This window comes from Mytilus edulis, chromosome 5 (genome assembly GCF_963676685.1).
Source record: "Mytilus edulis chromosome 5, xbMytEdul2.2, whole genome shotgun sequence".
NCBI classification, from domain to species: Eukaryota; Metazoa; Mollusca; class Bivalvia; order Mytilida; family Mytilidae; genus Mytilus; species Mytilus edulis.
Window position 1 is genome coordinate 27,394,563 of NC_092348.1, and position 52,718 is coordinate 27,447,280.

At 32.3% G+C, this 52,718-nt stretch overlaps 1 protein-coding gene across 3 annotated transcripts; it reads left to right on the forward strand.

Moving 5' to 3' along the window:
• Nucleotides 1–1,137: 1,137 nt before the first annotated feature.
• On the forward strand, nucleotides 1,138–50,770 carry LOC139523354 (hemicentin-1-like). 3 transcript variants are annotated; one of them, XM_071317250.1, is made up of 39 exons: nucleotides 1,138–1,291; nucleotides 10,506–10,632; nucleotides 11,577–11,861; nucleotides 12,520–12,837; nucleotides 13,739–14,020; nucleotides 14,689–14,979; nucleotides 18,871–19,176; nucleotides 20,121–20,423; nucleotides 24,314–24,619; nucleotides 24,984–25,286; nucleotides 25,811–26,113; nucleotides 27,611–27,913; nucleotides 28,471–28,770; nucleotides 29,748–30,053; nucleotides 31,044–31,349; nucleotides 31,844–32,143; nucleotides 32,930–33,229; nucleotides 34,597–34,899; nucleotides 35,620–35,922; nucleotides 36,305–36,604; nucleotides 37,067–37,369; nucleotides 37,763–38,068; nucleotides 38,368–38,670; nucleotides 40,022–40,318; nucleotides 40,746–41,045; nucleotides 41,250–41,555; nucleotides 42,194–42,499; nucleotides 42,764–43,069; nucleotides 43,674–43,985; nucleotides 44,424–44,723; nucleotides 45,380–45,634; nucleotides 45,928–46,254; nucleotides 46,526–46,777; nucleotides 47,080–47,349; nucleotides 47,976–48,101; nucleotides 48,431–48,530; nucleotides 48,923–48,973; nucleotides 49,383–49,418; nucleotides 49,951–50,770. In XM_071317250.1, exons 2-39 carry the CDS (start codon nucleotides 10,575–10,577, stop codon nucleotides 50,201–50,203), a joined length of 10,185 nt encoding a protein of 3,394 aa, XP_071173351.1. In that variant the 5' UTR covers nucleotides 1,138–1,291; nucleotides 10,506–10,574; the 3' UTR covers nucleotides 50,204–50,770. The 3 variants fall into 3 exon arrangements, with proteins under 3 accessions (XP_071173351.1, XP_071173353.1, XP_071173352.1); XM_071317251.1 differs by lacking the exon at nucleotides 1,138–1,291 and adding an exon at nucleotides 6,859–6,881; XM_071317252.1 differs by lacking the exons at nucleotides 24,314–24,619; nucleotides 24,984–25,286; nucleotides 25,811–26,113.
• The last annotated feature ends 1,948 nt before the right edge of the window (nucleotides 50,771–52,718 follow it).

Sequence of the window (52,718 nt, forward strand, 5' to 3'; positions counted from 1 at the left end):
TTAGCCGTTTGCATCGTTTGTGTTAGAAAGAAATACACTCTTTAGAACTGTTTTGAAAATGTTATAACTCACTCTTCAATGTTTATAAGTGTAATATAATCGTTGATTATTTCGTTTTAAAGGTTATTTTTTTTAATTATTAGTATTGAATGTTGAAAATTTAATTTTTAGTGTTGTTTCACGATAGTTTCCCTGTCTGAAATATCGGCTCGTTATGATTGTGGATCAGGAACATTGCTTTTTGGTGGTGTTTGTTTGCGTTTTAAGTCATTATTACCTAAGCTGTATTTGACAAAACCTTTCGGAATTTTGGGTCCTCAACGCTCTTCAACATCGTACTCTATTTTACAGTTCTTACTCTTTTATTCGAGCGTCAGTGGTGAGAATTTAAAGAAGACGGTTGTCTAGCGTGCATAATTTTAATTCTCGTATATATATAAGAGGTTTAATTCTTGGATGAAGTCGGAAACCTACGACAAGAAAAAAGTAAAAAAATATCAATTAAGATTGAAGTTGAACTCAACTAGCCTGAAAAGCAGGGTTATATAGTTGACAAGCTATATAGTGCTCACTGTATATATGAAGATCTATGAACTTCTTAGGCCACTCTACTAATAATGCCTTCCCTTGTGCTTTTCATGACACACTGACTGTAAATCATCAGGTAGCCGTTTTCTGTTAAAGTCTAAGTCATAAGATTTTTTTTTATTTCTACTATTACCTGAAGTACAAAAATACCCGATGCATGTATTTAGTACACAATGTGCACATTTTCTAGGTCCGACATTTTTCTTTTTTTTTTCCACTCCCCACTTTTTTCCTTCTATTTCCCAGATCGTATTTCCCCCTGTATATCCTACATGCCAAAAGCGTGGCTTTCCACTTATAGTAGTCAAGAACAAGCTGTAAAATTTATCTGTTCATTAATTTTTTTTATTGAAAAACGTGTCTATCTTTACCAATTCACTAGAAGAACTGTATGATCTTTTTGGTCAAGTATACCAGTCAGTCAGTGACATATTTATGGGTTTTTTTTGGGACAAAATTCACTGTCTAGTACAAATTTGTTGACAGGGTAAATGTAATTTTCAGTCACGTAAACATTTAAAATTTTCCATAAAAATGAAGTGTTCTCAGATCTAAACTTCTGCTTTCAAAATTGAAATCTGTTCATAACCGGTTTTCATTGGTCGTTTGACGAATTTGATTGGTTGACACGTGTTAAATAAATTTCAAACTGGCTAAAGAGACATAAGTTGCTGGACATCGGACGGGGTAACATCTTGAACAGGTAAGACTTGAGTTTCTGACAAATTCATATAAATAAAATTAAGTATATTTTTTCATTTTTTAAGCAATGTGTTCTTAAAGAGTTTTGTTTAGTTGTGTTTCACCAATTCGTGCTAATCAAGTTCACCCAAACGCGTGAGCACGTGTTTTGTGTCTTGCCTATGTTAGACATATCTTTGATTGACATTTAGTAATACATATTTGTTTGTGCATATACGATACAACATTTTAAACTTGGTAATGATATCTAAAATTACTGCACAGAAATTATACGTCTGTCGCTATGACTACGTAATTAAATTAAATGCGACATTTTATTAGTTCTGTTTGGAAAGGACATTTGAAGGTCATACATGAAGTACCTTCTTTATAAATAATATTTTGTATCAAACGGTTCTAGTCAGAACATATATAGGTAAAGACTTGTTTGATTTAAATGGTGACGAAAAAACCCACAAGGCCTCGATTTGGCAAGGAATCGTCTTGAACATGCAGGACATATTTGTCACTTGGGGTTAATCAACGAATAGGTTGGGAAGCCGAACAACCCCCGAAATGAGGAATATCTTTTAAATGAAGTGTTTCAAACCTGACTAAAAAATAAGTAATCGAGTTGAGATGCATGCCCAAAATCATAACGAATTTATTAGCTCAAAGTTAGTCCCAAGGTTTCGTTTAGAAGTGCATCATATATATAAAATATGTGGTTGCATCAAAATTATAAATTCTACCAATTTTTCTATCTATAAACTGTAAAATTACACTTCTAATTAGTTGTTTTTCCTTTTACAAAGTTCCTTGAAAGGTGCACTCGATTAGCCTTATCTGACATTGGTTAAACATAAATCCATGAACATGGCTGCTTTTGAAAACGAAATTTACTGTGAATACAGACAAACCTGTGCAACTGAAACATATATGCAAATATACTGTTTTTATTTTCGGTATTTAATTATCTAGATAATTTCAGAAGAAGCTTGTGAAACTGAAATATATTTTGCAGTATATCTTCTTAGTTTTCCAGTACACCGGTCTGCTCTTGTCACATGAACGTTCAAAATATATTTAGTGTCTTTTCGTGAATATGACAATTTAAATTTCTGTTTTCTACGATTTTTGTACATGTATTTGCGGTCTTCTCGATCTATTTTCATCCACAGTTTACATCGGGATAAGGTACATTTGAATTTGCTTATTTAATTCTTTTCGATCTTTGCTCCCCGTCTATCAATTCCTGATCTAGCTGCATATACCCCGGTATATACATACGGATACTTTGAATGTTTCAGAGAGATATACAGCCAGTAGAAACATAAATGAAAGTTGGAACTGCAGGAATATTATAATAGTTTATTCGCAACACTTAAAACCAATTTTACATCAAGCTTGTATAGCCTGCTTTACTCATCTTTTGCTGTTGAAAATGATTATATTAAATAAGAGTTATTTCAACTTATTTCTTCTTCCTTGCTAAAACGGGACAAACATCGAGAAGATCTAGTTTTCAGTGATTACAAGGCATTCAAATTTTCATTTGTATCTAGATTTCCTACTTTATGCCTAAATAAAAGCGAATCGTTTTTGCTAAATCGGGCGAAAGATGCAAATCGGATCAGAATTCGGTTGGAAACGGCTAGATCAACCCTCTTATTGAACAATGTCCGATTGTTGTGATTAAATATGTTTTACAATTTGTATGCCCCACCTAAGATAGTAGAGGGACTTTATGTTTTCTGGTCTGTGCGTCCGTCCGTTCGTCCCACTTGAGGTTAAAGTTTTTGGTCAAGTTAGTTTTTGATGAAGTTGAAGTCCAATCAACTTGAAACTTGGTACACATGTTCCCTATGATATGATCTTTCTAAATTTTAATGCCAAATTAGAGTTTTGACCCTAATTCATGGTCCACTGAACATAGAAAAGGATAGTGCAAGTTTCAGGTTAAAGTTTTTGGTCAATGTAGTTTTGGATGAAGTTAAGTCCAATAAACTTGAAACTTGGTATACATGTTCCCTATGATATGATCTTTCTAATTTTAATGCCAAACTAGAGTTTTAACCCCAATTTCACGGTCCACTGAACATAGAAAATGATAGTGAAAGTGGGGCATCCGTGTACTGTGGACACATTCTTGTTAAAATATCATTTCATTTCAACAATTTAAATTTCAAGTCACAAATCACAGGATCTGGATAGACTACTTCTTGAAGTCGGGAATAGTCATATCACAAATGGTAGTAAAACTCCTTAATGAGACTCGCATGTATTAATTTTCTTTTCTTTTCTCGCCTACTAAAAGTGTAACTTAAATAAATAAATATATCGATTCATAATTGAAAAAGAACAGTTATATGAATTGCAGTAAAAAGCAAATAAATTCCACCATATGTGCGATTTGTCTCTTTTGCAAGTACGAACAGAGTAATCATACACTGAATAGTGTGGCACTCCAGGGGCGGGTCCACACTTTTTTTTAAAGGGGGCTCCCAACATAGGATAAAAGGGTGTGTGTTCCAACTATGTCCCCATTTAAATGCATTGATCGTCCAAAGAAAGGGGTGTTCCAACCCCGGACCCCTTCTAGAGCTGTCCCTGCACTCGCCGCAGAGGGGTTTATACATAGATAATCCGTATTTCCTCGTCATCGTTAGATCGTATTTTCACTGGCATTGCCTTGTGGTAACGACGTTTGAGTGAATGTCATGAAAATTGAAATGTTTGAGATACCTCCTTATAAACATTGTCTATTGTAACTGTAAAATGTAAAACTCCTGAGAGAAAAACAATTCACCTGCCCAAGGACGAATGTCATGGTTAGCTTAATAATTATACAACATTCATTATCAAGTTGAATAAATAATTTTAAGCCCGATTAAAACGTTTTAAATTGTGACTAGGATTTAAATTCATTGGATCATTTAAGGTTTATTGAAGAGGGTGTTGTCCATTTCTCAGAGTGCAAAAAAGTCCAATGATAAATCCACATTTAAACCGGTTATCAACTGTATTTGGCTTGGTGAGGTCAGGTTGTTCTTTTATAGTATATAATTTTCAAATTGGCCACTACCTAATAATTTATAGTTTTATCCAACTAATTCTGTGTCATTTTGGTCTCTTGTGGAGAGATATCTCATTAGCGATAATACCGCATTTTGTTTTTATAATCAATACTTAATGAGATTTTGTGCGCCTGTCCTAAGTCCGGAGCCTCTGGTCTTTGATAGTCTTGTATGTTTTTTTAAATTTCATTTCATTTATGTGTTTTGGAGTTTATTATGAAGTCCATTTTAAATAAACTTGTACACATTTTTGTCTCACCTTAGCGGAGTAAAAAAGCGAAACATAGGTTTGCTGTTTCCGGCGTCGGCGGCGTGAACAATGTATTAGTTTGTGATCAGGGCAGTTTTTATAGGGAACCACTAGTGTTGGTAGTCCGATGATATTTGGCGTTATCTGCTCTTTTGTCGGGTTGTCTCTTTGACGTATTCCCTATTTCCATTCTCAATGTTGTCTAATAATAAATATATAAATATGGTTTCAAACGTAACAAATCCTCGGCCTTTTATAACAAAAAGGAGTAATGTATTTATTGTTGTTATTTTTGATATTTTCATCACTTGAAACCGTGGTTGTCGACAGTTTGGATGTAAATTCACAACTTCAGGTGGCTATTTTGAAAATCCATTCTGATTAAGATACAGATCCTGTCCGTACAATTTTTGCGTACACTGTAGACAAACCTTGTTTTACACCATTATGTTTTGGGAACTTACCACAGTTGTCCTACGGCGATGGTTAGATATGAAAATGAATTTAGATGTGGGGTATACGTCAAGGAGACGGGTACCAAACTACACAAATGAACTTGACATCATTAGTCTTGCAGATTTAGTGTTTAATTGGTTTTTCATTGACGTTTCATTACTACGAGTCCCCTTTTTAAAATTCGATTACGTATGAATTACAACTATTAACAATGCATGGACTCTATAATGTATGATCATTTCGTAGGTAATTTAATAGACCAGTGGCCATCTAACTATCCATCGAGATTATCTGTGAATGCTGTCGACGATAAAATAACCAGACAGGAAAATAAATAGATATCGAGCACGTGCAATCGGATTTCTCTAGATCAGTTCAAATTCATGCTTAGGTTAATCATATAAAACATAAATCATCGTATAACTGATTTTTGTTCCCCGGACCTGTCAATAAAAGGTTATTCCTTGTGTCTCCATTAACAATGTTTCACTTTTCCACGCTGTCTACATGCACAAAAAGGTTAAACCAAAGATCAACTTCATGAATACGTATTTAAATGAGTTCAATTTTTGACGTGCAAATCAATCGTGCATCAGAGATGTATTTGTAGATTATTTTTGAGAAATTTACTTCGGATATCAATATCATTTTATTAATGTGTGTTTGTGAATGTTTAGAACAAACCATTTATATCTTAATTTCTTGTCGATTCGAAGCTGTTGCTCCTTTGAGAAGGTCGTGAAAATTTATCGAAGAGGCAATCAACATTACTATTTTACTCTTCAACATTTGTATCAATGGCAAGCAGTTTTCTTAAGTAGACGAGAAGTAAATAAAATTTCTAAGATTGGTATAACGTCCATTATCACTGATTCCGGGTGTGGGATATTCTCGCTGTACAATATTTAAGACCCATTCAATGGGCCATTGGTTGTCCATGGCTGTTTTCTGTTCTTTGGTCGGTTGTCTCTTTTGACAAATTCCTCATTTCCATTCTCAATTTCATAGTGGAACAAATTAATCGTTTCCTTCAATTTAGTCTCAACCAACATCTTTTTACATATTCTCACTATTCTATCAAACTGTAAAATATAGCGCTGAAATTCTTTAACTGTTTTCGTTGATAAAACGTAAATTGGTCATAAACATTGAAAAATTAAAGGGACACTTTTTGTAGAACTGAACAGAAAACTCTAGAAGTATGTTAATTGAGTATTTCCGAAATGATTAGAACTCTATTCTATCTTTTTTCCCCACATAAAACCAGAGCGCTGAATTATTTGATTTACTCCCAAGTGATGAAATTTGAATCTATCTAACAAAAATGTTCTGAAAAAGATATGATTTGGTAACAGTACCTACCCTACTGCCCAAGACTTTCGCAATTAATGATTAATGTCTAATTCGCCTTTGTATTTATACACATCTAAAAAAAGGTAACAAATCAAAAGTGAATATTTATTTTAAACAGTATTTCAAAAGATTTGTCATCGTGTTCTAGAAAATCTTTGTAAAAGTAATATTTTCTTTGAGTAATTCAACAATTCACGTGACGGTTTACACCTACATTAAAAATAGCTGTTTACAATCAAAATAAGTTTTCAAAACCATAATGGTCAGTTAAGTCGGATCAATTTTTGGCCAATAACAAAGCGTCCAGATCAATACACGCCCATTTAAATATGAAAAATGTTGTTCTACAACTTACTGAAGGGAATCCAAATTTAACTGACCAGTTGCGTAACTGAAAAGTGTTTAAAATATAACAATATCCTTAGGTGTGTCAGTAGTGTTTGATCAGAGGAAGGGATAACATCTCGTGTTGGTCGGTGAGTTCATAAGTTTATATAATTTACCAAGCATATACTTAAAGCTGTACCATTCCACTGTAAATGGTTTATTGAGAAATAAAGGAATATATGTGACTGATTAAAAGGTATGCAAAAAGTAAAAAAATTATCAATCTTGAAAATTCGGCATTTCGCGGAATAGAACCCGTTCCTTTATAATTTAAGTTCCTAAAGGAAAAAATATTTTGGAGTATTATTTCCACTGGAATAAATATTATATTATATGTTCCTTTAATACGGAAAAGATGATATAGAATATTTGTCCCAATAGGGACAGATATTAAGACATTGTTTATAACAAAGTCATGGTGGAACATCTGTTAGGCGGAACAAATATACGATGATAGGCGCAACCCTTAAAATGAGAGGGAAGCTCAAATTAATGGATATACCTTGTTAGTAAGGTGTATTTTGAGAGTAAAATCATCGACAGTATTTTGGTTGAGAAACATTTTTTTATGTCAAATACGTTTTATATCTTTAATTTATAGTATGATACTAAATTGCCTTTAACAGTACAACACTTCAATTCTTTTGAGTTGTAACGCGTATGGGTTTTTTTTTCGGGAGAAAAAATGCTTCATTGATCATGAACATCCATCCAAATTGAAGCAAAAAAAACCAAAAACGTATCAACATGAAATTTTCAATTTCAACTGAATGTCCTTACCTCAAGTGGTATAGTTTTACATTTAGAAAACTTTTCCACCATAAGACGGAATGAAAGCAACCGAATAAAATATGTTTTTACATGTACTCAATGTTATACACTTGTAAACAATCAAGATTCAACTCAATGTATGCAAGCATTATGAAAAATGTTACATTTTCCAATAAAACAGAGGACATTTGCCGTGTGTGGATGGAGGTTGGGAAAAATTACATGTCATTCTAAATACTCTGACGGTAAAAACGTCCATTAATTTTCTGAAGCGCGACTGTGGTCAGCATTTGCATATTTGATTCAACTGACTCTTTATAAATCATAACTAAAAGTGTTCAAATGTTGATCTAGTGATGGGATAAAACTAAAGACGATCAAGGGAATTACTTAGTTTAGTTTTAAGCTTCATTGTGAGTGTCCGTGTGTATTTGTTTATACAAGAATGTTCACGTTGCTCGGATTTCAATATTACTCGGTGTGTTAGCATTGGTGCCATTCAAAGTTTATTCAAAATTTTGAGTTAAAATGACATTGAGTAAGAGGAACGTGATCATGAAAAACAGTACGGACGTTAAAGTCAAATATTAGTTCCATAAGCAGAGTCACGGTTTTAACAAGTAGCAAAGTTGGCCTTGAAATCGATTGTTAAAGCTGTATGAGAAAAATGATTCATTCAATGACCATGCAATCTTCTTACAAACTAGATTTCTATAACTAATAATACATAAGATCAATATTTTAATAACCTGTTCAGACTTTTAACTTGTATGTGTTCAATGCCAGGTCAAGTGGTTTGCTCGGACACGTTTTGTTATGAAATGGAATCGAAGCCACCCCCGTAATTTAGCAGACGATGAATCGAATTAACCTGCTGATATTTTGATACTCAAAAAGAAAATTTATTAGAATGTACATATTCTAATTATATTGTGTTTCTTCTAATGATATTTATAAATTAATATCACAATTGTCTTGTCTTTTTCCGCGCCAATATTAAATTAGGATTGGTGACGGCGACAGTTTATAACCTCTTATAATTTGTATTATGTATTTTCGGAAAATACCATGATTTCAATATTAAGACACAGTATCACAATATCTACACTGCCGACCAGTCCGCTTTTAGGAACACCAAAATTAAGAGCACCTGTTGTGAACATCTTTAAAAAAAACAACTCTTTACACGATACTATACTTACGATATGTTACGCCGCGCACGTTTCGTCTACACTGTAGTTGGACAACGACATTGAGAAAAGGGGGAGGGTCCGGGTTGGATGTGTTTTTCCCTGAAAAAATATTCTGATCCCCAATTTGATAAAAAAAAAATTATTGTGGTCAAGCAGATGACATAACAAAATTATTCTGAATTCAGATTCCCCCCTTACTATAAAGTGTTAAATTTGAAAAATACATTTGAAAGCATAAAAAAAATCCAACTTGGTAAAAAAAGAGGCCCCTCATGAGGGTGTCCAAGTAAGTAATCGCATAATCACCATATTTTTGTCAATATAAGCACAATGATTATTTTTTAAACAATATAGATAAATAATCAAACAGTCCTATATAATCAAATAATTAAAAAAAAATCATGAAATTTATTTGGTATATAAAAGAGGCCACCCCATCACTTTCTCCTCTTGAAGTGTTGCTGCCTTATCAGGGATGATCAAATCAAACAGCTGCAGGATCAAATCAAATAAAAAGTTGAAGAGCATTCAAACCAATATATTTGCAAAAACCTGTACTTGCATTTTGACTGATCGAATTAAACTGTTGCAGTAGACATGACAACAGATTACCATATAAACAAATTGACATAGGCGCTTGTCTGAGTTCTGATTTTTTTGTTAACATTATATGACATTCAACTATTTATAACCTGGTAGGTAAACAAATTAAGAGTTAGTGCTTGTTCAGGTAGATGGAATATTTCTATTTTCAATATATCATTTTTGTGAATTTATGTGTGGGTATGGTCCTTCTTTTGTCAGGGGAATAATACTACAAAAAATATATATTGGATCAAGTTCAATTTCATGAAACCAAAGACATTTGGTTTAAAAAGTTTGTCTCTGATTAACTATTATATTCAGGAAAATTCAGGCTTTGTTGCAGAAACTTAAATTGATTTAAAAAATTACTAATGAATTTCAACCCTATCAATAAAAAAATCCTGACGTTTCAACCATTGAAATAAAAAAAAATCCCAGTACTTTTAAAAATTCTGTGATTATTCGGAAAACACCAAAAGTTTGATTTACAATTTTCATTATATGATTTGACATGTACATCCTACAAATAAGCCATTACCACTATACTTGAAAGACAATAGTACCGAAATTTTTCAGACTGACCATTAGTTTGATCATAGAGCTAGCTAAAGGTTTATATATCTATGGGATAACTGATAGGCAAGCTAAATGTGTCATTCACCTATTGGGAGTTAATCTTCGATAAAGCTGGAACAAAATAATTAAAAAACTAAAATCAGACGCAAGCAAAACTGTAAATAAAATGCCCCTTTTCCTCAACTTTCTAGCAAACTTCATCAGGTTTTGGTAATTCGTGCCTGAAAAATATAAAAGTATTATATCAAATAAATGTAACGAGGAAGATGTCTCTGGTTATATTTAGTTTTTGAATAGATCTAGATACATTAGTTAAAATGAAACTAACATGACAGTGATACATTATGAATTTTATGTACAGATAAGATTATAAGATATTTTATTGGTCTAAAATCCAAAATTACAGGATTGATACCAAGACAATACACATTGGTTATACATAAACATACAAACATATATATCGGACCACATTTAGTAGCAACATTGAATATATGTATAAAAACATAATTTTTATGAGTAAGTTCAGGAAAATACATTTGATTTATAGGAGTATTACTACATATTGTATAAATGCATATTTTTTTTCAGGAGTAACTTCCAGTAAATTCAATTACAGTGGTAAATTTCCATCAAGTGCCACCTAGTGCCACCTTCAGCATGGCGGGTTCAGGAGTAGTATTGTTTGTGGCATTATTAGTTCCAATTCTAAGTCAAAGTAAGTTTACTTAACATAAACGTTACTGTTTTCTTTTTTAAGTAGTAATGTATATAACAAATATGAAAGTAAGTTTTCATACATACAATACATTTTATTGATTGATTTTTTTTAATTCATTATTGGCCAATATTTTCAGGTTATCTACATTTTTTTTTGTATAATGTTGAAAGCTCAATATATACGATTTGCTGTTGTGCTAGAAGTCTATACTGCTGCTGTCTCGTTATTTTCAGTTGATAATGCTGCTACTGTCTCATTATTTTCAGTTTATAATGCTGCTGCTGTCATTATTTTCAGTTTATAATGCTGCTGCTGTCTCATTATTTTCAGTTTATAATGCTGCATGCCTTTTATGTTTTTGTTAAATAGTGCTTGTGTGTATATATGCAGATGCTATTGTTTTATGTAGTGGTTGTTCAAGCTCCTAAATAGAGCTCAATGGTTTCGGGTCAGTTTTCTGTAATTACATGTTTGCCCTACATTTCTTTTAAATAACTTCTCCATAGATTAATTTGTTTGACCTTTTTTTTTTTGGGTGTTTAGATTAAATGTACCTATGATATTCTATTCTTAAATTAATTAAATTTACTTTCTTACCTCCCTATAACATTAACATTTCCTTTTTGATTTTAATGTCTTAATGTTTCGTAAATTGTAAGTTTTCTAATATTTAAATTGTATATAAACAAGTACCACCATGGCATTATATATAGAAATAAGCTGTGATATGTCCAAGTGGCAATTAGACAACTCTTCATCCAAGTCACAATGTGTAAAAAGTTAAAACCATTATAGGTCAAATTACAGCCTTCAACATGGAGCCTTGGTGCAGCTGAACAGCAAGCTGTAAAAATCCAAATATGATGCGTAAAATAATTCAAACAGGAAAACCAACAGTCTAATATACTATATATGTTAATAACATGTATTTTTTATTCCAGGTATACCACCAGGCACTCCTTTCATTGAAGGTCCTACTTACATAGTAGTGGGCGAACAAATCACATTAACATGTACATCCACTGGTGGAAACCCATCACCTACTGTAAAATGGTTTGAAGGACCCACTATGATAGATGATTCTTATGAACAGAATGGAATCAGAGTTGTCAATGAATATACTTTTACTGCTGAAAAGAGGCACAATTTGATTGTCTTTGAATGTCAAGTCGACAACGAAGTTCTTCAAAATCCACTGACATCAACATGGTTTTTCCAAGTTTATAGTAAGTTTTTGGTCCAATCAAACAAAATTGATTGTGAAAATTTAGTCACAGGGTCTGAATTGAGGGTCATTCATTTCTTAATTTAATTTTTTCGACCATTTTTCTACAGTTTTCATTTATTTTTGGCCATTCTGTACGAGTATTCTTCATGTATCAGCACCAATTAATTTTAAACTTATTTTTCTCTATACTCTATTTGTTTTGACCATAATTCTGCACCATTTGTTGATTTCATATTTTGTAAACCCAGTCCAGGCATTCCAGTATGCATGCATGCATTCAATGAAAAACTATTAACTATGCAGTTGTTGTCTCTTTGGCACATTCCCCATTTCCATTCTCAATTTTAGTTACTGTCCAATGCCATAATAGTTATAAAAGTAGACCAACAGAAATGGATTGTTTTTAACTTTATCATGTATATGGAGGTTTAACAAAACCAGTCAAAAAATAATTCAAATAGACAATAAAAAAAATACTTTACATAAATAACTGCTGCAGACCTAACAGATAGTTGACCAAAGTTAGATTCAACAACAGAGCTAGTTGATCAAAGTTAGATTCAGCATCGAAGTATATTTAGAAGTTCCTGACTACATGCTTTAGTATTATTGACTTCTGGTATAATTTTTCCTAAACCATTTTATGTATATTGCAGCTCCACCAAACCAACCTACCATTACTGGACCAACAGATATAATTGATGGGACCTCTTCAACACATGTATGTGTTAGCACTGGTGGAAATCCAAGTCCAGTGATGACCATGCGTATAGGTCAAACTACTTTAACCGCAGCAGACGGCCTTATAGAAACAACAGAATTTTTGCAAGCAGACTTTTCTTACACAGTAACACAAACCGTTACTTGGAACCCAACATTAGCAAATAATGGTCAAACAATTTTTTGTCAAGTGGACCATGATGAGACCAGAGCAAATAATCCACAAATTGTTTCTCTTCAACTGACAGTCAGAGGTAATATTTTTTTTATTTTTTTTTTTTTTTTAAATCCCATTGTCTGTGACTTGAACTGAATACCAATAGTAATTTTCTAAAGATGAAGAGTACATGTACTGCTTTTTGCTGAGAAAATTACCGCTAAAATTTACCCACAAGGAGAAAAACATTTTATCTTCTGAAGGGGTCCACAAGGATTTTGAAAATGGATATTCTGGTTTGGTTAATAGAGCTGAATATAAATGATTTTGCCCAAGACGGGATTAAAATAGATAATCTACCACACAAAATATAAAAACTAAAATATATCACCTAATTGCGAACATAAGTGATTTTTTTTTGCATTGCTTAATGAAAAAAAGAAAAGAATGCAGTACAACAGATGAAACCCCAATTTTAGGTTCATCAGAAATGTTGAAGATAACAGTGGTGGATTTAGGGGATGGGCCCAGCCCCCCTTTTTTGGGGAAAAATTGGTTGCTTATATAGGGAATGACTGAAGCAGGCCCCCTCTTAGGCAGTCAGTGGGCCCCACTTATAAACATTTCCGGATCCGCCACTGGATAATTGATAGCTAACCATGAATAAGTTTCTTTAAACCTGAGGAGCTTTATGAACAAATCTTGCTCTTCTGAATTTACAAGTTTTGGTAGTTTTTTATATGGTATAAACAGTTGATGCCTTTTTATCTATTTGCTTCATTTGTTAATTCTACTGACTGATTGAGGGAAAATGATACAGTTGAGTGGCCACAGGCTTAAAATACTCATATATATTTATTGTTGATTAGATTTTCAAAACTCTAATGCATAAAAGGTAAACCAGGGATTTTTTGGTAACGTTGATTTTTGAAAAAGTATGCTTTTAACTGGTTAAACCACTAATGTACTATTCACAATTGGATACTTTTCTCTTTCAGTGGCTCTGTCTATTAATGCACCACAACTGCAATATAATCCAACCATCGGAAACAACCTTGTCCTTCAGTGTATTGTAACTGGTACTGCCACATCTGTCACATGGAGAAAAGATAACAGTCAATTGTTCATAAACAACAATGGCCGCTATTCCAATGGCAACACTGGTACCCCATCTTTAACAATTAGCAATGTCCAGTCGTCTGACTCTGGCCAGTATGTCTGTTCAGCTTCAGATGGATCAAAAACGGTCGATACTAATGTCATTACAGTGTCTGCTCAATGTAAGTTTGATGCCTGATTTTGTTTTTACTCTTTATATGCAATAGCATGGATTATCTGCAAAAGAGTTGGTTCACTAACTCATAATTTTGTACCCAAATAGCTGTAAAAGGTCTAAAATTTCTCATTATATGTTCAAAAATAAATCATTCAGTAAGGCATGCACATTATAAATCGATATTTGATGGAGAGTTGTCTCATTGGCACTCGCACCACATCTTCCTATATCTCCATATGATGTACTCGTACATCTGAATTAAGGAAAAAACACTCCTTTACAATTTTGTTTATTTGGGATACTGCACTCTTATCAGAAGGCTTCTTTGTAGATCATGCAGATCCAGCACTTTTAAAAAGGGGTGCATCAAGGAAAATGATAGGAGTGGGAATTTACAATTTATTGATACTTCATAAAACCATAAATCTAACAGGAGGCAAGCCAAAGATCCAAACCCCACCCCCAAAAAATTAAATTAAAAAATTGTTCTGATAATTTTGAATAGAATAGGAAATAAGATGTTAAAGTAGCGTGTATTTTATTCACCATGAAATTTTCAAATGGAGAATGTAATAGTGGGGAATGTGGCTCAAAATTCAAAATAGAAAATCTTGGAAAGAAAAAACTCCTATATCAATGCAAGCCTTCTTAATGTCTTAACTCTCATTTCAGCTTTACCAACTGTGACAATTCAGTCCTCAACTTACACAGGCCAGTATGGAAACTCTGTAACACTTGTATGTACAGTGTCCGCTGTTCCTTTCCAAACAAATGTTTATTGGGAGAAGGATGGCTTTGCTCAGATCAATTCTGGAGACAATGGGTATTCTGGTAGTACAACCAACAATCCTTCTTTAACCATTAACTCTGTGACCACAAGTGACCAGGGAACATATAGGTGTTTTGCTACAAATATTGTAGGAACCGGTCAAAGTTCAACCACACAACTTACAGTTTCAGGAGGTAATGTAGACTTATAGATCCTTCCAAACTTTTCATTATTGTATATTCATTGATTTAGTATTTTGTAGAGGTTTTTGTTACAAACTATAGGTACAGACTAATAATGACTTTTATTAATGAATACTAATTTATTCAATACCTATTCCAGATTGACCTGAAGTGAGGGTTATTCTTTAAGAAAAAAATAAAAAGGATTTCTCAAAAATGTCCACTTTTCGAATGCAAAAGGAATTATACCCTTTGACCAATGGATGCCCTGATGTATAAAAATTACATTTTGTTGTTTAAAAAGAATTGTAGCGCAACTATTAACCATTGAACCTTTTGTGCATTGAATTGTGTTAGATGGCATAAAAGATGATGGAACAATTTTTTTAAAACTATTTTAAATGACTTGACTAGCATGATCTCTATTTGGAACACCCAGATACGTTTTCATGGAAGTTTAGTCTACACCTACCCTTACCAATCAAACAAGTTAATTCCAGTGACACTGTTAGTTTTATATCTTCATCTCAACTTGCAACCATAATGTTGGAATTTCCAGTATATTATGATTATTATTTTGCATTGCCAAATATGTAAGTTTAAGGTGGTACCCAACACTTTCACTAAAATCAATTTAACTCGTTTAATTTCATAAAATTTGACAAAGTATTTACTTTGACCCTTTGGCAAAAATATAAAAATTTCAAAAAATTTGAACCAACCAATTCATCAGAAAAATTACACTGGACATATAGCAGTTTGACAAACACTAATTTTGATCATTTAGAAGCTTAATATTCCCTTAACAACACAACATAATTAAAACATTAAGTTGATTTTACAGAGTTATCTCCCTGTAGTGTTAGGTACCACCTTAATAGAGACATGAAACCGTACTAAAAAATCTCTGACAAACTAACATAGTGCCCCTCACGGTCACCATGTATTATTAAGAATAAATTCACGTGTTCAGAAATTTAGAGAATTCAATGGAACAGCTCACTTTCGCCGTTAAATTTGATATCGTCGTCAGTTTTATTACCATGAAGAGACCAGAGCATTCAGCCTGTGACCAGGAATTGGTTCAGTATGTAATCAGTATAATTTTTTGTAGAATTTTGCGACGCCTTGTACTGTAGTGTTAGTTACAGCTTGTGACTCCTTGTACTGTAGTGTTAGTTAGGCCAAAATTAAAAATATGTTTGTTTCCCCTCCCCCCACCTGGGTAAAAAAAAAGCCCCTGGGTCAAAAAATTATTTTCCACAAAAAAAATCTAAATTATTTTTTTCCTGAAAATAATTCGTTTCCATTTTTGGAAAGTGCTTGAAAGCAGAAGGATTGATAATCTAAATAAATACACTCAAATTGAGCACAAACAACTGATAAGTGACCTGGACAAGTCAAACCATTCATGTGACCATGCTATGACAATCACATCCTGTTAAAAAAAAAAAAAAAAAAAAAGAACCTGCCTTCCTGGTCTGTTTACAAAGGGTAGTCCGGGGGAGGCGAAACGGACATTCTTTTAAATGTGGCCTTACAGCCTGTGATGTCTTGTACTTAGTTAGTTTGAAACAAGTTTGACTGTATTGTTAATTCTCTGTAAAGCTTGCTTCCCCTACACTTATATGTAGTAAAAGTTTCATCTTTTATCATGTTTTAAGTACTGATATCTAAATTTTTTATCGGGTAGATATTGAGTTTTTCTTTATTAATGTTTACCTTGTAACCTTTTTAGCTCGGCCAAGTGAGCTTTTCCCATCATTTTGCATCCGTCGTCTGTCATCAGTCGTCGTTAACTTTTACAAAAATCTTCTCCTCTGAAATTACTGGGCCAAATTAACCCAAACTTGGCCACAATCATCAATGGGGTATCTAGTTTAAAAAAAAGTGTCTGGTGACCCGGCCAACCAACCAAGATGGCCGCCACAGCTTAAAATAGAACATATGGGTAAAATGCAGTTTTTGGTTTATAACTCAAAAACCAAAGCATTTAGAGCAAATATGAAATATAAGATTGTTTATTGGGTCAAGATCTATCTGCCCTGAAATTTTCAGATGATTCGGATAACCCGTTGTTGGGTTGCTGCCCCTGAATTGGTAATTTTAAGGGAATTTTGCTGTTTTTGGTTTTCTTGAATATCATTATAGATATTGTAAACAGCAATAATGTTCAGCAAAGTAAGATTTACAAATAAGTCAACATGACCGAAATGGTCAATTGACCCCCTAAGGAGTTATTGTCCTTTATAGTCAATTTTTAACAATTTTCATAAAATTTGTAAATTTTTATTAACATTTTCCACTGAAACTACTGGGCCAAGTTCATTATAGATAGAGATAATTGTAAGCAGCAAGACTGTTTAGTAAAGTAAGATGTACAAACACATCACCATCACCGAAACACAATTTTGTCATGAATCCATCTGCTTCCTTTGTTTAATATTCACATAGACCAAGGTGAGCGACACAGGCTCTTTAGAGCCTCTAGTTTTTTCTAACTGTTTTGAGACCAACCTCCTATGACATGGTTTAGTGGTTTTTAATTAACTAACAATTTTTAATGTTAATTGTTTCTGCTCGAGTTAGATTGATAGAAACTACTCACAAGGACAATAATATTTTCTCTAAAGTTACATTGTACCTCAGTATGTCAACCATCTCAAGGTGCTGCCCTCTAATTTGTCCAACTACTCTGAATTCGCCTTTTCAGAATCTAAAGGACTATGGGTTATCTCATATTTTGTACACCAAAATAAAAATAACATAATGTCATTGGCTCAACTTCCATTGTTTAGAACGTTTTAAACCAATCACAACGTTTTGTTGTACGCTTTTCAAAATATTACCCAGAATGCATTATATTCTGAAACATTGAATAAAATAAGCAATATTAAATTGCTCGCTCAGTCCATTAGATTGTCTTTTTCTCAATTGTATGCCCACAGGCAAGACATCTGTCAACTATTTATTTGTAGTTTATACCCATCTTTTTCTCTCATTGGTACATTAGTTGTAGGTACATCTTACTTCTCATTGGTAGATTACTCGTAGGTTACTCCCAATCCTTTTCTCTCATTGGTACATTAGTTGTAGGTACATCTTACTTCTCATTGGTAGATTACTCGTAGGTTACTCCCAATCTTTTTCTCTCATTGGTACATTAGTTGTAGGTACATCTTACTTCTCATTGGTAGATTACTCGTAGGTTACTCCCAATCCTTTTCTATCAATGGTACATTTGGTAGTGCTTATATATTTATATCTTACCATTTGTAAATAAAAATTCACCCACGCAAGTACATTGTACTATCAAAAGTTGATTTGCATTTTTGCCAGCAATATACTTTTTGGAGATGCTTTCATAAAAATCGACCATTCTGTTAGTAGCAAGAGTGGCCAAGTGTCTTCAGGTCTTAAGTTTAGACCACATTGGTTGAAAAAATTCCCCTACTGTTTGAGATGTTAAACATAAGTTATTGTATTATTTTTGATTTAAGAGACCTGAAGACAAAGCCCTGTTGTTAGTCTATAGTTACAGTAGACATCTCTAAACAATGTACATGTACTAAAAAGATAATATCTATCCTTTTTTATTTATTTGTTTTCTCACGAGTCTTGTTTATTTGTTCTTGTGTGATTAAATGATTTATTTTTCTTAAAAAAATAAATGTGCCAATTAATTTTGGAGAAGGGTATAGATTTAGACAAAAATTTATATAGAAAATATTTTGTGGATAAATTTATATTTTGAAATCACTTTTTGTTAAGTTCTTTTATAATATAAAAATACCTTTTTTTATAAGACAAACCTTCCTCAACAGTAATGGTATAGATTGAGATATATAATTAGAGTGAGATCCACTGTCTTTTGAAATTATGTATTCCATTTTTCTTTTTAAGGATTACTCTCTGTGACCATTGATCAGCCATCTTTATCTGCTGTTCTGGGAAGTAACAGTGTCACAATAGGCTGCACTGTAACTGGACAACCCTCAGCTTCTTCAGTATCCTGGACAAAGAACTCCGGAGGTCAAAACACAAATATCAACATCGGCAGTAGCGGAAAATACCAGGGAGGTTCCGTGAACAACCCATCCTTGACCATATTTAACATTGCCCAGAATGATGAAGCCAACTATGTCTGCAGTGCTACTAACATTGCTGGAACATCATCCAGTCAAAACGCATTCTTGGATGTCACTGGAAGTAAGAACAAATTAGGAATATAGCATTTAGGCGCCTGAATTTTTATTTATTTTTCTCAGGAGTAGGGGAAATTTGAAATTTATTAATTTTCTCAGACCAGAACTGAATTCAAATAATTGTGCACTATCAGGAGAAAAATGAACATTCAGCAACACAAAACTCAGGATAAGCAGGTGTTCAATATAAGTGAAAACTTTCCCTGAATCAATAATTGTCAGGTGTTTTTTTTTTAATCTATTTTAAGCACTTGTTTTGACATTTCACATTGTAATGCATGTCTTAAAGTCATAAGAAACCTCAAATCAAAAAAAATTAATGCATATGATTTTTATAACTCAATGCATAGTTTTCATTATAAAACTTATGTACATATACTTTTTTCTGAAGAAAATTCTTTAATTTATTCATATTTAGAAGAAGTTTACTTTATTTGAATAGCTTCCTTCCAGCAAGCTATTCCCCCGACATATTTTCCGTATGCAAGGTGACCTCAGTGTGACCCATCTCGTAAAAATCCGGTGACCACAATACGCATGGATGTCCTTAAAATAAACTATTATCTGAATTTACATGTTAAACACGTGCTCAATTTCCATGCTTTCTTGTTTATTTTTCGTCAATTGTTGACAAACAGGTGACAATCGTTAAACTTCGGCTTCAAAACACGAACTTTAATTACCTGCCATATTTTCCCAACAACACTGACCGATTGAGAAAAAAAATTGACAATTATACGAAATTTACACGAAAAAAATGATAAATTCGAGCACAGAAGACGAAGTTTAGGATGTTTGTATGCATTAGTTCAAGAATTGGAAGAACATTATTTTTCACCGGTCACTCGTTTCTTATGACTTTAATTTGTCATTTGTATTTTATTTTAGAATTGACTAATGCCTCTATTATTAAGTGTATATACTAATGGCAATAATGTGTTGTTTCAGATATACCCACAGTAACTATTCCATCTCCATCCTACAGTATCTTGTACGGAAACTCTATCACTATTGAGTGTCAAATAACAGCTAATCCTCAACATACCACCGTAACTTGGCAGAGAGTTGTAAATGGTGTATCATCAACGATTAATCTAAATAATGCTGGCAAATATTTAGGTGGCTCTGTCAACACACCATCTCTCACCATTTCCAATACTGTTACCTCTGACTCTGGTACCTACAGATGCTCTGCTACAAATGCAGTTGGAACAGGAACCAGTCAGGATACACAACTTTCAGTTACTGGCAGTAAGTTCTACAGATGTTGTTTTTTTTGCCCAAGAAGACTATATCTTGTGATTACCCCATGGAAGATGCTGATCTGATTTTTTTTAATTTTTAATGTATATTTTTTTTAATATTTTGATTTTGTTTACAGGTATTTTTTAATTGAGACATTGTATGCCCTTTTTATCCCAAAGCATATGGCTTCAAGCTTAGATACCTATTAAATGAGAAATCAAGTTTTCCTTCACCTTAAATTGACAAACCTTAGTATATAGTCAATCAGAAGAATTTAAAGAGCAATAAAAACAGACTTAGTTTTGAATTAATAATTTTATATTGATGACTAATATTAAAATACAAATTTGTTAATCAAAAGTTAAACACAATTTTTATTTTAAGAAGTTTGATATGTTTTGTCTATAAATATATTGGTGCATGAATTTAAAATATTTGTAAATTATGATGTAGCTAGTTAAAATATATTTGTTTCTAACATGTGCATGCAATAACCATGGTAACAATATAAAATTCTAACCTCATTGTTCTTTGCAAAATCTATGCTTTATTTGTTTAAAATAAGATTTTGATTGAGTTAAAATTTCCATCCCTTATGACACATTATAAATAAGGACAAGTTATCTCCCCTTGGTTCAAAATATAAGAAATCTATATTTTCGGAAAAATAACACTCTACCACTTGAATAAGCTAAATTTGCATTTTAACTGTAATAATGTGAATAAAGGTAAGTGCTAGAATGCTAAATTTAAGTTGTACAGACTGTACAGTAAGTACAAGGGTACTGAGCGACTACTTGTACTTATAATTAAGCTTCAGCAATGATCTAAGTTTCACACTTAAGATGGCTGTCCCAGTATTTTACTGGAATATGCAAGAAAGAATGCAACTGACCATTTGATGATCCCATTGCTTTTTGCTTGATTCAACCTAACTTTTTTTTTTTTTATATATATATAATTGCTAAATCAGACATTTTATTCAAGACAAAATTTACCAAAGCTTTTATCTTAGTTGATTCTTTTTTGAAATTTCTAAAAACAATTATTTAAAACAAATGCAAATCCTAACAGAAATATCTGTCATCCCCTTCTTTATTAAAAAGTTTAAAAAAAGGTTTTGTGAAATCAATTTGACAGCAACATGCAACAAATGAACTTTTTTGACAGTAGTCAACACTTAATAGACGTCATTCAGTCAGAATTTGACTTCCTAATATGGATTTTGTTTTTATCATATACATTTACACAATAAATTTCATGATTTTTTAACTGAAATTGAGGATACAATGACCCCTTCCCCTTAGTCATTCTCTCACCTTTTGTGATGAATTATAAATATATTTTATATAGTCTATGTACTATAAAACACTAAAGTCCATCAGTCTTTAGTAATTGTCAGGTGTAACTGTTTCCTTCAGATATATTCTATATGGAGTTTGGCCTTTCTTGTTGGAAAATAGACTATTAAAAATAGTTGTAGCTTTCTGTGATTTGACAGCATTTCAAAAGATCAGAAACTTTTAACAAAATGTCTGTTTTTATTTCTGAAAAGGTCTTGAAGAGCACCTATCTTTCTTATACTATGACATTTGTTGCTTTATATCAAATTTGAAAAATTTTATATATATATATACCCTGTGTTGTTTATCCTTTTCCTGTACTTAGTTTAGAATATGTTTAACCAATCCCTACTCTTGTCTTCTCTGCAACAACTTTTGTACTTGGTATGTTTTGTTCAAGTTATTCTTCCTTCCACTATAAATTATACCACATGTCTCGGTTTAATTAAGAAGAGGTCTTGTAGACCTGCAACATATCCTTATAATCTGACATTTGTTGCTTTATACCAATTTGATAAATATTTATATAAACCTTTTATGGTGTTTGTCCTTCTCCTGTACTTAGTTTGGAACATGTTAAACCAACCCCTCCTAGTCTTTCCTGTAACAAATTTTGTACTTGGTATTTTTTGTTCAAGTTCTTCCTCTTTCTACTAGGTGTACTGACTGTCAGCATTCCCCAAAGTACATACACAGAGGATTATTCCAATACTGTTACTTTAGATTGTGTTATAAGTGGAACACCAACAGCTACTCGTGTTTATTGGGAAGCCACTAAAAATGGTGTCACAACTCAAATTGAAGTGACAAATTCTACCAAATACAGTGGTTCTTCTATTAGTACTCCATCACTTACAATAACAAACGCCATCTCGGAAGATGAGGGTGTTTACAAATGTTTTGCCGAAAATGTTTTCGGTCTGGCCGAAAGTAATCGGACGAAACTGGATATAGTTGCTGGTAGTAAGTAGTTTTGTGGCCTTGACCCATGTATGCAGTGTGTGGTACCTGAACCTGTCTGCGACCCATGTATCAAGTGTGTGGTACCAGACACAGTCTGACCCATATATCTAGAGTGTGGTACCCCAACCTGTATATTGAACCCTCATCAAACATTGAAATCCCATATCTCTTTTATTTAAAGTCAACCAATACGCACCTTATATAATAAACAACTCCATATATTCATATTGAATTTATATGTTGTTAAAAATCAACTTGGTAATTAAGATATGATTGCACTGTTCTAATTGCTTAAAGTAACCAGACATCATCCAGAACATATTTAGCTGTTTATCAGACAATTTGTCTCATTAACTTAGAACAGACCTCAGGTAGGTATATTTATGTAGCATTGCAATGCAAGATATATATATTTTTTTGTGTTCACTTTTTTTTATGAATATATATTAAGATTGTTATGCAGTAAATCTGTTAAAAAAATTACTTCCAAAGCACATGCAATTGATAAACACTTAAAAAAGAATGGGTAACAACAGAATATACCATGGAGTAATAAGTGTGCTGACCCAAAGCTTAGTTATAAGCTGGTATCCCTTTTTAAGCATGCCAATTTAACCAAATCTAAAAAGAAACAATTACATGACCTTTCAACCATATTTTCCCCTACATTTTAACTTGGCCAGCTTAAATAATAAACTATTGTCAATTTAAGTTCAAGTTCAGATATTTTTGGCTCAGAGTAATCTTCAATTTGAGAGGGTTTTAACAATAAAAATGTGGGTGTTTCCTACCCCATACCCGAGGTTAATCACTTTGTTACAGGCTTGCTTTGTATTCAAGGTAAATCAGCTGGTAATTATTTTTAAATACAAAAGAAACATTTTCACTAAACCTTACTAATAGAGTAGTTGTGGCGTTTTTCACAGGTTGGTAAAATTTAATATAGCCAAAAGCTTAATTGGATATAAGGGTATAGGTCATGGTAGGAAAATGGTTTAAAGTGTGAGAAACTTCTTAACTATTGTTGACCTATAAATTCTGTATAAGTACATGCTAATATTTACACTATTAAATTATTATTTTAATCCAGAAATTAATTTTAAGAATTTAAGGCCTAAATAAACAGTTTGAAAGTATTAAAGATTCCTGAAATGCAAATAATGACCTTTCATAGATGAAAACAACATTCAATGTATTTTTATAAGTGAGTCATAAAAGTTTTTGTCTGTAAAACTGATGCAAGATTCCATAATTCTTAATCGAAGAAATAAATCTTTAAAAGAAATTAGAAAAAGTAAATGCACATAAGTCTTTCCAAATTGAAATGGTATTTTTTTTTTATCAAATCGTGAAATAAAATAATGTAATGATAGAAAATGTTAGCCAAGATGAGTACTTAACTACAGGTCACTAAGTCTCGAAGCTTGAGAAAACAAAATAAAACAAATACCAGAACTTAAATTAAGTTTTCTTACCAATATCTAAATTTAGTCAATAATTAATAGTTGATTTCAACCTCCTTGTTAGGATCCCCACCCCTTTGTTTGACCTATGCATATTTTCTCATACATTTTTTCCCCAACATTTTAGGTGTACCTTCTGCTATTATTGGATCATCCAACTACCAAGCATTAGTTGGCAACACCATAACACTAGGATGTACAGTTACAGCCAATCCTTTTGCTCAGTCAGTCTATTGGGAACGGGATATTAATGGAGTGGTCACAACAATAGGTCCTTCCACCAATCCAAGTAAATATGGTGGATCCACAACTGTTAATCCATCACTGACAATAAACGATTTGGATTTCAGTGATGAAGGAAATTACAGATGTCATGCTACAAACATTGTTGGAACTGGTCGTAGTTCTCAGGGATTTTTGGACATTCAAGGCCGTAAGTTGAATATAAAGATTATTGGTCCAAAAATTTAGTATTTTTGTATTTGTATTGCAGTTTACATTAGTAGTTCTTTCATGGTTTCCAAGAAATTTTGAAAGATAATGCCTTTCAAAGCCATGCAAGCAATCGGTTCTGAGTTCTTGTGATTTTATTTAGAAAACAAATATTTTGAAAGTTTGAAAAATTATGTGTTTGAGATAAAAATTGACCTTTCAATACCATTTTTCTTATATCAATAATGTAAGGTGAAATTGAAAATTTAACTCTAATAGAACCATTATTTTTATACAAAACAAGTGTATGAACTATGCTATATATCAAACTGAGTTATTTTTGATAAAACTTTGATCTCTTTCAGAGCCTCCAACTGTTGTTGTAACCTTACCAAACTATGCAGTAGATTTTGGCAGACAAGTTGCTCTTGGTTGTACTGTAACAGCTAATCCTGCACATACAAGTGTTAACTGGAAGAAAATAAAGAATGGTGTGTCAACTGATATTGAAATGGCAAATAGTGGGAAATATTCAGGTTCATCTGTTTCTTCCCCGTCACTTGTCATCAATAATGCTAATCTTGATGACGAAGCTTCTTATGTCTGCTATGCAACAAACAGTATTGGTACAGGTCAGAGCACGTCAACAGTTCTAGATGTTGTTGGAAGTAAGTATGAGCAATATGGAAATAAAGGGTTTAATTTTTATTGTATTAAAAACAAAATTAAGAAAAGTTTTGATTTATTTTATTTTGCTCAATACTTTGAAATATTGAATAGCAAAACAAGAGATATTTTCAGTATATTTTTCAAGTTTTATAAAACTTTTAAATGTGATAAAAGAAAGATCATTAGTGGTCTCTTGTAAGTATGCTCTCTTTGAGTGCTTGGTCCCTTGGCATGAAAATAGGTATTTGTTAATTCTTCATAAAGCACCAGGATTTTAGGAGTAAGACTGGTTGGTCAGGATTCAGAGTTATGTTTCCTCGTTGGCTTATATGTCTTTCATGGGAACTGTATCCTTGTGAGCTAGTATGTTAAAAATCTTGCTTAACGAGTCTTTCTAGTAATAAGTTTTACTGATTTCATATAAATTGAGCATGTTTTAGTCCCATGTTGTATTCAAAACTAGTTTTAGATTTAGTTCATCCTTGTACTTAAAGTATTAAATTTTTCTATATTTTATTTTCAGATATTCCATCTGTTGTGGTACCTCAACAACAATACAATGTTGACTATGGGCAGACTATTACCTTGACTTGCACCGTGACCTCTAATCCAGTTCACACAGTAGTCTACTGGCAAAAAATCCAGAATGGACAACCGACTAATATCAATGTGGTCAGTAGTAACAAATATAGTGGATCAACGGTCAACACACCATCTCTAACCATCAATAATGTTGTTCTTAGCGATGAAGCATCATATGTTTGTTTTGCTACTAATGGAGTAGGGACTGGACAGAGTTCTCAGACAACTGTAGATGTCGCTGGAGGTAAAGAAATATTTTATATGATTAGAATATATGTAATCTTTCAGCACATTTTTTACATAAATTGTGGCAAATCTAATGATTTTCTTGAAACTGTAATGTGATATAATTTTGAAACTTTTGTTCTCTCTTGACAAATATGCAATTTCACTGACATATTATATATATAAAAGTATTTATATAAATGCTGGTATTTATTCGTGTAAAGCAAATAAAAGATCTTTTCAGATCAGACAACAAAGTTCTGTACTTTATTTTTGACTTTTTTTTTAATTACATATTTTGGACCTTAACCCTTAGACTGCTGCATTCATTTCTATTGTACTTTTGTGTATTGCTGAATAAAATTTTAATCACTGATGAAATAAACATGTTCACTTACAATTGCTGTATCTTTGTAAATATTGAATATTCATCAATAAAAGTTATATAAAAAAGTATCATTAGATTCTGTATTTTTTATTTATTTTATTTTTGTGCGAGTTTCTGGTCATTTTTTTACCTGTACAGGTGCAAATAGAGGTAAACAAAGGTAAACTTATTTTTTTTAACGAATCCATCAATGTAAAAGTATTCATGACTCCAGAATTGAACCAAAATAGTTGAAAATCTCTTTCAAGAACTAGTTCCATTGTGATTATCAAAAAAAAGTTTCTTCTCGGACCAACAGCCTTTTTTATGCAAATAGTTTCCGGTATTTTCCTCCGACTTTTACTTCCATGTACAAATATATTTATATGACAAGTTCATTGTTATAGCTTTCATCAATAAATAATCTTGACAAACTTAAAGTTCGGATCTATCGATGTCAGTCAATATTGATTCACATTTGAAAGGCGAAATGATAAACATCGCAAATATTGTTTCATGTCATCCATTTTGAACAAGGTCTGGGAATCCCGGTGGTTCTCGCTTTAAAAGTCTTCTGTTCGCAGTTTTGATAGAATGTTTCTATTTCCATCTAGTATATCTTCTGTTCTCGTCCAAATCCTTTTAATCGGCCGCCTCTGTTAAATCGTTATAATTGAAATACTTGTTGGCCATTTCTCCAAATAATATCCGCCATTTTGTCACTTTTTTCATCAAAAATTTTCACTTTCGGTTTTATCGCTTATACTTGATTTAAAGTCAAGAGACACTCGAAAGAACGCAGATTTTTAACCAATCATAATCCATACAAGTCGAAACTGCCGCAATCTCATGAATATTGACTCCGCCCATTCCATGGTAACTGTGTAAACAAACTAGTTACGGAAAACGACTATAGTTGCGCGTAGCAGTAGCGGACTGCTTTATCGGAACGACAATAGTCGTGCGTAGCAGTCTAAGGGTTAAAACGATGATTTTGAAAAAAAATATTCTATAAGTAAAATATACAAGTACAGTAATTTGTTTTTTTAACATTGAAAAAAGTATACATCTTGTAGAACTCTACATCTTGTAGAACTCTATCTAATAACTTGGAATATATTAAGATGTATTGCTTTTTTTCGATTTTAGGTATTCCAGTAGTAGCTATACTATCAAACAGTTACAGTGTAGTGGTCAGTGGTACAGTAACTTTGCAGTGTGTGGTCAATGCTAACCCACTCCACACAGTTGTACAATGGCAGAGAGTTGTCGGTGGTCAAACTACCGATGTATCTGTTGGAGGAAATATCAGATTGAGTGGTTCAACGGTCAACTCGCCATCACTTATCATTTCACAAGCTGACTTTGCCGATGAAGGCGATTACATATGTACTGCAACTAATGCTGTCGGAATGGGTACCAGTCAAAAAACATTTTTGGATGTGACTGGCAGTAAGTAAATTATAAAAACCGGGAACAAGAGACCAACTGGCTACACATATTTGATTCAAAAACAACATTCAACAAACAACATATGGTGTATTAATTCATAACATGAAAATCTATTTATGAAATTTACAACCAAAATTGAAAAAAACAGTGATTTAGCTGGTGTCTATCAAAAGCAAAAAATCACATCTCATAGTAAGTTCAATAAAGGGGAGATAGCTGCATACTTTAATGTTTTTACATTAACTTACTAGAAAAGAAAAGAATCAATTCTGAATAAATTTATGTCAATACACCTATAGTGTTGCAAATAATGATGTACACACCAAGGCTTCTCTCATTTGGTGATTGTATTGAATGATTATACATATTTTGATTATGAAATTCACATTTATGCAATAAGATTTGCATGACCAAAATGTATGACTAAAAGCAGTGATAACTCGCCAATAGTTTGAAATGCATGTAAATATGTCAAATGTATTTTGACTTGAAAAAATAGTTTTTTAAAAAATGCAAAGTAAGGACAAAGGCACATATATTCAAACTTTTTTTTCCAGCTATCCCTATAGTGACTGTAAGCCAGACCCAATACAATGGTGACTACGGAAAATCAGTCACTTTAGTATGTACAGTATCTGCTAACCCAGCTGAGACCAGAGTTTACTGGCAAAGATTGCAAAATGGCCAAATGAATGAAATCGCATTAAATTCAGGAAAATATGCTGGATCCACTGTTGGTCAACCGTCCTTGACCGTCTCTGCCCTTGACCTCAATGATGAAGGATTTTATCAGTGTTTTGCTGAGAATAGTGTTGGAACTGGATCCAGTGATCAAACATTCCTCGATGTTCTTGGAAGTAAGTTCTGATGATAGTTAAATAATAATTTAGTTCGATACTACATAAATATATGGAAAAGAGCTTTTACAAATAAAACAAATTAAAGTGCAGTGGTATGATTGTCAATAAGACAACTATCCATAAAGAAAAGGAGGTCAAAGATGTAAACAATTATTGATCACCATTCAATCTTCAATGAGGAAAACCCTTCTGTATTAAAGAACATTCTAATATATAGAAAAAAAGAAAATTAATCTTTGTTACAGGGTCTCCCGGGTATAAATCAATTTTTTTTTTCTAATATAGGATTTCGCTATATATTTTTATAAATGAACTTTATCCTCTACTTAAAAGAAAAATGAAATAAAAAAATGGAGTCGCTGTTCATTTAAGCTCAGTCTGCCTCCGAAAGAAGCATACATTTTTGTTGTCCTTTTTTTCTGTTGAACTAATGGGAGAAATAGAGGTAATATTGAAATAAAAAAAATAACCTAATTACAGAAATCGTTTAAATTTTACAATTATTTAGTTTATGTACAGCTTATTTAAAAGCAATAATAAAAAATATAGGTCACCGATGAGTTAAAAAAGATATGTAAATATAATGCCAAAAAATGGCATTTTTGCACCAAAGGGAGATAATTTGGAGCTTTTTCAATGATATAAACCTTTTAAAAGTCATCTGGGGCCAAACCAAATTGTTCTGTTTTTTTGGGTTGATTTTTGTACCATATCATAAAGTAATAAGCAATAGTGTAATAAATAAAGGTTTTAATTTTTTGCTGAAATTTTTGTACCCGCGAGCCTCCTTAATACACTGTAGAATTTAGAATCTATCATGTAATCAAAGTATGTGTTGAAGACCCATCTGTGGCCTTCAGCTGTTTTCTGCTCTTTGGTCGGGTGGTTGTCTTATTGACACATTTCCAATTTCTACTCTCAATTTTATACCTACATAAGAATGCTTTAATATTTATGGTAACATATTTTTTCAGATATACCTACAGTCAATGTTTTGTCAAACACATATACAGTCATCCTGGGAAACACCATTACTCTTGGTTGTGAAGTCACTGCTACTCCAAAAGAAACCACCGTTTTCTGGCGTAGAATTGTAAACGGACAATTACAAGATATTGACATGAATTCAAACAGTAATAGATATAGCGGTTCAACAGTGGACAATCCATCCTTGACCATCAGGAATGCAGGCAACTCGGATGAGGGCAATTATGTTTGTTATGCAACAAATCTAGCTGGAACTGGATCAAGCAGTCAAACTTTCCTGGATGTTATTGGCAGTAAGTTATTTATATATTTCTAAATCTTTTTTATGAGACTATCCACTGTATTAAGACAATGGTTTGGACACCACAGATGATGACACTATATACACCTCTCAATCTGATTTTAGGATTGACAATATATATTCTGACTGTGAACGTCCATCTTTAATCAATTAGATTTACTTAGCACAATTTTAAATCTAATTGTTAACTTGACCTTTAAGATAAAGGTCTAATGTTCTATGAAACTTATTACAATATTGATAAATACTTTTCAAAATGTTAATTTTGGGTATGGAATTCCTAGATATTAGCCTGATTACGCTTGTGCTAGGATAGAGGTTTTCATCAATCCTATTTTTATATTTACTTTTGATAAGATTGATGTTTAAAGTAATTTTCAAATTACTCTATATGTCAGACCTAAAAATTAAATGATATACTGGTATCCTCGATACTGGCTGCAGCAATAGAGCCTTTTTATGCTGATGCTGTGTAAAGCTATCTCCAACTAATAATCCAAACTGGTCTGAAAAATAGGTTTGTGGAAATTGGTCTTACTGTCACCCCTTAATTAACATTTAGAAAACAAATGATTTGAGACAACCAGCCAGCATACTGAGGCAGAATTATATGGACACCACAGATGATGACACTATATACACCTCTCAATCTGATTTTAGGATTGACAATATATATTCTGACTGTGAACGTCCATTTTTAATTCAATAAGATTTTCTCAGAAAACTATCTATTGTTCACATAACTCGTAACATAAAGTTATGTTTTATGAAACTTGTTGCTTACCACAAAAATATTTTTTTTTCAATGTTTCAAGCAGATTTTTAATCTATTATTGTTGCATTAAAGTTCTGATTTATATTATATTGTAACTTGAAAACATTTGTTAGGAATGGCTCCCAGGAAAAGCACTTCTATATTCCAGCATTCAATGAGAAGGTTATTTATGATTTCAAATTAGTTTATCAATGTTTTCTTCTTTAGGTATCCCAGTTGTCAGTATAGTGCAGAGTACATACAATGTTAATATTGGAAATTCTATAACCTTGGCATGTACAGTCTCCGCCACACCACCTGAAACAAACGTCTACTGGACACGGACTTCAGGAAATCAACAAGAGCAAAATGTACAAATGTCCAATACTAACAAGTATTCAGGATCATCTGTCTCATCGCCATCTCTAGTCATTCTCAACACAGATCTCAGTGATATAGCTAACTACCGGTGTCATTCTTCAAACAGCGTAGGCACAGGACGGAGTGACACTACAACGTTAACAGTCATTGGAAGTAAGATTACTGTTTCTTCTATTGGTTTACTGTTTTAATGTTAGCTTTAATACAGTGTCATGTAAAAGTTATCAGTTTGTAAGTTTATATTCAGTTATGGTATGTGTTCTTTAATCTACACTTTGGGAGAAAAAAAAATTTTCAAGCACTAAGAAAATATTTTTTTCATAAATTGAGAATCAAAAATATTTTTTCATAACATGGGAGATAACTCAAATATTTTCACAAATTAAATTTTTATTTTAGATTTAATTGTTACTTTTAAAAAATCCACTTACTAAGATTTATGTACTCAAAAGGCTGAATTGTTAACATTAATTTTTACATGATACAGTTTCAACAATATCATTTTATATAAGTTTATTATACCATATGGTATCTATTATATTCTACTTTTTTTGGAAAAATATATTCCCAGAAGCACTTAGAAAATATTTTTTCCTGACATGGGAGATAACTCTAAAATATTTTCACACATCAAATTTTCATTTTAGATATACCAATTGTTACTGTTGAAAAATCCTCTTATTCTGTCAACTATGGAGAAAGTGTAACTTTAGTCTGCTCCGTGAGAGCTGCACCACAACATACAACTGTCTTCTGGAAGAAAGTTCAAGGTGGTCAAGAGGTGGACATTAATATGAACACTGCTAAATATAGTGGATCTACAGTGAACCAACCATCAATCACCATCGCAAACACTGAAATGAATGATGAAACATTTTACATCTGTTTTGCTTCAAATAGTGTAGGAACCGGTCAGAGTTCACAAACATATGTTGATGTACTTGGAAGTATGTATATTTCAAAATTTGAACAACCTTGTATTCTTTGATCTTGTTAAATTGCCAAAGCCTGGTATTCATTAAGGATGTTTGCGCCCCTTGTCTTTTTTATTTTTTGCTAGATTTTGGAACCCTCTGATTTTATCCATGTATTGTCATTTAAAATATTTGCTTGGTAATGCTCAATTTTTTTTATAATTTTTACATAGTTTAAAAAGCCATATTTAAAAATCTTATAAAACCCTTTTTTTATAGTTTTTTAAAATAAAATAATCTGCCAATGTTAAAAGTTTTAACAATCTAGAGAATCAGTTCTTGCTAAACTTTTAATGGCTAATACCTCAAACAAGTGCATGGAACCCTAATTTTTCTGCTTTTAAGTTCCTTTATTAATATGCTATCATTTAGTAGTCTTTTAGAAGCTTATTATTTTGAAACCGTAGCAAACACCTTTAAATCTAGATTAATTTGAAACTTTGTTTTTTGTATTCAAAGATTAATAATGATAAATACTGACAACCAATTTGGTTGACATTTACTGGTAGGCTATCATTGACAATTGTTCAATATTTTACCAAGCTAATTTTATAAGGGAGATAACTCGAGAAAACTGTTGCAAACACATGTTCAATAATCTTTCAACAAACTGTGTTGGGGAGATAACTCAAATTTTTAGTTTGATAATAATGGACAAATAATTTAATACAGATTTTTAAAGTTCAACAGATTTTTAGAAGTTTTAATAATAGTTTAAATAAATGGATAGAGTGTTTATATAATTAATTTTGTTTGTAGATTTTCCTGTTGTCCGTGTTTTATCAAACAGTTATAGTGTGCTATTAGGCAATACAGCTACCTTGGAATGTGTTATAACTGCTAGTCCAGCGGCATCAATAGTTCAGTGGTACAGAGTTATAAATGGACAACAACAGACTATTGATTCTTCATCTTCTAATTATAATACTCCTACAGTGAACAACCCTAGCTTAAGAGTTCTTAGTGCTGCAAATAGTGACGAAGGATATTACATTTGCTCTGCCTCAAATCCTGTAGGAACAGCATCATCTGCTCAGACTTTCTTAGATGTAACTGGAAGTAGGTCACCTGCACAAGCCTCATACTTGCATGTTCTGTACATTTATTTATGTTTGTTTATACTGACAATAAACAATTTAAACACATTTATATTTGCATTGTTCTTTCTTTGCACTTGGCCATGGTGCAACACTTGCATGAAATCATTTTAAATATTTGATTGGCAGTTATATACTTTAATGTTTAATATGCTTTTGTTCAATTTGTTTTAGCACAACTGAAAAGAATTATAACAGAATGATATCTTATAAATTTTGAAAAAGGCATAGTTTTACATTGTGTTACTGGCTTTCAAGCACAAAATGTACTCCATTAAAACATAACTTAAGATATTTTATTTTAAAGGAAACTCATATTAACATTCATGGTGATTTGGCATTTCTTATCCATATTCAACAAAGTCTGAAAATTACAGTTCTGAAAATGCTGAGTATTACGTGCATAAATGTATTTAAAAATCGATTTTATATCAAAAGAGAAAAAGTAATAAAATAATTTGAAGATTTTTTTGATAAATCAGTGAAAAATTCTAAAAGTCCTGAATGGTTGGTTATGGTTCTTTGTCTTCTTGCAATCAATTTTGAAAAGGTCATTTGTAACTTATGATTTGACTAATTATATGATTTGACTAATTATATGATTTGACTAATTATATGATTTGACTATATATTTATGTATCAACCCTCCTATGGTGGATGGTTATATATTTTGTTTTATTGTTTAAATGTAAACATATACTTTTTAAAAAAATTTGGTTTTATTTTACAGATTTTTTTTTACAGAATTGCAACAGGTTAACTACTTAATGGAATAGTCAAATGAAAAATTTGATTAAAAGCTTGCAGATGTCTAAATTTTGAGCATTGTTGGGTTGTTGTCTCAACATCTTTTATTCATATGACTAAATATCTTTTGATTCATATGATTCGCATAAAATCAGAAATAAACAAGAATCATCATTTTATTAATTTCAGCTATAAGTGATTTTTTTTTGCTGATGTCAATCTCTGATTTAATTGTTATAAGTCCTTACCAGTTGTCTCCTATGCACAGGGTTAATTCTGTCCTGCCTTTTAAATCGGAGAGTGATGTTTGCAAATATTTGAAATACAAAATATTATCTAATTTTTACTATATTTTAACAACTTTCTTTAAATCATAATGCAAATAATTCACTTATAAAAGGAGGTTTATGTAGATCCTTTACATTCAGAAATTTGTCTAAATTATTTGAGTTTTTTTTCCATAATTATTTTTAAAAGTTTGCTCCATGATATGATAAGTATGTTTTTCAGATAAAGTCAAAAGTTTCAAATGAAATTGTGGTTTGTATCAATTTCTGATGTCAAAGTTTATTTGTATTTCAGATATCCCTACTGTGACTGTATCCCTGCCAAACTACAACACTAATATTGGTGCTACTGTGACCTTGGGTTGTTCAGTGATAGCCACACCCGCTGCTAACTCAGTTTACTGGAAGAGAATTGGCGCTAATGGTCAGACCATTGACATTGATACAAACAGCAATAGATACGATGGTGCTTCCATCACAAACCCATCGTTGGTCATTTACAATCCAGATCTGTCAGATGAAGGCAACTATGTTTGCTATGCCTCCAATGCCATCGGAACAGGAAACAGTCAACAGACATTCTTAGATGTAACAGGAAGTATGTGCCTTATTGAAATTAGTTTTGTCAACTGTTATTGTTACCATTTTAACTTTGGCAAAAAACTGGTGAAATTGTTATGGCAGTTTTTTTGGCAGAATCTTCAGAATTTTGTGGCACACAAATATTCAATACAAACACTTACCAGTAGATTTATTTTGGACCCTCAATCTCTCCATCACTACAATTTTGAATAACAATTTACTCTGAACTCCTTTCACATTGACTCTGTTGGGAAATTATGTTAGTAAAATCTTAAATTTTACCTTAATTTTCTCTTTTAATAATTTTCTTTGTTAGCCTTTTATGTTAAAATTGAGAATGGAAATGGGGAATGTGCCAAAGAGACAACAGCAGAAGGTCACCAACAGTTCTTCAATGCAACGAGAAATTCCCGCACCCGGAGGTGTCCTTCAGCTGGCCCCTAAACAAATATATATTAGTTCAGTGATAATGAACGCCATACTAAACTCCAAATTGTACACAAGAAACTAAAAGTTAAAATAATACAAGACTAACAAAGGCCAGAGGCTCCTGACTTGGGACAGGCGCAAAAATGCAGCGGGGTTAAACATGTTTGTGAGATCTTTTCAAGCTTGTTTTTTGCATTTATTTTGAAGATCGGTGATAACATTATATGAATACAATTAAGAAGGTCTTTTTTAACATCATAAATATTCTTTATAAAAATGTAAAACATTTTAATATTGTCTTTTTCAGATACCCCAAATGTCAAAGTCCTGCAGAGTCTGTACACTGTCAACATTGGCCAATCTGCAACCCTGGAATGTACCGTTACTGCTTCACCCCAGCATACCATTGTTTACTGGCAGAAGGTAGTTGGTGGTGTTGCTACAACAATTTCTACCTCAAGTTCTAACAGATATTCTGGATCCACTGTTAATAATCCATCCCTGACCATCAGTGCTTCACAGTCCGGTGATGAGGCTTATTATATATGTTTTGCTTCAAATGAAGTTGGAACTGGTCAGAGTTCTCAGACATACCTCGATATTATTGGAAGTAAGTATAGTGAAATCATGTCTTTGTGAAGCCCTAGTTCTTGCATATCTCTATAATAAGTCTGAAACCAAACTTTCAAATCCTCGACCTGACTCAAGAATTGAAAATGTTCTTTGAAGACTGTTGCATATTACACTTCTAAACAAACAAGTGTGAAATATGTTGTTTGAAAAGATCATTTCTCTGAATACCAAAGTAATCCTAGAAAATATCAAACTTAAATGCATTAATTTTTCGAATTTAACTGATGTAAATACCGGGTAATATTGTTTCACTTTATCTGTACAAGTATCTAAAAAGACTCAAAGTGCATGAAGTTGCAATTGGTCTAAAAGATCTAAGTGGTACAGTAATGATACTAAGTAAAATATTTCAATTCCAGGTATTCCAATTGTCAACATTGGCTCCACCTCATACAATGTAAACTATGGAAACTCAATCACATTGGTGTGTACCGTAACAGCCAATCCAGTCCATAACTCCGTATCGTGGACCAAGATCCAAAATGGAGTACAGACTGCAATCAGTATCGATGGAAGTAAATACTCTGGTGCTACCGTATCCCAGCCATCATTGGTAATCAGCAATGCCGGCAATTCTGATGAGTCTTTCTACGTATGTTCTGCTACAAACAGTATTGGAAAGGGTCAGAGTTCACAGACCTACTTGGATGTTGTTGGAGGTATGATGTCATTTTTTAATTGAATTTTTTACAAAATAAAAAAATATAGCAGTTGTGATTAAGATGAAAAAAAGGACTTGCTATTCTTTACTCATCTATAATAAAAATTGTCTAATTTAAAGGTTTGATTCAAAGAATATTTGTTGATCTAATGTCAAAATATTTATAGCTTTTTTTGATACTTTATGAAATTATTACTGTTGGTGGTACTAGTTTTCATAGATTACATATAGGTTAACTTTACCATGAATTTAAAAATTTAATAAAATTCAAAATTGTTGGCTTGTATGAGAATATCTGAACTCCACCAAAATATTTCTTTTCACAAATTTGTACCTATGCAGTCTATGATTATTTAGTATTATGAGTACTATTCTTAAATTGTTACTTTTCAATTTTTCCATGTTTGACAGTTATTTATTTATATATATATATAATTACTCTGTAATGACTATTTTCTAGATATTCCTGTTGTCCAAATCTTGTCAAACTACTACAGTGTAGAAATTGGTCAGTCCGTTAATGTGGAATGTGAAGTTCAGGCCGACCCATTACACAATTCTGTACAGTGGAAGAGAGTTTTAAATGGTGTAACCCAAAACCTTGATATATCTAACGGCAACAAGTACATTGGAGGAACCAGAAACACGCCATCTTTAACAATTCAATCTACCGGAGATGGTGATGAAGGTTATTACATCTGTACAGCCACTAATGCTGTTGGAACTGGCTCTAGCTCACAGTCCTATGTTGATGTAACTGGAAGTAAGTTAAACTTCTTTCTGTAGATTTTGTTTTAAATAAGTGATTTTCCTGTGTAAATTTATTTTTTATTTTTGATGAATTAAAACTAAACTTCAGAAAGCAGAAAATGCATGTTTATCATAAATTTGTTACTGTCAAATCAATAAACTTCAAAACCTACAAATAAAATATTAGAATCCAGGAGCATAAAGTACTATCTCTGTGACATTTTCTTTGATTCAATAGATTAAGTTCCTTGGAACATTAATCCATAGATTTTTTAAAATTTATTTTGCAGCACATGGTTATTAAGACGTAAAGAATATGATTGTATGTTTGCCAATACTGGCTAAACATAAAAATTATAAAACATGTTAATCAATTTTTGCGATATTTACGATATTTAATTTTCAGGTGTTCTCTCTGTGAATGTTCCACAACCCTCTTACAGTGCCAACTATGGCCAGAGTGTACAGTTAGTTTGTTCTGTATCTGGTAATCCTCCAGCAACCTCAGTCTACTGGCAAAAGGTCAAGAATGGTGTCGTAACAACCATCTCAGCAAACACCAACCCCAATAAATACTCTGGAGTTACACTCAGCACACCATCTCTAACTGTTCTGAACACTGATGCTGATGATCAAGCAGTTTACACTTGCTTCGCTGAGAATGCCATTGGTAGATCTCAGAGTCAACAGACACAACTTCAGATTGTTGGAAGTAAGTCTTGGTATTTAAATACACTGTGATAGTTTGACTGTAAATATGGTTTACAACTTGCAATAAAATCAATTTCCTAGACGAAAACCTCATTTAAACAACCAGGATAACTAAAATAATGGGCAACACTTTCATTATCAGTCATTCTTTAATAAAGTACAATTTCCCATAGTATACAATATTGATTTGATAAAGGTAAACTTGTTGATTGTTGTTTTTAGGTACAAGGAGAGTTGTCTCCCATAGAATACAATTTTTATTTGATAAAGGAAAAGTTATTGATGATTTACGTTTTTTAGGTGTACCATCTGTAACAATTGGACAAGGATATACCGTCAACCTTGGAAGTTCTGTGACCATACAGTGTACTGTTTTCGCAACACCATCAGCTTCTTCCATCACATGGAAGAAGATTAGTCAAAATGGCGCTGAATCTTTCATAAATGTGGCCAATTCTGCCAAATATAATGGTGGAACCATCGGAACACCATCCCTAACAGTCCAAAATGCTGGTGATGGTGATGAAGCTTACTATGTTTGCTCTGCTACAAATGCTGCTGGAACAGGAACCAGTTCACAATCATACTTGGATGTACTCGGAAGTAAGTTGACATTATTAATGCTTGATTGAAAGGGAGCAACCATTTAACTTCAAAAGAGTGGGGGGGTATGGGTTTTTGTTGGTCAGGTCTTTTTTTCAACAACATCTAAAACTATGAGGAAAGGGGGAAATCTTGATTCAGAATAATTTGTTTTGTCATCTGCTTGGCCAGATCTTTTTCTTCATCAAATTGGGGATCAGATTATTTTTTTGGAAACAAACCATACCCCCCTTGAAGTTAAATGGGTTGGTTGTAAGTTATTAGATGAATAAATGAAGTCATTCTATGTTGTACTGTGAATAGAGTTGTGAACACTTCAAATTAAGTTTTGGCATACTAAGATGTACTTTAAAGTAAGTTTAGATTTTTCTCTTTCTATTTAGTTTTTGTGAATCACTTTGTTTATTATAATAACAATTACAAATGTGTTCACATTTATTGTAGGGATCTAAAACAACATTTTGAATTTGAAATATGTTTAAAGGGGCACTAGCTGTCAAATTCATTGTAACCGATTTGACTCAAATTCTCATATTTGGTTTATAACAATGTAAAACATTTATCCAAACTATCAAAAGTCTAAAATAAACAGTTTACAGAGCATGGGGTAGATAATATATAGGTTCGTTTCGTGTGTATTTTAGTCCAAACGCCATCTAATTAACTATCGATTTGACCTCAGATGACCATATAAGCGATGTAAACAAAAATAAAGATACGAATAGATTAAACCATCACGTGCAATTGCATTTTTATAGGTCTGTTTGATTTTATTTTATAGATTAAAAATAGATGTTTCTCATTGTTTTTAACCATATAAGAATGATTTTATGTGCATCGAATTAGTAATCAAATGATTTACCGTAGTTTCACTTTCATTGTTGACATTCTTTTTCTTTAAATAACCAGTACACGTACAATGCATGCGTTGTCAATCTCTAGCTAGGGGTTAACTTGAAGTTCACATGAATACCGGTTAGAATGATGATGACGTTTTCACTTGCAAGTGAATCAGTCAAAAATTATGTTTAATCGCTTATTTCGACAAAATTAAAGGAAATTGATTGCTAAAAGCAAATTATTATTTCATTATTACAATTTGATTAATGATTGATCTAAAAAAAATCATACTTTATTTTTTTTATAAATATCGTAGCTAGTGCCCCTTTAAATTTCATATTTCTTGGAAAACTTTGTTAAACATTGAATAAGCATGACCATTTTTAAAATTTAAAAAAAAAAAAAAATGAAAAGCAATGGATTAATATGATAGTGTTAAAGGATGGTTTAATTGATAACCAAACACTTTTGTTTTTGATTTCATCCTAGCCCAATGTATTATTTTATTCAGGTCTCCCTGTTGTCAACATCCCTCAACCACAATACAGTGTCATTGTCGGAAACGACCTCACTATTGGATGTACCATTGATGCCAACCCCGCTCATACAAGTGTCACATGGAGAAAGATTGTCAACGGACAACCCACCCAACTTAATACTAATGGTCGTATCAGTGGCTCTACTGTCAACAACCCATCAATTACCATTACTAGTGCCGTTGCTAGCGATGTTGGATATTATGTATGTTACGCTACCAACAGTGTAGGAACAGGGTCAAGTGCACAGACATACTTGAATGTTGTTGGAAGTAAGTCTTTTTATTTATGCTTTATGTATATATTTCTTTTTTATATTTCATACCTTTTTCCTTGTAACTACAAGAAAATATTAAAAATTCAAACTTTTTGAAACTCATAAGAATCTTTGAAAATATAGTTTGACTTGCTTGGAAATAGTTCTCTTTTTATACCTCCTATATAAAAGAATTGAGTCTGAGTATTGGTCCTGAAAAATAATAATTGCCACTGGACGTTAAGCATAAACAACCATCAACCAACCAAGCATAAACAACAACTAATCTCGGTAAACTTTATTTACCATGTTATTAAACATTGCATGCCCAAAGCAGCATGTTTATAACTGCATAATCACAAGCTTCTTTCTGAGAATTTAACATTTTTGAACCATCTTTTATAATTGATCATAAAATACAATATTTATCTATTATTTTTCAGGTATCCCAGTTGTAACAGTTTTGTCCACAAGTTATTCTGTCAACATTGGAAACCCCATCACTCTACAGTGTACCGTCTCTGCCAACCCTGCTGCCACCGTTGTTATGTGGCAAAGAATTATCAACAATAATGCTGTCAATGTAGACATGAACAGCGGTCGTTTTAGTGGAAGTAGGGTTGATTCTCCATCCCTAGTGGTCAGTAATGCTGCCGCTGCTGATGAAGGATACTACATTTGTATGGCAAGCAATAGTGTTGGAACTGGACAGAGTCAACAGACTTTCTTGGATGTTGTTGGAAGTATGTTAAAATACATCTTATTTATCTTTTTGAAAAACTGAATTATTTATAGTATATATTAGTATATTAAATATCTTTTGCATTGGGGGAAAGGGGGGATAAAGCAAATCTTTAAATGACAATTTAGGACATTCAGGATGTTTGAAAATTTATTATTATTTAATATTTCTATTTCTATTGCTATTTTATTGTATATTTTAAAAGGTATTCCAACAGTTAACGTACCAGTCCCAAATTACACAGTAAACCGTGGAGCATCAGTCACACTGGAATGTCAGTACAGTGCCAACCCAGCCGCTACATCCGTCACATGGGAGAAAATCGTAAACGGACAAACTACAGATGTCATCCTCACTAATGTCAATAACAAATATGGCGGCTCATCAGTCTCTTCCCCATCTTTGATTGTCAACGCAGCTGAGGAGTCTGACCAGGCCAGTTATATCTGTAAAGTGACCAACGCTATTGGAACAGGAATTAGTACCGCCACAAACCTTGATGTTGTAGGAAGTAAGTAGCATCAATACTTCCTATTTATTTCTACTTGAAGTAGTTTGCATTTTATATGTATCAGTTTAGAGTTCTATGAATAATCACAATATTTCACTGGTCCATCCATTGATGTTTGCAAACTTTTGGTTTAACTAACTTTTCCAATTATTTTTTGTAAGATATAACTTTATATAGAAACCAAAGATTTTTTTATTGATATATAAACTTTGTCATCTATCTTAACAGATGAAGAAAGTCCTATGTTCTTAAGATAAAGTTGACATATGCAAAATTGGACATGAAATGCATTAAAAATGTTGTCTCTAACAAATTTCTTCCATTAAATTAAATGCGAGACATGGTTATGAAAATTAACCAGTACTTATATTTATATTTATATTTATTTATTCCCGTGCAGGTCATTCTTAGAGTCTATTATTTATACTACTATTTAATATTTGTTTAAAAAGAAAAAAAACGCAAAAAACAGAGCCTTAAAGTGTACAGTAACGTTCATTGGTTTCTGTTGTACAATTATATTTTCCTTGACACATTAATCGTTTATAATCGTTTTGATTTATAACTTTATTGACCATAAGTAGGATATAAACAAAAAATGTGAATTGAAATAATTTCATTTTAATATATCATTGTAGACATCCCTGTCGTTACTGCCTCTCCATTGGCCTACTCTGTCAACATTGGTGATTCTGTGACAGTACAATGTAGTGTTGTAGCAGATCCCCTCCACACCCAGGTCTACTGGAGAAAGATTGTTGGTGGAACCACTTCTAATATTAATGTTCTCAACAGTAATGGCAAATATGACGGATCAACTGTTGGAGGTCCATCTTTAATCATTAACAACGCTGCATTCGGTGATCAAGGAACATACGTATGTTATGCTTCAAACAGTGTAGGAACTGGTCAGAGTACACAGGTCGTTGTAGCTGTAGCAGGAAGTAAGTTGAACTCTAACCTAGTATTTATAGGTTGATTGTAAAAAAAAAAAGGTGGGAAAAATTCAAAGGTTTAAATTTTTATGCTGTTAAGATTGATTTAAGCAAATTTTTGCAGCTTTTTATTTATCTGAAATCTTTTTTGCATGCTAAAAGTTATACAGTTTCAATTTTTATGCAAATAATTTGACATGAGTATTATTGAAGGTATGTTGTATTCATGTTCAGTTTGAGAAAATTTCAATTTGAATATAAATTTTATTTTAGGTGTCCCTAGTGTAACCCTCTCACAGACCTCATTCTCTGCAAGCTACGGTGATGATGCAACACTTGGATGTATTATTTCTTCCAACCCTACCTACACTTCCGTTTATTGGCAGAAAATTGTGACTGGAGAGACACCTACCACCATTGATGTGTCTAATACAGCTAAATATTCAGGATCTACCGTTGCCAATCCAGATCTTACCATTAGGAATATTGGAAGTGGAGACATAGCTAATTATGTTTGTTTTGCAGCCAACTCTGTTGGAACTGGAAGGAGTAACCAAGGACCTCTCAATGTTCTTGGCAGTAAGTTTATAATGTGTTCATGTGTCTTTAGGGAGCTACCATTTGATTTTTATGGGGGGGGGGGGGGGGGGGGCTAGGATGAAATTTGAAAAAAATAGGCAGGACAGGAGTTTTGAGTAAAAAAAAAAAGGCAGGATGTGACACTTTGCAAAAAAAAAAGCAGAATGACAATTTAGGTAAAAAAGTCGGAATAAACTAATAAAAAAAAAGGCAGGACCGAATAGAGTTAAAAATAAAAAGTCAGGACAGAGATTACAACTAAAAAAAAATGCAGAACAAAATTTTCATCCTAGCCCCCCATAAAAATCATATGGTAGCTCCCTTATGAATTAATTCCAAAAATAAGTGTTTTTACACAAATTGTTGTAGAAAGCTGTGAATGTTTGAGAGAAAAAAATCAAAGCAAGACTATAAAACTGAATATGACAAAAGAGCACTTTTATCGCAATTCTTTTTCTAGGCATTTGCTAAAATTTCCATTATTAATTCAATATGAATTATCTATGAATTTACTTTTAAAGTTATTGCTATATGCAATTAAAATTATTGTTTAAAGGAAACTAAACAACCAGTTTTAATTAATGCAAACTCTTTTTATTTATAGGTCCACCAACCGTTAGAATCAGTCAGACAACATACACTGTCAACATTGGAAACACTGTTACCATTGATTGCTCTGTAATCTCTAACCCAACTCATACCACTGTCTACTGGACCCGTCAGACTTCTGGTAACTCGGAAGAAACCATTACAATTGGTGGCAGCCTTTCAACAAAATATGGAGGAGGCAGTGTAGTTTCACCATCTCTGATCATCTACAATTCTGACAACAGCGACCAAGGCACTTACATTTGTCATGCTACAAATCTTGTTGGAACAGGTCAAAGTTCACAAGCTTTCCTCAATATTGTCGGAAGTATGTATACCTGCATTATTTTAATCTTAAAATTATAATTAGAAATTGGGATATTTTAGCTTTCGTATAAATCTCAAGTTATTTGAATTCCATAACAGATCATTCTTATATGCTGTAACAAGATTGAAATGTCATTCTTTACTGAGAATGTCTAAGAAAATAACAGCATTTATTATTATTCTGAAAAAAAAAAAACAAGTCTTCAACTGAGAGAAAATTTCAAAACTCTATTAAAACCTGCGACATGTTTTTTTTTTTTTTACAGAATTTTCTAGATAAGAATTAAAACAATGCTGTGTCTAATCCATTTGTCATTTTTTAACAATGAAATATGTTTAAACTAAACAATAAAACCCTAATAATTTGTAAATGAACGACTGTTTAGCATTGTTTCTATTTACCAACATTCGAATAATTGCATGACACATTTAATTTCAGATGTACCTACCGTCACAGCAACCACTGTACAATCTGCACGTGTTGGCAGCTCTGTCATCATTACATGTACGATTGTTTCAAACCCAGCTGCTATTGATGTCACATGGGCTAAATATATCAACAACCAACCTACACCAATAGATATTGTCAATAACAACCGACTCAGCGGTGGTACCACTTCCAATCCCTCATTGACCATTAATCCCGTAGAACAGGACGATGAAGGAAATTACATCTGTCAGGCACGTAATGATGTAGGAACAGGATCTAGTAACCAGGTCTATCTTGACATTATCGGAGGTAAATTCATTTAATAAGATACTACCTGATTTAATGATATACTTTTATATAGTAAATGCAGTAGACTCAATTTATATAAAGAGTTCAAATTTTTCAAAAATATATAGCAAGATTGATTTATATAGTAAAGACTTGAATGCATACCTAATAGTAATGGTTAAATTATTGGCTACCAATCTGTTTATTTTCTATAAGTAATTAAGAATAATTCTCTTTTGAATAGTTGTAATTTTTTTTAATTTTGTGAGCTTGCCATGATGTGTGGGTTTGCTCATTGTTGAAGTCTGTACAGTGATCTATAGTTGCTAACTTCTTCATCATTTGAACTGGGGTTGAGGCAGTTGTCTCATTGGCAATCATACCACAATTTAATGTAAGGGAATTGCTGGAACATTTGAAAAATCATTTTTAAGTTAGTGAAGTAAATGAATTGAGGTCTGGATCCTCTTTAATCTTATCTTAAGTTTAAGATTTTAGATCTTTCCTAACCTCAAATAGGCGTTGAATACAGATTAACTGTTTCTGCTTTTGTAATCCATGCCTTATACCTCATTTATATTATATTGTGAAAAAAAATCATTCCATATTATTAACCATTATTTTTTTAATACTGTTAAAACAAACTCGAGTCACAATATAAACAATTTCTCTTACAGACCCACCATCAGGAATTACCATCAACCCAACAAAGATTGTGATTGAGGAGGGACAAACTATCACTGCCACATGCTTGGCCCAGGGAAGTCCGTCCATTATTTACACATGGACCAAAGAAGGATCCATCACAATTATTAAGACAGGCAATATTTTAGAGATAAACAATGCTCCAAGGACAGCCTTAGGAACGTACACATGTAGAGCCTCTAACAACTATGGATCTATGGAAGCTACAACAATTGTTGATGTCCAATGTATGTACCTTTTAAGATGTAATCCAGTTAAGTTGTTTGATTTTGCCCAAAAGTTATGGTAGTTTTTGTAGAAATTTTTCAATGTGAATAATTGTACTTTTACATCTTAGAAACATTCCAGATGATTTTTTTAATTATTCTGATTATGTTGGTTTTTTTTTGGATTATATATATTTTATATTACCCTGGTAGAATTATAATGTGCCTACTGTTAAGTCAAACTGAATTTCCTATAAAAGTTATATATGCTTTAAAATATTTCAACTGTACAAGTATTATTTATTATTTTACAGATGCACCAGTTGTTGTAATTTCCCAAACAACATCTTCATTTGATGGACAGGGTAGACAATCCATCAATATCCCATGTTCTTATATGTCCAACCCTGCAGCTACCAGTGTGTTCTGGACCAAATACAATCCAGTAGCGGGTACAAACTCTGGAAACACCAAACTCGTTGAAATTGACGGTAACAAGTATCAGGGTGCTAACTTGAACAGCCCAAGTTTGACGATTTACAATTTGGACAGATCTGATGCAGGATCTTACAGATGTTCAGCTTCAAACATCATCGGACTAGGAGAATCTAATTATGTCACTTTGAATATTGACACAAATGGTGAGTTTGTATTTGGTTACTTTTTTAGAAAACACGACTAAAATACCTGTATATTGTTCAATCTGAAAGATAAAACAACACCACATGGCTAACAAAAGTAAGTTCAAATCCTGTAATATTTTTAAAAATATTTGGAAGGTCATGAAGTCTTGTTAGGAATCATTTATTATTTTTCTTCTTTTGTAAACCTATTTGTCATGATGTGTAGATGATAGGCTTGAAGCACCAAATATTTTACATTTTTAATTTTGACATTTAAATCTCCTTTCAGCCGCACCATCATTCATCAGAATAAGACCATCCCAAGTGACTGTTGAAGAAGGCAATGGATACACCTTGACCTGTGAAGCCGATGGTGACCCATCACCTTTGTATGAATGGTACTACAAAGATATTAAGATACATGAAGGCCCTGTTCTTACCATCAGCAATGCTGCTTACAATAACAACGATGGATTACACACATGTAAAGCTACCAATGTTGTCGGCAGCAGACAGGCCACTGTTGATGTTGATGTCAAATGTAAGTTCTTAATCCTGTGTAGGTAATAAATATGTTAGGGTAACTGTATAAAAGCTATAAGCTGCACGAGAGGTTTACTTCAGACACTTTTGTTTTCTTATTTGTAAGAATTTTTCTTCTTCAAAAATCATTATTCTTCCAATAATTTCTGAATTCTACATTACTTATATCTAAACATTTTACAATGTTCTTATGTTTTCCAATAGTTCATTATTATACTGCATAGATGTTCTAAATTGTAAGGGTTCATGTCAAGGATGTTAAATAAAAAAATGAATGAAAATTAAATATGTGTTTTTCAGATGCTCCAATAAGTGCAGTAGATCAAGCCAGTTTCAATCCTGCTTTAAATAATGCTGTAACTTTGAGATGTAATACATTAGCTAATCCATCCTCTACTCATTGGGAATGGAAATACAATGGATTTGACTTGGACTTCAATGAAAAAAATTACTTAGTAGACATGGACAGCACAGCTGACGTTGGCAAATACACCTGCATTGCCTTCAATGAAGTTGGACAGTCTGCCGAGATCGATTTTACAGTTGAACTCGCTGCTGGTCTTACCCCAGGTTTGTTGTTTGGTCCAAATACATAAAAATATACACATTTAATCCACACACAAAAACATGTACACACTAAATCTAAATACATAAACATGTACACATTAAATCCACACACGAAACATGTACACAATAAATCTACATGCAAAAACATGTACACATTCAATTCACTTATAAAACATCAAAAGATGTACGGTAATTTTGTTTTCACACAAAAAAAAAAAAAAAAACGGAGATTTCACAAAATGATAAATAATATTTGTCTACGAAAGTTTTGTTAAGTTCTGTAAAGTTACATATTAAATGGGATAGTTTTCTTTTCAAAACAAAAGAATTAATATGAAATAAAAAAAAAAAATCCATTTCTAACGTTATTGCCCAATTGCCCCAAAGGAGAGGAATGCATTCATTTGGATAAGTTATGGGAGACAAATGAAAATAGTAAATGACATGCAAATGTATTATAGCTCCAGATATATTTGACAGAATAAAATAAAAAATATTCTTAGTACAAGTGTTTCAAAATTTCATTAATAAAGGTATTCTTCAATTGTGACAAGGGAGATAATTGCAATTATTTTGATCTATAATGGGAGACAACTCCAAATATTCAATGAAATGTAATTGTTTTACAGCTCCAAAGATAGTTGAGACAACCGTATCTGCTGGTTTAACAGGAGGAGAGATTGCTGCCATCTGTCTGGCTGTTCTGTTTGGTATCCTACTTATTGTTATCATCATCGTCTGCTGTGTTGTACAAGGTAACTGTGACAGCCCGATTATTCTTGATTTTACTGTATATGGACATATATTTGAAATTATTTTGCTAAATATGGACAAATGTATTTGAAATATTGTTTAAATTTATTTACTTTTTATTTTTTTAGGAAAATTGTTTGTTTTCTTTTTTTTATTCATTTGTGTCTTTTTAAAATTTACATGATACTTAAGAATAGAAGTTCAGCAAGCTATTTCTAATCATATTGATGGTATACAAATCTAGAAACATACGTTTGTCAGTTTATTTTGAACTGACCATTTTTTTAGTTAAGATATTTAAAAAAATTTGAAATATATTTTTCTCATTTAGGATGTTGCGGTCGTAAGCGGGAAAAGAAAGAACGTTACATTGAACGTGAAGTTATTAGAACAGAAATGCCATATAGAACAGAAACTATTCCAGTTGTTAAGTAAGAATGTATTTTGAATTGATATTTTTGGAGACATAATGTCAAGGTTTTGTATTATACATGTATATTGGGGTTCAGCTATTCAGATGCAATATATTAAAGTATGAATTGGTGAAATTCTGATAGGCATTTATTTTATGAGAAGAGAAAAGTATTTTGATGTGTTGTGTTTAGATATAAATGATTAAGTTCATATATTTAATGTTTCATATTTGTATAATAATCTAATTCAATAAAGATGATATATTTGCCATAAGGGTTTCATATATTTATTTTGATAATTTTCATATTTGATTAAATTATATTTGATTGGTGTCTTTGTTATATTTATTTATAAAATATTCGTATATAATTAAAATGTTTTATTTTATTCGCATATCCTTATTTTACAGAGAGCCATCTGTTGTATCAGTTAGAGAAGTTCAACCAAGAATCAGTTATATGTAAGTTATCAGTGCTTTTAACTTTATGCCCCATTTATGGGCATTACGTTTTCTGGTCTGTAGTCTGTCCCGCTTCAGGGTAAAGTTTTTGGTCAAGGTAGTTTTGATTAAATTGAAGTCCAATCAACTTGAAACTTGGTACACATGTACCCTATGATATGACCTTTCTAATTTTAATGCCAAAGTTTTGACCCCAATTTCATGGTCCACTGAACATAGAAAATGGTGGTGCGATTGGGGCATCCATGTACTATGGACATGTTTTTGTTTTAAATAATTTATCCATGCCATGAAGGCATTTAATTTATTGGAGATAGAACTATTATTTTTTAGATTGTAATTTGGTCAATCAATTGTTAAAATACTTTCTAATAAACAGTGTTATATAAACTTATATTTATATTTTTAGGGAATCTGTAAGAGAAGTACCAAGGATAGGCTATGTGTAAGTAATATTTTAAATAACTATTTTATTGTATCATGAAGTCTTAATTAGATTGATTAAACTATGAAATTTTACCGTATCTCTACTGAATTTTCTTGAAGATCGGATTAGAAATTGAATACTGTAGAATCATTTATTTATTTACTTTGATTTAGAAAAAACTTGCATTTTCATTGATATTTGATTTTGTGGTTTTGCCAAATTCTGCATATCCACATATGAGGGGGGATAGGACCTTTATCGGGACTTCGGGATCGGGTGTTTTTAAGCTCGGGATTTCGGGATTGACCCTTTTGGGATACGGGGAATCCTTTTTTTCTGATTTCGGGACGTCAGGATTTCGTTTTTTTAAGTCCGGGATTTCGGGATCAGGACCCCTCTTATCCCCCCTCACATATACCAATGTGTATTTCAATGACTATTTTAATGTGTGGTTCACCTGTATCCACGGAAATTGATAAAGTTGTCATTTTTTGCTTAATTCATAGGTTAACCTGAGAGCTAGATTAGTAACACTTGTCTTTATTTACAGAGATGACAGTTACAGATACATGAGCACTCAACAACGCCCTTATTACTTGCCAGTCGTAGAAGCTACTTATGATGATGAAGAGTACCGTAAACAAAAGAAAAAGAAGAAGAGTAAGAAAAACAGGATGTACGGACAAGACCTTGCTGCTGATAATGAAATCTATCTGGAAGAAAGAGTTGTTGGATCAGTCCGGGGTTCTCGTAAAGGTGATGAAATCATCACTGGACCTGAAATGTACTTTGAAGCCGAGTAAATAAGTTATATCTAGGACCTTAACAAATTTTTTCATTATGTATAATGTAATTTAGGTTCAAAGTTGTAATGAATTTACCAAGGTATCTTTGAAAGAGTTTTCATTTCGAGCAAAGGACAAGTGTAATATAGTGCTAGAATCTCATTTAAATAGGTACTAATAATGAATCAGATTTACACTGTTGTAATTGAAAGGAATAGTATGCAAAAATTCAGAGTCAAATTAACATTGTGTAGTTCATTTAGTACTTAATCACCATGTAAATTGTAAATTTATTGTTAGTTTTTTTGGTCAAATGTGAATGCATAATATTAACTGGTTGTGCTCCTGTTTAATAGGAGAGATATACATTTGTTAATTTATGACACTTGTTATTTTGAAATCCATTTTGTATAGATATATTTTGTTATAAACTTTTTCAATATTATTTTTTTCATCAAAAGTTTACATGAAAATCAAAATTGTTATTATATGCAATTGTAGATTGTTATATTTTTCTATTCACTCACAAATTTATATAAAATCATAATTTTACAACAGAAAATAAAACGTATATCACCTTACAAATTGTTTTTGCTTATTTTCTACCATCTATTCAAGCTATTTTTATACCAACATTATACCCAGCAGGCCACTTTTCCCTGTACAATTATATTTTTCCATCCCCATTACTAGTAAAGAACAAACAATCCAGCTTTATCGTTCAGTACAAAAATAGGATGTGGTATGACAGCCATTGAGACAACTATCAACTAAAGTTTAAAAAAAAAAATGGATGTTAACATTTGTATGCAACCCTAGGGCCTTCAACAAAGAGAAAAAAAAACTTGTTGAGTCGGCTTTAAAAGGTCCAGACAAAAACAATTCAAATGAGAAAACTAATGGCCGTATTAAGAATTTCTTGAGGACAGTGTTTAGTTTTCTACATAGTATTATGTGGACTTATTGTTGTTTTGTGATGGCTTTGTCGTTTCTTTTCCAACTTCTGAGTTTTGGATGTCCCCTTGGTATTTTCTACCTATTTCATTTTACATCTGATGGTTAAATTATGGTTACATTATTGTCACATTTGATGGTTTCACAGGCTCAAATGAATGTTTCATACCAATTGTAATTCCTTACTTTGTTAATGCCTGCTCTTTGATCAGCATCTGCAAAATTAATTAAATTTAGTATGAAAGTCACATGTTTGGTCCACAAAATACTCATCAGGTGCATTTGGTTCAAAATAGTTTGATGGTGGCTGAGTGATCAAACAGGTATTAAAACTTTCTGCACATGCAGATGGACTAGACTAGAATCTTAATTGACTGATGATATGTTGTTTTCTCTGAGCGATCCAGCTTCTGTCAATAGATAATGACTGCCAAGAAAAAATAAATGATGCTGAAAATGGATCCAAACACCAACCATTAACCAATCAAAGCAGTTATAATACAAACTCAACTTAAATGATGAAAATCATTCAAAACAAACATTTCCAGAAAGTCGTGCCTAATTTGGATAATGCCATCTTTTCTTGATGACTAGAAAACTGCTTAATTTGTTTATTCAACCATAGGAGCAAAATGATCCATTGATAACATCTCTTCGTGTAAACAAGAGTGTCCGCTACTTGGCTGGGGATCTTATAAAAAAGATGTGGTATGATTGCCAATGAGACAACTATCCACAAAAGACCAAAATGAAGCAGACATTAACAACTATAGGTCACCGTATAGCCTTCAACAATGAGCAAAGCCCATACCGCATAGTCGGCTATAAAAGCCCCTGATAAGACAATGTAAAACAATTCAAACAAAAACTAACGGCCTTATTTATGTAAAAAAAGGAACGAAAAACAAATATGTAACACATAAACAAAGGACAATCACTGAATTACAGGCTCCTGACTTGGGACAGGCACATACATAAATAATGTAGCGGGGTTTAACATGTTAGCGGGATCCCAACCCTCCCCCTAACCTGGGACAGTGGTATAACTACAACATAAGAACGAACTATAAAGATCAGTTGAAAAAGGCTTTACTCATCAGATGGACAAAAATAATACAATAGGACATGCGTTCCTGATTGTCCTGAAGATCAATTGATGTGAACACATCCTATATCCATTACCAAATACCGGTAGGACATGCGTTCCTGATTGTCATGAAGAACAATTGATGTGAACATATAATACATCCATTACCGAATACCGGTAGGAAATATACAAAAGGACATGTGTTACTGATTGTCATGAAGAACAGTTGATGTGAATACAACCTACATTGTATATCCATTACCGAATACCAGTAGGAAGTATGTAATATGATCAGTGTTCCTGTTTGTCATGAAGAACAATTGCTGTGAACACAACCTTTATACATTACCGAATACCAGTAGTACATATACGATATGATTCCAGTGTTCCTGATTGTCATGAAGAACAATTGCTGTGAACACAACCTTTATACATTACCGAATACCAGTAGTACATATACGATATGATTCCAGTGTTCCCGATTCTCATTAA

Coding starts and splice junctions, on each gene's coding strand:
- LOC139523354 (XM_071317250.1), top strand. CDS start 10,575: ATGGCGGGTTCAGGAGTAGTATTGTTTGTGGCATTATTAGTTCCAATT. Junction 35,923..36,304: donor ATACCTCGATATTATTGGAA/GTAAGTATAGTG, acceptor TTTCAATTCCAG/GTATTCCAATTGTCAACATT. Junction 41,556..42,193: donor AAACCTTGATGTTGTAGGAA/GTAAGTAGCATC, acceptor ATATCATTGTAG/ACATCCCTGTCGTTACTGCC.